General features: G+C 36.7%; 1 protein-coding gene across 1 annotated transcript; it reads left to right on the top strand.

Annotated features, from left to right (window-relative positions):
• Positions 1 to 14,427: 14,427 nt before the first annotated feature.
• Positions 14,428 to 71,620, top strand: ACTR3 (actin related protein 3). Its single transcript, XM_061199275.1, has 12 exons — positions 14,428 to 14,705; positions 36,262 to 36,317; positions 39,775 to 39,899; positions 44,726 to 44,836; positions 47,942 to 48,037; positions 49,487 to 49,594; positions 52,609 to 52,752; positions 55,006 to 55,179; positions 64,968 to 65,060; positions 65,269 to 65,394; positions 68,732 to 68,815; positions 70,727 to 71,620. Exons 1-12 carry the CDS (start codon positions 14,662 to 14,664, stop codon positions 70,820 to 70,822), a joined length of 1,257 nt encoding a protein of 418 aa, XP_061055258.1. The 5' UTR covers positions 14,428 to 14,661; the 3' UTR covers positions 70,823 to 71,620.
• Positions 71,621 to 72,089: the final 469 nt, after the last annotated feature.

Below are 72,089 nucleotides of genomic sequence, written 5' to 3'. Positions count from 1 at the left end.
CTAAATATATTTTGTTACCTATACTGGGTGCTGATTACATCTTGCTTTCTTTTGTGCAGGCAAATCTGCTTGGAATTATTTTGGACTCAGCGTGGGCATGGTTCTTTGTTCACTCTGTTCCATGCCCCATGGTTTCTTTATTGATGGGAGATTATTAATGAATGAAGATAAGAACTAAATGAATGTTCCTTTTAAAAAAATTAAATGACCATGTTTCCATTTATATATTTCCAACAGCATGTTCATTAGCTATTTTTTATCTCTGCTGTGTATTTTGGGATGTGAGCCTCGAAATACCTACCTGAGTTCTTCCATGAGGATGACGATCATTTGGTTCTTTGCCTAATAATTCCCCAAGTATTGTCTCTGGAGACCAGTCAGAAACCAGAGCCCAAGTGAGGTAGTTTGGTTGAGGGAACTTAATACAAGGAACTGGTTACAAAGGTGTTGGACGGGCCAGAAAGCCAAACTGGGGAAGGAAGGCAACCTCAGTGAGAAGCAATAGCCAGAAGCCTCTACCCTCCATCCCTAGGGCTGGAGAGACCAACAGACTGGCTGGATTAACAGAGGCCTAGAGCCACCGTCCCCAGATGGACCTAGAATGAGAATCACAGAGAGGCAGTCACTGTGGGAGAAGCCCCCTCAATCAGAAAAGGAGGAAAATACCTTGGCTTCTCTTCTTCTTCTGCCAGTGTTCCTAATTTATTTTTTTATCTTTCATTGTCCTAATTTCTTTTTGGCATGGTCAAGTGAGTCTAGGAATGGAGTTGGCAGGAATCAGCTTCCTTCCAAACAGACAGAGTAAGAGAATGGCAAGGAATGAATGGATTTGAGAGCAAGTAGGCAAATGACCAGCACATTAAGCCCCTAGTGCAGTATGTGATGTTGGGCTTTGGGTAGCAAATGGTCAAAGCAGGTCAGAGAAGCCAAAACCAGAGATTGGGCAAAGCCAGTGAGGTATGACTGATATTGCATACAGAATACAGGGTCATAAACAGGAGTTGAGTCAACAGAGGGGACTAGCACATATACCTCATAAACTATTAGTAGAGATGTATAAAACAGTCTCCTAGAGATCAGAGGAAACACAGTCATAGATTTTCATGATAATTAGGCCATATTACGGGGATAGAAGGTCAACACACACAGGGTAGTAACAAGGGGTCAAATAGGCTTAGAAAGTTGCAATTCATTATCTGTAGGTAGGAATCCATTCCAAATAACCAGTGTGAAAGGTAGACATTAGAATTCCAAATGGACTTTTCTTTTTGTCAATATCTTTGCCATTTTATATTTTCTGGTTATCTGAAGTTAATTCCTACATCTGCTTGGAAACTGCACTTTGAAATCATTGATATTAGCTTGACTACTTGCCATTGCTTTCTCATGAGAGCAAATTATAAAGAAAAGTTGTAACTATTTGAGTTTTCTGTTGATTTCAAACTCTATAAGTAGGATGTTCCTGTTAGGCACCCAGAAGGCACTTATCTGCAGTGAGGAAGGCAAAGATAATGGGGAATAAACAAAAAAGGAATCATCTAATCAATGAACAGAATGAAAGCTTAAACATGAAGAGTAATGTAACCAACAAGTTAAGTCTTACATTTTCTGTCCTTGTATTATTTATCTTTCATGGGCTTGAGTAAAGCTTTTCTTATTTATGGCACCATATGAGAAAAAGATAAATAGATACTTTAAAGTGATCATACTACTCTATTTAAAAATAATCTCTCTGGATCCACAAATGCTTATTTGGATAACTGAAATGAAAATTGTTCCTTGTCTTTAATTAATTAGATTGAAAGTTAAAAAAATTTTTTTTATTAACCAAGCTCTTTTTGGTGGAATCTAAATTAATATCCATAGGAGATGCCTGGTTCACTGATTACACAGGCACCTTGCAATAATTAATATTTGGAAGAAAGCAGTGTACTTTGCATACTCTTATTCATCAAAAAATGTGCATTTTGGAAAACAATAAAGGAAGCATGTACAATTTTAGAAATACTAGTTTATATGATCACACACACACACACACACACACACACACACACACGTGAGGCCCAAAGCCTATATAACGAGTCTGTTGTAGCTGTAATCTAGATAATTAATAAAATTCATTCACCCAGAAATGGAGGCATCAAATGTGTGCAGGCACAAGGCTAGGCTCTGAGAACATGTAGATACACATAATTCCTAGCTTCAGGAAGTTTATAAGCTAGAGAGAAAGTCTAAGAGGCTGCTATAGAAGCTATGAGAGGTGACTCTTGCCGGGGACCACAGGTGGCACAAAGCAGGGAGGTGTCCTTAGGCGAGGAGTCATCCACAGGTTTTCAACCTCAAGGTTTGCAAAGCTGAGGCTCTGGATCTTGGATAGCCCAGTCCCAACCCTTGGCCTCCTGCCCATGGCAAGCTCCAGCCTGGCCTCCACCTTGAGCTAACATCACACTGCTGTACATACAGCCACGCCTCCCGCCTACCTCTCACTCCCAGTTCTCAAGGGCACCCTTTACAAACTTAATGCCACCTCCCCCTCCCCCGCCCCTCCCCCCCAACTTCACTTCCCACATCAAACAGACCGTCTAGTGCTGCCCATTACGTTTTGCAGAAGTACCTCTGAACATCTGCCTGTGCTGCAGTGCAGGTACCTGCCATTTCTTAATTTGTTCTCTCACAACGGTCTCCCATCGGGTCTCTCCATCTCCTGTTTTGATCTGCTCTACTGCAACTTTCCACTGGCAAAGAGCTATCTTTCTAAAACATGCTATTCTCTTTCCCAGTACCTTCTGATAGATCCCCACCGTCCACACACAGTGGCTCTGACTTGGATGTGCCCCATTATCACGTTAGGGAACTTTTCTTTCCAACAGATTCCTCTTGAACCAAAATTTCTGGAAGTGCAGCCTGGGCAATCTGTATTTTTAACAAGTTTTTCAGATGGCTCTTTACTGTCAGCCTGGTTCTAGTCGGGGGACCAGGGTTTTGGAACTGCAAGATGAAGTCCAAACTTAGCACACAAAGTCATTCACATTGAATCTTCCCCGGTACACACCCCATACCACGGCCACAGCTGTAATCCACTTCTGAAACTCTCAGGGTTCTCCTAAGCCTCTGTCACTGCACATACTGTTCTCTCCAGAATTGCTTTTCACTCCTTTTCTACCCTGGAAAGCATTCCCTAAGCCTTCTTCTTTAAAGCTTTCCCTGATCTCTCAGCTGAGTGAGGACTTTTAAAAGTCCTCCTCTGCTTTTAAAAGCCCTGTGCAAATCACTGCTCATGGTGTACTTTATTTATTTATTTATTTAAAAAATAAACATTTATTTATTTATGGCTGCATTGGGTCTTCGTTGCTGCACGCGGGCTTTCTCTAGTTGTGGCGAGCGGGGGCTACTCTTCGTTGCGGTGCGCGGGCTGCTCATTGCAGTGGCTTCTCTTGCTGCGGAGCACAGGCTCTAGGTGCACGTGGGCTTCAGTAGTTGTGGCACGTGGGCTCAGTAGTTGTGGCACGTGGGCTCAGTAGTTGTGGCTCGCGGGCTCTAGAGCGCAGGCTCAGTAGTCGTGGCGCATGGGCTTAGTTGCTCCGCGGCATGTGGGATCTTCCCTGACCAGGGCTCGAACCCGTGTCCCCTGCATTGGCAGGCAGATTCTTAACCACTGCGCCACCAGGGAAGCCCTCATAGTGCACTTTAATTTTCACTTGTCTGTTTCCCTTCCTGTACTTGGACTTCTTCAAGGCGTGGGGCTGCAAATTACTCATCTCTTTAATCTTAGCGTCCAGGCTTGTTCCTGATTCATAACTGGCACATAACAAATAAATGAATGGATGGATAAATGAATGAACAGAGTTCTAGTCACACTATGGTAGAAACTGGCTGTGTATAGACCATTATCCTTTATGAACTAAATAATTATATATCTTCCAACAGAATACTATTAAGTGAAGCTAGCAGAAGTTCTTCAGCATTTGAGATGAAATGGAAACCAAAATAAATGCTACTGCAAAAATATAATTGCTTTCCCAGTGCAGGATTGAGGGAATCATTAAACATTTAGATTAATGTATTGTTTGGCAGATGGCCAATGTTTTTATTTTTCATTTGCCTTTGTGTTCATTTATGGGCTGGCAAGATACACACACACATGCAATGCATCTTTTTTTTTTTTGCAAAGTCAAAAATATTTTTCAGTGTATTTCTATTTTTTCTGCTTTTAGTGTTGGTAGTATTTTTGTTTCAATGAACGTATCATAAACCCCCAACCACTAAGCAAGAAATTAACACTTAGTTGTATCAGTTTATAATTTAATGTAAATGTAAATGGAATTTTTAATGGCCTTGGTTTGTTTTTGCTTAGATTCATTACCTCTCTTTGGGTACTATACACTTATTTTTCCCTTTGTGACTCCTCCTCCTCTTTCTGTCCATGTGGTTCTTTTCGGTGGGACTGCTCGGGGGAGGGGGGCATGTGACCAGGCTTGCCCAACTGGAGTCACAGTGAAGTGCTGAGGGAAGACACCTAATCCAAGGCAGCCAATGAGAGTTCGTGCCAGTTCCTTTGTTGGGGCCATAGGGGAAGATGTACTCTCTGCACTGGGATTGATAAATTATTAGAACATCAGCCATTTTTGCCGTGGAGTGAGTAAAGCTGCCTAAGGATGAAGCCAACACAGTGAGAAGCAAAGCCAAAAGACAAAGACAGGCAATTTCTGATGATATTTTTGAGCCTTTGCATCCAGTTGTAAAGGACTGTAGACAGTTTACCCCTTGGGATTTATACTTATTTGAGCTCCACTCACTCTAAAGAAAAAAATTCCTTTTTATTCTCAAGCTGATTTGAGTTTGCTTTCTCTCATTTACTACCGTAAGTGTCTTGACCATAAGACATTACGTCTGATTTTATAGCATCACTGAATTTGTTGTATTACACAAGAATTGTGTGAATTTTCAATAAAGCTCTTCTCTTTACGAATCTCTAGAGATATACTAAAGTAGAAGTAATTTACTAGTTTGTTGTGAGATCTTAAATAGGTCACTTAATTCTCTGTACCCCAGTTTCCTCACTTGCTAAACTGGGGAGTTAATACTAAGTCCCTTCTGCAGAATTACTATTCTGTGGAAAAAACACTGACACTTTAGAGCAATTGACTGCTATTTAAGGATCATAATTCCCCAACCATAAATGCTGTTATGGCATATAGTAAGTGTCAGGGGCTGGGGGTAGCGGGTAGGGTGGAAAAGCAGGAGGAGAAAGTTTGATAAACTTCATTTTGGATAAACCCCAAACAGCCAAATAATTTATTGGGTTGGCCTACTTAATATTATTTATCATATTATCATTATTAGCTTCTTCTGTAATTGGGAGATGAGTTCCAGAAATGTGAGAACCATCACAGGTTGTCAGATTTACCAAAGGATGAAAATAGATGTGTCAGAAAAAAAAATGTATTCATAATTCAGTTTCTTCTCATCAAATTGGAACCAAATGCACAGTTTTAGATGGAGAGGAGAAGCCTAAACATTCGTCAGATATGTGGTTTAAAGAGATGGCAATGCCTGAGACAGAAGTAGGAAAAAGTAACGACTATTTAAAAGTCTGGGCTGCTCTAAAACCAGAACCAGTTTTAATAAAAACCAACATGATATGTTAAACTAAATGTAATTACACACTGGTCACATTGTAACTTCAAAGAACTCAGAATGCATTTCTTTTTATCTTTTACTTAAAAAATAATCATGGTTCCATTTCCTGAAACACTTTTTTTCTCTATTTTTTTCTCCAACTGACGCATATGTTTACATGACTTCCTGTTCATTGACACCTAACAAAAGTCACTGCTACCTACAATGTGTTTGTGTTTTCTCTCTCAAATTTGTATTTTCTAATTTTAGGTGTTAATACTGAACGACCTGCTCCTAAGACACACTGAATTTGCTCAGACTGAATCATCCTAAAAGTTTTCTATGACTATGTTGTGACATTTGCATTGGATTTCCAGTCTGGGTAACTTCTCAGCAATTTTCCTCCTACCTTATTAGATTTTTTTTTTTTAATTACAAAATTAATGTATATTCATTGTAATGAGACAGAGAATACAGAGTTATAACAAAAGTTATAATGAAAAAATTAATCTCCTTCCTTCAGTCTCATCTCTCTTAGGCCTCCATTGCTTCGTGTGCAACCTTCCATGTAGTTTCTATGTTTATACCACATAGAAACATATATGTATATAGGGCCCACCCTTCCTTCCTTTCCACCTCCCTTACTACTCCTTTCTTCCCATAGTTTTCCAAATATTAGGTCACACTACAAATCAAAGGTCACACAAACTGACGGCCCACAGTCGGGGAAAACATTCTGTTGGCAAAACGTTAAGGAAATTTAACATGAATGACCTGGACTCACAAACCTACACGGTAATAATATTATTGATGCTGCACAGGCCTTCCAATTTAACATGGTCCTTTCCATTCCTTATTATTCATACCTCCACTAACACACCTTTTTATATTACTGGCCTAACATCTATAAGCATTTGAGTTTATATCCTCCTGATATTACTTAGCAACTTGCTTTTTGCATTTAACATTATGTCATGGTATTATCAATTAGAATTAACTTCAGCTGCATATAACTGAAAATGCCAAATTACAGTGGCTTAAACCCTAAGGGTTTCTTTTTCTCACATGTAAAATAAGTCTGGAAGTGTGTGGTCCACAGCTTACATGGTACTTCGGAGTCACAGGGGACCTGAGCTCCCCCTATTTTTCTCCTCCACCTTCCTTGGGACGTGGATTCTAGTCTCAAGGTCAGTTAATCATCCCTAATGGCTAAGGAGCTCTAGTCACTTGATCTGTGTTTCAGGCAGCAAAAAAAGTGGAGGGCAAAAACAAAATGGTCAGCCTCTCCTGAGTCAGCCCTTCTTTAAAGATATTTCCCAGAATTCCCACTCAAATACTTCCACTTAGATCTCACTGGCCATAACTTTGTCATACAGCCACACCTAGCTTCACATGAGGTGGAGAAATGTTGTCTTCTGGCTGGGCACACAGGCAGCAGAGTAAAATCCAGGTACTGTTATTAAGGAGAAGATACAAATATCAGTCTCTGCTCCATATCCCTGCAGGTTAACACGGACATATGGAAGAGACTGTGAAGGCCCTCAATATCCAGGCTCCTCTTCTTCTGAGTTAAAAGAAACCTCAGATTTAACCTGGTCGCAGAGGCACTTGAACTGAAGGCTATGTTGCTAAATCTTCACATATTTAAATAATTCTTCATGATCATAATCTTCTCTCCCTCCAACATCAGTACTTTTATTTTTTTAGGATTCACCAAATGGGATTCCTAGGACTAATGTAAACAAATTTTAAGTTTTAATAGATGCTGATGGTTAACTTTGTAGGAGGCTGTGACAATTCATTCTCAGGAACAGTGTTCAGTTGCATATCCATTTTCCTATACACTTCTCAGCGCTGGATATTTTTTTCTCCTTTTAAATGTTGTGAATCATGGGTGAAAAATGATATCTGTCATTGTTTAATTTGTGGTTCCCTTGCTACCAGGAATGAAAAGCCTCTTTTCCTATGTTAATTGCCCACTTAAATTTCTTCTGTAGGGAGTTTGTGTTAATACCCTTTGCCAATGTTTCTGTTGGACTATTTGCCTTTTTCTTATCATTTGAACTATGAGAGATGTTAACCTCTGTCATATGTGATGTAACCATTTTCTTCTAATCTCTAAATTCTAAAAAAATCTCTAGCCATTGGAAATTTGTTTATGTAACCAAATCTTTCCATGAATGGCGACGGGTTTCTACTTCTACTTAAGTCTCTCCCACCTTGAGCTAATACAAATATTTTCCTGAATTTTTTTCTAATTTTCTAATATACTTATAGTTTTTTTTAAAAAAATAAATTTATTTATTTATTTATTTATTTTGGCTGCGTTGGTTTTTTTTTTAACATTTTTATTGGAGTTTAATTGCTTTACAATGGTGTGTTAGTTCCTGCTTTATAACAAAGTGAATCAGTTATACATATACATATATCCCCATATCTCTTCCCTCTTGTGTCTCCCTCCCTCCCACCCTCCCTATCCCACCCTTCTATCTGGTCACAAAGCACTGAGCTGATCTCCGGCTGCTTCCCACTAGCTATCTAGTTTACATTTGGTAGTGTTTATATGTCCATATATACACTACCACTCTCTCACTTTGTCCCAGCTTACCCTTCCCCCTCCCCGTGTCCTCAAGTCCATTCTCTAGTAGGTCTGCATCTTATTCCCGTCTTGCCCCTAGGTTCTTCATGACCATTTTTTGTTTTAGATTCCACATATATGTGTTAGCATACAGTATTTGTTTTTCTCTTTCTGACTTACTTCACTCTGTATGACAGACTCTAACTTCATCCACCTCACTACAAATAACTCGTTTCTTTTTATGGCTGAGTAATATTCCATTGTATATATGTGCCACATCTTCTTTATCCATTCATCTGTCGATGGACACTTAGGTTGCTTCCAAGTCCTGGCTATTGTAAATAGAGCTGCAATGAACATTGTGGTACATGACTCTTTTTGAATTATGGTTTTCTCAGGGTATATGCCCAGTAGTGGGATTGCTGGGTCCTATGGTAGTTCTATTTTTAGTTTTTTAAGGAACCTCCATACTGTTTCCACAGTGGCTCTATCAATTTACATTCCCACCAACAGTGTATGAGGGTTCCCTTTTCTCCACACCCTCTCCAGCATTTATTGTTTGTTATACTTATAGTTTTGTTTTTATTATTCGATTCATTCAGTCAACTATTTGTTGACCACTTATTATGTGCCAGGTCTTCTTCAAATTCTAGTGGGGAATGCCTTCTAGTTAGGAAAGACGGACAATAATGCAATGAACCAATAAAAAAGCAAGGCATTTCACCAGAGAATTAAAACATGGTGACATGGTAGAGTGAGGCAGGCTATTTCAGATTGAGTGGTCAGGAAAAGCTTCTCTGAGGAGATGGGATTCAAACTGATTCAGGAATAACTACTGCTCTGGGGAGAAGTCCAGGGAGAAGATGCGGGTGGGAATGGCCTTGGGATGTGTGAAGGGCAGGAAGGCTGATGTGGCTAGTGCCTCAGGTTGAGGAGACGTGCTGGAGAGGGAGGCAGGTGCTGGCAGGCTTAGCAGGCCAACGAGGAGTTTGGATTTTATTCTACACTGAGGACTTGCAGTCCATCTGGACTTTGTTTTTATATGTAATATGGTATGTGTGTGTGGGGAGTCTAACTTTTATTTTCTTTCACATTGAGAGTTATCTTTTAAATAAACTATTCATCATTTGCAGGTGGTGGGGTGGGGACTAGGGTGATATCCCACAGACTCACCTCATTTCAAACATTGTACGGATATCATCATTATATGAAATATACGTTCAACTGAAATTAAACATATAATGAGTCTAATTTTTTTTGTTTTTTGTTTTTGCTTTTGGCCGCACAGCAAGGCATGTGGGATCCTAGTTCCCTGACCAGGGATCCAACCCGTGCCCCATGCAGTGGAAGCGCAGAGTCTTAACCACTGGACCACCAGGGAAGTCCCCATGAGTATAATATTTTTATCCCAGGGATGTGACCATTCAATAAAATCCTTCTAGAACTACTTTTTAGAAACATGGTCAGGAAGTCATCTCAAAACCCAGTTTTAATACTTTATAGTCACACAAAACTTTTGATCAAAAACCATAGCCCTGGGCTTCCCTGGTGGCGCAGTGGTTAAGAATCCGCCTGCCAATGCAGGGGACACGGGTTCAATCCCTGGTCTGGGAAGATCCCACATGCCGCAGAGCAACTGAGCCCGTGCGCCACAACTACTGAGCCTGCGCTCTAGAGCTCGCGAGCCACAACACTGAAGCCCATGCGCCTGGAGCCCATGCTCCACAACAAGAGAAGCCACCGCAATGAGAAGTCCGCGCACCGCAACGAAGAGTGGTCCCCGCTCGCCGCAACTAGAGAAAGCCAGTGCGCAGCAACGAAGACCCGACGCAGCCAAAAATAAAAACAAATAAAAAAATAAATTTATGTAAAAAAACACCCCACCATACCCCTAGTTGACTGGCCATTTTATGCATTAGACTTGGCTCTGAAAAAATAATTTTGGGCCAATTCTAAAAATCAAACCTACCCACAAAGGGCCAAGATTTGTTACCAATGAAGATATTTAAAGGAATGTGCAACAGGCTCTGAAGGCAAGTCTGAAGGAAACCTTCCAAAAATATTTTGCATGATGATAGCGTTAAAAGAGTAAGCACACAGGCCCCAAGATAAATTCTGTGAAAAGGAGGACCAACTTTTGGATGTTTAGGTCTGTATAAGTAATAAGTAAAAGAGTCATTACTTTATAATTCAACCATATTCCTCTTGATCTGTTCGTAAAATCACTTTATAATTTGTAATATGCTTTTTTAAAAATTTAAGCTTTACAACAACCCTGTGGGTTAGGTATTCCTGCCATTTTTACTGATGAAGAAACAGATTAATTTAAAAAGCTCATACTCAAGTTTCTTGATTCCAAGTTCAGTGTTCTCTCAACATACGAAGTTATCTAAGATCACACAGCTTGAGAAAAGAGAAGCCACAGTTCACAGCCATCATGCCCTCTGACCACTAGGCTGCATGGACATCTTGACCATTTATCTATCTGCTTTAATCAATGCTCTCTGTAGATTTGACTGGTCTGCCAACTTGCAAATAGTCACCCGTGCAGCAAGTACCTAAGCTGAAATAATAATGTTTAAAAAAATAATAATGTTTAAAAAAATAATAATGTTTCCCACGTTAAAATAATGGAGATTGAGTGACATGTGAATTTCTTGGACATTTTAAGATTCAGAGACATGTGCTAAATTGGCCTTAAGACACAGGAATGACCTAGGAAATCTTATGGTAACTGGTAACCAGTATATCAGTCAAAATTAAACAATGCTTGTGGCATTATAACTATAGAGCCCTGAAAAGGGGTCAGAACTGGGTTTTGGTCTGGACTCCGTTCCCTATTTTGTCTAAGATACTGGGAAAATCACTTAAACTTTCTGGGCTTCTGTATCACTTAGGGTTCTTAAATTTGATGCAAGTAATGGGAACTGATTGCTGCTAACTTAGGCAAAAGGGGATTTATTGGAAGGATATTGTAAGACGCACAAATGCTTGAAAGGCTGGGAACTGGGCTTGGAAACTAACAAGAACAAAGCACCTGGTTGACCTGAACTAAAAGGGAAATTAGGGTGCTACTAGGGAGTAATGGATTTAGGACAGTCAAACAAACCCCACCCAACCACCACTGCCTTCCTTTCCACATCTTACAAGATCATCTCCAAGAGGGCTTCTAGTTCAGACATCCTCTGCTTCTCTGTATTTGGAGAAGGGTGGGCAGGAAGCAGGGGGTGCATATGCAAACAGGGTGGTCAGAAACGCTTTGGCCAGATGTGCCTCCAAAGTACAGACGCTGACAATGTGGCACGTAGGAAGCAGGAAGTAGAAGGGGTCTTGAGCAAGCAAAGCGTTTGGGTAGACGTTATGAGGAACCTCCACAAATGACACTTCTCATAAGTGTTGCAAGCTTCCAAATGCTTCTAACAGTCACAGCCTTATAGACAAAGGACAGTCCTGACTACGTGAAAGAAACTGTGGCAGGGTTCCTCACGCCTACGAAATGAGATACAGCACCCAGCACTGACATGAACTTCATATTTGAGTGTAATACACAAGTAAACATTAAACAGCCTCTCAAATCAAACGTTGAAAACTGACAGACTACAGGTCAGATACAGCCTTCAAAGAATTAGTTACCAACAGATAAAAATACAGATTTCTGACTTTTCTTGAAAAAAGGGAGGCTTTGGCAACACCAGGCCTACATTCCCACATAGCAACAGTTTTCTACTGTCTTCTGTGGGCTCTCCGCGTTGCCATACCCTCCTCATAGTCCTCTTCACTTATAATGTTGCCTGCCCGGGCTCTGGGAGCATTCTAGTTTCTGAACACTGATGTAACTACTTCCATGACAACCCACCCAAGGCCAGCATTTGCACAGCCATTCTGAGGATCTACCACTATGGGTTTCCCTGAGCGTGAGAACTTCCCCGAGTTCAAGTTCCTAACCTCTGTCCTTGGGACCCCTTAGGTAAGATCCCTTTAGTCCTGACTTACCACCTGTGATGCTGGAAACAACCATTTGCTCTACTGCAAAACCAAGCCACACCTCCCTCCTCTGTCAGAGCCAATCTTTAGGCATCGGCTCTCCCAAATGACCTGAAATACCTGATGGTGGAAAAGGCAGCAATGAATCCCCATAGAGCATCTTCTACATGTAGGGAAAAACAAAACAAAACAATGCATCTGAACGAAGAATCACTTCTGTCTGCCTTCTTGGAAGACAGTCTCTGAGGAAAGCCTCCCCTGAGAATTATCTGTTTATTTATTTTCTATGAGTAGCTGGGGATGTGCTGGGCACCAGGTGATGGTAATGATGATGACGCCCCTTAGTAAGTCTCCTTTGCACGTATCCAATCCCATCTGGACGCTACTCCTCACACGTTTCTATCCCTGAATGCCAGCATCATGTATGATATATGGTCATTCACTTCACTCTTTACTCTGTGGGATCCATTCCCTACAAAGCAGCCAGAACATTTCCTTGCTTAAGTCTCTTTGATGGCTTCCAAATAGCTTTCAGGCCAAATTTTAAGAGACTTAGAGAAGTCTACAAATCCTTGCATCATTTGATTCTTCCTTCTCTCTCAGGTTTCATCTCCCATTCTGTCTTCCCTGGCTCACTTCACTTTGATCACTTGCGTCTTCTTCCAATTTGTGGAAGAAGCCAAGCTCTTTCTCACCTCAGGGCCTTGACTCCTGCTGTTCCCACTTCCTGGAGGGCTCCCCTTCTTCCTCACCCTCTCCTCTATTTCCTACTATCCTCCAGCCCTCAGCTTTTACATGCCACTTTGTCAGAGAAGCCTCCCCTACCTTCTACCTCCCTCCGATTCTCCCACTCCTCCTCCCCATTTCTCAGAGCCCCCTGCTTTCTGACTTCTATAGCTCTTAACACAATTTGTATGTTTCCCCACTAAACTGTAAACTCTACAGCACAGAGACCTGATCTATTTTATGCCTACGGAATATTTAGGGTCAGCAGAGTCCCTGTCATAATAGAGTGGGTGAGCAATCCTTATCTGCCAAATGAATGAAAAACCTATATCCCATCCCCCCGGGCTGGTCTAAACCTTCTGGAGTAATTAGACATCCTTTCTGAGGAAAAATACTTCTATTTTAGTCACATATAAACACATCCACATGGTTTATCAGAAGGTAAGCCTGGTGGAGAAAAAAGCTATTCACTTTATAGTTTTCCCAGGTTGGGGGGCGGGCGGGTCCCAGACCATCACCTGGGAACTCGGTAGAAATGCACATTACCAGGGCCCCCTCCACACCAAATCATCAAGAGAATTCACGGCCCAGCATTCTGTGCTTTAACAAGCCTTCCACGTAATTCTCATACACACTTGGAGAAGTCTGAAAACCACTGTTCCAGGCTTTCCAGTTTTTAGCTTTTTTTTTTTTAAATTAAAATCTTTGGTCCTTAATTTTTGGTTTCATCCTGCAAAAGTAGAACAGTAGAATCTTAAACTACTCCAGAGGGAAATCTTTGTCATCGCCCAAAGCCGTCAAAGGTGTATTTGTGTAGAGTATGTTACGTAGACCATATTCTCGGGAGGTCTGCCTTCCTCGCGGGCACAGGCCTGCCCTCCAGAGGGCCTGCAATCTAAACCGTGTTGTAACGCTTGTAACACGCGAGGCTGTAACAACGCACAAGTGTAACTGAAAAAAAAAAAAAGAACGCACAAAGGCAGAGGAGCCACGGCGCAAGCCTTTGTTCAACCCTCCACCGACTGCTCACCCTCGGTCTGATATCGCTCTTTTCCACGCGCAAAAGCAGCCACTCCAGTTAGAAAAAAAGGATGTGTGCCGCTGACAACGTTTTCCATTAGGCCGTTTTCCCCGGGACACCGGAGAAGATATTCGCGGCTGCGATAGGCGGTCCCATCCCTCCCTCAACCAAGCACAGAAGTAACTGAAACTATCAGCCCCTTCCAGCTTCAGAAGGAGACTTGGAGGCTCGGGCCGACTTCCCCGCCCCTACCTGGACGAACACCCGAAGTGGACTTCCTCACCGTCGGGACCGGAGCGGCGGCCGGAGGCGCACCTCACTGCGCATGCTCTCTCGCCCCGCCCGCCCGGAGCCGGAACGGGGAGCGCTCGCGGCCTGGGCCTGGCCTGGCCGGGGCGTCGGCACCGGCAGCCATCTTGGCTTCCCGGGGAAAGGCGGCGCGAGGGGAAGAAGTTGTAGGGTGGGGGCAGGAGCGAGGAGGAGGGGAGAGAGAGGGGGAGGAGGCCGCGGCGGGGCAGGGCGGGGACTGCCTGCCCGCCCGGGTTGCGGAAGTGGTAGCCGCTGACCGAGTCTGCTGCTCTCTTGCTACTGCTTTGGCTTCCCGGCTCCCCCGCGGACGGAGAGGGCGGCCTGGCCGTGGATGGTCAGATAGCCTCTACCTCTCGCCGCCCATCCCTGGCCCCAACCGGCACGGAGCAGACGGCGGCAGCGGCAGCAGCAGGCGAGGAGGAAGATGGCGGGACGGCTGCCGGCCTGTGTGGTGGACTGTGGCACGGGGTAAGGGGGCTGATGGACGGGGGTGGGGAAACTGAGGCGGAGGGAGGAAAATGGCGGGGCCGGCAGGAGGCCGGGAGATGAACGATGCGGCGAGTTGCCGCTGCCGGCGGTGTCCACCCCGGCTCCGCCGGCTGGCGAGGGGTGGGGCCCGGAGCCAGGGCCTCCCTCGTCCCTCGCGCTTCACCCTCTGGGAGCCGGGCGGGTGCGCGGGGCCGAGCAGTCCCCGGGGAGCGGCCTCCTCCACCCGACCCCTCCCAGCCCTTCCCCCACCGCGGTGGGCAGCGCCGCCCGCGGAGCTGCAGGGACGGTCGCCTCCCCGGGGCCCGCGGGCGCGTTGGGGTGGTCGCGGAGCCCGGCGCGCCTGGCCCTCCTTTCCCCCCGTGCCGCCTCCTGCCCGTGGGTTTGGGCACCGCGGGGCATCGAGCGCGGGGACTGGCCTGGCAGAGGAGCGAGGAAAGAGAAGCGCTCCTGGTAGGTTTTGCAAGACTGCTGTGACAACACTCTGCCCGGGGTGTGGGTGGGGAAAGGGAAGAGTCGGACTCAGAAAATGGGAACCTAGAGCGGGGCTTTCATTTGACCACCCGCCTCCTCTTGCTTTTCGACCCCCGGTCTTTTCCATCTCCCACGACGTTCTTACCGGTCAACCAAGTCACAGTTTAATTTGAGAGAAAGATGTCATGTGTTACTTCTCTTACCTCGAAAAAGTCCCCCAGTGAGCAAGCGCGCTGCAACTTCCTTAGTTTTGTCAAAGCCGCTTCCTGCTTTCAGTCTTTTATACCCTTATAAGGTAGTTTTTCGTTTCCAACCTGAACACATCTTATTAGAATTTTCAAAATTAAACAGTTTTCACATAGGCTGAGTTACTGGTGCTGGGTGTCAGTTTATGGGAACCTAAAAAATGTATTTGTGTTCCACGGAGAGGGAGGAAGGGAAGCACCCAGGAGGGTTAATTTAAGTTGTATACGTTCATTCTGTGACGGTATCTTAAGGCGCGAGGAAGGTGATAGAGTTGTAAAGGGATGTGCTTGCTTTGCAAGGAGTTGTTTATCATAGATCTGTAGTGTAGTTTACTCAAATACAGGATGGCGTGAAAGTGGTCGTTCCTTTTGTGTTCATAGGCATTTTGGAGAGTTACAGCACACTTTATACTTACGTAGAAAATACTGCCTGTATTTTAATGTAGAGTGACTGCTTTACGTTGCAGTATCGGAAGTGTTTTCTTTTGTCCATGTGTATACCTTGCTGATATATTATTACTTCTCTCATTTCCCAAATACTCCACATTTTTTGTTTGGGGGGTTGTTGTGAGAAGTGGACTGCCAGCCTTTTCCCCCCCTTTTTTACTATTCAGCAAACTATTGTTACTTAAAGGATGGTCTGCTTCTCACTCTATTCGCTCTCTGTTAACATTTCTCTGTAATCTTCATGCTCATACCTTTATGCAAGTGTGGCAGTTTCTAAAATCCCAGCCGTGCGTAGGGAAACAACCGATTTATTAATATGTTAATATAATAGTAAAATAGGAAACACCAGCCTCGTTTAGCCTTGAAACTTCCATGTAGTTTTTCGATGGACAGCTAATTAAAGTTTTTTTTTCTTAATCCAATTTCATTTCCCTGAACCAGTATTTTTTTTTTTCCCCCTCCCTTCTTAGTCCAGCTGGTGAGTAGTTTTATGTGTAGGGTGAGTTTTAAAATTAGATTTGGCAGCCTGACTAACAAAGAATTTTCAAGTATGTTTTGTTAAAGTGAAAAATATTGCTACATAATTAATACTCTGTGCTTTAGTAATCATTGCTTTGTCAGTAAAATTAGTGTAGATAATTGTTACCCTAATAAATAACATGGTAACATCTTAAGTAGGGTGTTAACTCTTTCTCACTTCATTTTTTCCCTTTCGCAATAGTTTTGATTATTTTTGAATTAGTGTGCTGGGTATTTCATTGAGGTTAACTATCCTTAAGTGACCTCTTTCTGATAGGGCAGCCTTGAATTTAAGACACAGACTGAGTGAGCAGGAGGCGTGGGGGACAGGGGTTCAGGCTATGCTTAGGATATTTTTGTTTTAATATAGCAGTTATTCTTATATTATTACATTAGGTTTATCTCACTGGGAGAGGTTGTTAGCTGGACACTCATGATTTAAATGGAACTGATTAGGATACTTCTCACTTCCTTTTACCATCTGTCAGTCCCTGAAATTCTGCCTTTAGAGATCCGTTTATTTTGGTTTTCAAAAGGCATTTTGGTGTTTCCTGTTGCCTATTATGCAAATCCTGGAAAGTTACACCTTCAACTTTATTAGCATTTAGAGGATAGCTCATTGAAATTGGGCCTGTGATAAGCATCTCTTAATAAGGCCTTAATAGAGAGTTTAATGTTCCAGAATACTGAAAGTTCCCAGATGCAAATTGTGCACCTACAATTTGTGTGTTCCTTTGTGCTTTAGAGAATGCATTCATCAATCACAGTTACCCACTTAATGTAAGTGAAAAATTATAACTGGAATCAAGTTGCTCATTCCATTTCCTTATATAAGTTAGGCAAACGGTTACTGAAAAAAGTGGCCATCTGTGAAATTTGGTGGTCTTAGGTAAGAAAAGCTGTAAGAGTTTTAATACATGAAGCTTAATCCCTAAATTTGAAATTAGAGATCCTCCAGGAGAGATCTTTTATTTCAACATAAGATAAGGAATCACTGGCTCAGATCATAAAAGAGATAACTCCTTTTGAAAAGAATTTAGAAAAAAATACTTCTTTCATATTGATACCATGTCTACATACTTTTTTGGTGGGCGATCTGTATTGGAATAGTAATGTAGAATAAAATTTGGGGACAGAGATTCTTATTGATAGAGCTGGTTGCTTAAGAACTAAGGTACAGACTCAAACGGGCTACCGTTGGTGAGGAAAACTTTTTTTTTTTTTAAGCATTTTTTTTTTAAAGGAATTCCTTTATTTATTTATTTATTTATTTATTTTTGGCTGTGTTGGGTCTTCGTTTCTGTGCGAGGGCTTTCTCTAGTTGCGGCAAGCGGGGGCCACTCTTCATCGCGATGCGCGGGCCTCTCACTATCGTGGCCTCTCTTGTTGCGGAGCACAGGCTCCAGACGCGCAGGCTCAGTAGTTGTGGCTCATGGCCTAGTTGCTCCGCGGCATGTGGGATCTTCCCAGACCAGGGCTCGAACCCGTGTCCCCTGCATTGGCAGGCAGACTCTCAACCACTGCGCCACCAGGGAAGCCCTAAAGCATTTTTTAAAACGTTGTAGTACTTGTAAAGTTAAGATTATCCTAAATTATCTTTTGCATGTTTTCCTTCAGAATTCTTCAACATTCAAGCCATATAAAGGAACTCCTTATGTACTTTTATTATGTTGTAGCTTGTTTACAAAGCTTTGCATTGTGAAATTTCTCTCCCTTTTACGTCTTTCCTTTTTTTTTCCTAATAAATACTGCACTGGTAAATTATTTTCATTGGTTATAATAGCAGAGTTATTATAGCCTTATTGTAGAACTCTTGGATATATTCAGATCTAGAATGAGTTAAGGAATTTCTCTGAGTTAAACTTCTTAGCAATCTTAAAATGTGAGGATAAATATTTTGTTGGAGTCAGTGGATGAGGAGCTTATATTATTCATCCAGTCGTCACATTCTAGCTGTTAGTACAGGTAGGATGATCTTGTTTGAGAGCAGTGGGGAAGAGCTGAGTGGGTGGGAGAAAATATAAGTGGGAAGTTCATGTTTCTTACATGAATTTTGTACATAATACGTAATAATACTATTTCTCCAGTTGTCTGCAAGGGCAGAAACATTCACAGTATCTAGTTGTTACCAAAAAACATTCATTAAAACTCTTACTCCGTCATGGGTCTTGTTTTTTTTGCATGCTGTTTGCAGTAAGTATAGCACACTTGCTCCTGTTGAGAAGTTAGATTCTTACTTAGTCTTGCCTAAAATATCTTTCTCCTTTCCTTTCCTGCCAATCTCTTCCTGCCTGCCAATTTTGTGTTGGAATATTGACTTTGGATTGGGTGTATATTGAATCTAATGAACTTTTCAGCCTTATTGTAAAAGATTTTAGAAATTTTACTTTTAAGCACAGAAGGGAAAGATCCACTAGTGGAGGACCTGCTGGTCAGGCTTTTTATTTAACTTATTTAATCTTGTGACAGCTATTTTTACCTCATATTACAAGTGAGAAAATAGGATCAGAGAATTTAAATTACTCTTTTAATGTCATGTAGGTGGGTTGTGAGAGTTGCTATTTGTATTTAACGTTTTTTTTTTTTTTTTTGTATTTAAGCCCTGTGTTCTTTCTGTTACACCATGGGCACTTCTTTTCAGACCTATGCACGTTGCTTTATTTGTATTAGTGAGGTTAACTCTTTATTCTTTTTTTTTTTTTAATTTTATTTATTTTTGGCTGCGTTGGGTCTTTGTTGCTTGCTGCGCGTGGGCTTTCTCTAGTTGCGGCGAGCGGGGGCTGCTCTTCGTTGCGGTGCGCGGGCTTCTCATTGCGGTGGCTTCTCTTGTTGCGGAGCACGGGCTCTAGGCGCGCGGGCTTCAGTAGTTGTGGCTCGCGGGCTCTAGGGCTCAGGCTCAGTAGTTGCGGTGCACAGGCTTAGTTGCTCCGCGGCATGTGGGATCCTCCCGGACCAGAGCTCGAACCCGTGTCCTCTGCATTGGCAGGCGGATTCTTTTTTTTTTAATTTTTAAATTTATTTTATTTACTTATTATTTTTGGCTGCTTTGGGTCTTCGTTGATGCGCGTGGGCCCTCCCTAGCTGCGGCGAGCTGGGGGCCGCTCCTCGCCGCGGTGCGAGGGCCTCTCATTGTGGCGGCCTCTTCCCTTGTGGAGCACGGGCTCCAGGCGTGCTGGCCTCAGCCGCCGTGGCACGCAGGCTCAGCAGTTGTGGCTCGCGGGCTCCAGAGTGCAGGCTCAGCAGCTGTGGCGCACTGGCCCAGCTGCCCTGCAGCATATGGGATCCTCCCGGACCAGGGCTCGAACCCGCGTCCCCCGCATTAGCAGGCGGACTCCCAAACACTGCGCCACCAGGGAGGCTGTGCCAGGCAGATTCTTAAGCACTGCATCACCAGGGGGGTCCTTCTTAGATGATTTTTAAGCAGTCCTCTCAGCACCTGTTATGCAGGAATTCTGAAATAGGGTGTTGGCAGTGGGAATGGAGCAGAAGAGATACATTTGGGAAAGATTGCTTCTTTTGTTTGTACCTTTCTTCTGGCAATTATATTGTTTTGTATGGTTTATTGAGGGATAGCAAGGGCTTTGTAGTCAGAGCTGTTTTGAGTTCAAGCTCTACCATTTACTAGCTGTGTGACCTTGTACACTGCAAACTCTACAGGTCTTAATTTTGTAATTTGGAGATCATAGTATCTATCTTACGGGGTTTTTGTTTTTCGTTTTTTTGAGATAATGCATGAAGATGGTTCAGCACAGTGCTTGGTACATAGTAAGAGCTCAGTACAATGTAATTATTACTGTTATCAGTTAGCTCCCTTTTTTATTGAATTGAAAAGTCCTTAAGGAAAGGAACACATTGTCTTATGCTTATTTTCTTATTTCCTGTGGGCTTTGTCTACCACAGTTCTTTGCTCAGTCAGAATGTTTTTGCTGATCTGAGAGATAGAGGTATAGCTAGGACTTGGCAGTTGTTTCTAGTGTATCGTAAATAGGAATCAATGAAGATTTCCGATTCTGAGTTTGAGTGGGACAATAAGGAGTTGGTTTTAAGAAGCTGAGTAAGATTGGAATTTGGATTAATGATCCATAATTGGAAATGTTCTAGGGGAAGTTAAAAATAGAGGAGCTTCAGAAGTGAAGGTGGGGGTTTGACAATAATCATTATAATTTTTAAATTGAAGCTAATACAATGACAATTTAAAGAGAGAACAAAAAGACTGAATATTAATCTTCCTTAAAAAATCTTGGTTATGTGATCTGGCTTCTTGAGCATCACAAAGAGAAGAATGAGTGAGCACTGTGGCTTGAAGTGGTGAGTGATTTCATCCCACTCTTTAGGAGGCACAGTCCTTAGGAGAGTTTAGCTCAAGGTAGGGCTCAGTTTCCCTCCACAGTGTTCCTCCTTGTCCAGAACGCGCCCCCTCCTCCAACATGTGGGAACGGCTAAACGCCTGGACTAGGAGCGGAAGTCTGGGATGGTTGAAGAGTACCTTTCGGCAGTACGTTTTCTGAAACAAAATTCCCCTGTAAGAAAAGCATTTGAGTGCCCACCTGTAATTCTTTTGGGACTTGTAGCCTCTTTTATGACACTATGGATCTGTGATAGCCACTAGCATAAAGAGGTAAGAGCAAAATAATAACACTACATTAACATGCTTTATAGCTTACCAAGCACTTATAAATTCATGAATTATTAAGTAATGGTGCAAGATAAGGTGATGTTATTGGATAAATATTTTAAATTTGGTTCTTCAAAATAGGATACTGATTAATACTGTTTTTTGTGTTGCTTGTTTTATATCTTTATGTGGGCCTTTATATCATAAAATGTATAAAAGGTACCTGCATAACTGATTAATACCAAAGCAGAAAGACAAATAGTATCTTAATTTTTCCAAAGGACTCTTTTGTGGAATTTTAATAATTTTCTTTCAAAATTTTTTTCAAAACCTTTCCAAACTGTTCATTTAAACACAAGTCATTCTTACATACTCCTTGCAACCAGGAAAGGAACAGCCTTGAATTTGTGTGGTCACATATATTCTTTTTCTCTGCTACTCCTCCTCTCCTCCCTACCCCTAACCCATACCTCAAAGACTATTTTCTTCATCTGTTCTGATGCTGAGCATTCCATCTTTAAACATTCTCCTTTAAGGCTTCTTGCCCTTTGTGAAAATGCCATACTCTTGCGAAGGATGTCTTTAACACTTTTTCAGTTACAGGGTTTAGTGTGAATGAGGGGTTGCTACAAGGAGGGTAAAAGTCTTAAAAAGGGGAACTAGGATGCAAAATACCTTACAGTTTAGGGTTGGGTTGGAAACTGTAAAAATATAAACTATGTTTTTAGTATTGGTCTATGATAAAACCCAAGTGTTTGCTTAAAGTTTTAGAGTTTAGTATAATTAAAATACAGTGTGCTTTTCTTCTGCTTATAAGCATTTTAAAAATTGGGTTACTTTGAGGCTATTAAAAATAGCGTTTAATGTGTATTTGTGACACACTTTAGTGAATTAAGAGAAGTGCCTAATTACTCACACAGAATTAATGGAGCTGAAAAAGAATTTGAGAAATAATTGAATCCACTCTTTATTTACAGATTAAACAGAGGTCCAGGGTTGAGAAATGTCTTTCAGGAGTGTTTTTTAGGTGTCAGTTGACAGCATTCTTGAATTCTTTTAAGTTTTCTTAGGAGTTCATGTTTATGAGTTATAGTAATTGAAATTTCTTCTTAATAGTCGAAGTAACATGTATGTTTTTTGTAGTTAAAGTAGTCTTGTTTGAGATGTGGTGCAACGCATGCATCAGAATTCTTTAGTGTTTCTGTTGTAATAAAAATGCGCAGTATAAGGCACAGATGAAAACCTGTGATTTTATGTTCCCCAACATAATGTTCGAGACCGTTTTCATAAAATTGATGATCTTTTCACAGAAATGTGCTTTTTTTATTGTTTTAGGCATTTAAATCTTAGATACATTTATTTTAGGTTTTGGATTTCAGTTATTTAAAGACTTATTACATGCAATGTATACAAATCAGCCATTTCAAGGCCTTTTAAGAGTTTAACAGTTTCAGAAGCCCTGCGAAGTGGGTGTGTACTGTTGTATAATTACCATTTTAAAGATGAGGAAAGTGAGGTATGGTGAGCTTAAGTAACTTGCTTATGTAAATAGTTAAGTAGTAGATATAAAAATTGAGCCCTGAGGCAGTCTGACTCCAGGGCCCACTACTATGCTACCCCAACTTGGGATATTATTCAATAAGGGTGGTTAAATTGTTAAACCCAGGTTTTGAAGAGTGTTCAAATTTTAAGCTACATATTTAGAAAAATAAATTTCTACTTTTAGAACTGTTAATTTTTAACAAATATGAACTATATAGGGAGGTCTTTGTGACCAATTCTTTGATTTTATTAACCTGAAACACATGTAAGTTAAATGACATAGAATTATTTATTTAGTCCTTTGAATATTATAAAGACATATATTGTGTGTAGCGTGGTAAAACTGACAATTGCTGGTTAATTCAGGACAGCTCAATTAAGGAAATGATGTTTAATTACATATAACTTTAAAATGAAGGTGTACATATTCGTTAAGCTGCAATTTGAAAATAAATAATCGATGCATTAAAAAAGTCATTCCTCACTAATGATTGCATAAAACATAGAGATGAAACAGTTGAACCTAAGAATAAAAATAACTTAAGAATATAAGACTATAAAAAATAATTTTTATGTTAGACTCAGAGGACTTAGTACACATTTGACATTTGACTCTGCAAATAATGAATATATAGATTAAAGGAAACACATGGTTATTAGAAAGTAGATTTTTTTTTTCTAAACGAGAATGAACAAAATTGTTATTTCTGGAGTATATGATGAATTTGGATGCATTTTATTGAAAAAGCACACGTAAGAGCTTGTATGTTTCCTGTTTGAAGGTATTTCTTTTAAAACTTTGTTTCATAATGGTCAAAAAAGGTAGAGGTAACAGCAGAAGAAAGAGACTTTGGGGGGGCTTTTTTTCGTACCTTTTCTTGATGAATTTGTTATTTGTATAAAAGACTAGTTGAGAATTTTATTGCTTCCATAATGCCTTTCAAAGGGATGTGCCTTGCTTGTTTAAGTTGCCTTACTGTCAGGAAAGTTATTTTAGAAACCAAACTTTGATTTTTTTAAATAAAATGAAACAGGATTTAAAATTGAGAGCAAACTCTTGAGAAGTAGAAATGAGAGATGTAACGTGTGGTTATATCAGTGAGAAATTAGCTGCAAACAACAAAATAACTTTAGCTAACATAAGCAAAAAAAGGGATTATTGAAGGGATATGATGTAGATCACAAAATTGATGAGAAGGCTGAAGAACCAGGTCCAGAAAAGCAGAGAAAAAGGAAGGTCCAGGTATCAAGAGTCTGCTACCAGTCATGCTGCAGGAAGTCTGCAGAATGCTGCAACTAGACACTAGCAATACGAAGTCTAAACCATTTCTTCATCTTTTGGTTATTCAGTCAAGATTGAAAGTTCTGACCTAGGCTCAGATTGGCTAGACATAGATCATGTGATATATAGAAGCTGACAGGAGTGGGATGGGTCAGGGTCAGTTCTCTCCTTCTATTAAGTGATGTGGGGTTTTGCCTCCTGTGGGTCCTTCAGGATAGGAATGGTGATTCAATTCTGGCAGGAAAAATGAGTGTTCACTGTAGGGGAAAAGATGGGTATGGAGAAGTCACTTGCCCATTTTTCTTATGTTGCCTTGAATTCCTTATTATTTCATTTTGATAACTGCATGATCCATTACTGACTAGCAATTTGAATTAAAACTTTTTCCAAAAAATTCAGCCTAAACGTGTTGAAAGAGCAGTTTTTGTTTTTGTTTTTGTTTTTTTTAAATAATGGATGATGGTGTGAATAGTATGGGATTTTTCATTAGAACAGAGGTGTAATATTCTAGCAATTTGGCATTATGGAGTATTTTGGAAAACAGGACCTATTTGATAATGACAGGCTATTTCTTTAATTTTTTTTTTTTTTGAAATTGTAAACCAGGATTATAATTTAAAGAATTTGAGCTACACTTTTTTTTCCCCAAGAGATAATGGGATGTGTATATATATATATGTGTGTGTGTGTGTATACACACACACACACACATATATATAAAACTTGCAAGGGAGGAAATAGCTTATGCATTTCATTTGTTTATAGTTGGAGAAATTGGTCTTCAGTGAATAGTAAGCATCATCTATGCAAATGAATACTTTTGCAGGACTTTCGTTGTGGGGAACGTAAAGATGAATAGGAAATGCTGCTTGCCTTTAGGAAGCTCACATGTACACAAATGATTATGACAGTATGGTAAATGCTCTGGTAGGTATAAAATGAAATTTTTTGGAATCATAGGTGAAGGAAAATTTACATTTTCTAGGGAACATGAAAAAAAAATTTTCCTGATAGAGATAATAATTGAAGTAGACCTTTAAGGATAAGTAAAATATTGATAGGCAGAAATAAGACTAGTGTACCAGGTGAGAGAACAGTGGGAGGAAATAGTGAGGTGGGAAGTGTAAAGGTAGAATTTGGGTATGTTAGGTTTGATGTAGTACAAGGAAGTAGTAATGTTTGAGATGGTACAGAGAAGTAGTGAAATGTTTGATATGATACAGGGATAGAGTGAGAGAGTCTGATATGTGGAAGGTGCTCAGTAAGTGCTTCTTGGGTTGAATTAAAGTAGAAAGATGTTGGAGCTGGATTATGGAAGGCTGGAAGGCCTTGAATTCTGTACTAACTTTGTTCATGTTGTAGGTAGTATGAAGCCACAATCTGTTATAAACCAGGTTTATGAGAGTAGGAAGTATATTTGATGACTTCGTTATGGTGATTTATGATGATAAAAAAATAATAGCCAGCAGTCATGTAGTGCATACTATGTGCCATACACTGTTCATTTGATTGCATTACATATATTAATTCATTTGATACCTAACCCTATGAGATAGTTACTGTTATTCTCTTTTACAGATGAAACTGTGACACAGAGTGTAAATTACTTGCCAGAGATCACATAGGTAGCATGATGAACTATACTGTTAGTTCTTTCTCTGGTTTTATTGTGTATGTAATCGCTCATGCTTTAGGGAGACAGTACAAACTAGCTTTGACTGGAGGCTGATAGATACTTAAGTTCAAATCTAGCTTTGCTATTTCTCTGAAGTGGTTTCTTCTCTGAGTTGCAGTTTCCCAATATGTAAAAAGAGATAGAACATCCAGGGTAATGGTAAATATTAGGGATAATGTAAAGTGCATTGCAAAATAATTGGCATACAGTAAATAATGGCGGCTCTAGTTATTATTAAGGGTGTTGAAAGTAATTAATTACTTATTTCACTATTACAGTGTTCTCAGTTCTATGCTGAACACTTTGGTATGTACAGAAAGCTATGGCATGGTTTTATACTTGAAGCTTACAGTTAAGTTACGGAGATGAAACTAATGTATGTGAAATAATTAAGGATGGAATTTTATTTTATTTATTTATTAAAATATCTTACAATTTTATTTGTCAGTTAAGCTGGGGAGAAAAGTCAATGGATAATTATAATAACCTAATTGAGGCAGAACATCTAATGGTCAAAGCATTCAAGAATGAATGTTGAGTCATCTCCTCAGGCAAAGAACCATGAAGAGCTGAGTGTTGGGTGAGGACAAGGGTGTGGAAAGAAGGTGATTATAAATACCAGCAATGTGACCTGCTGCACAAACCAGGACTGAAATAGTTTTTTTTTTTTTTTTTTTTTCTGGTTATGTAGGCATTGCCAACATTTTTTTAAAATGAATTTTTATTGGTGTATAGTTGCTTTACAATGTTGTGTTAGTTTCTACTGTACAGCAAAATGAATCGGCTATACATATATCCCCTCTTTTTTGGATTTCCATCCCATTTAGGTCACACAGAGCATTGAGTAGAGTTCCCTGTGCTAAAAGAGTAGGTTCTCGTTAGTAAGGATGGCATTTTAGTATTTAGTTGTTTGGGGAGATTAATAAGGGCTGTAGTATTTGGAGGTTGGTTTATGAATTTGATCAAATCCTTGGAAAAGTGTAAATAGGATATGATAGATGGAAGGGTAGGAAGACTTTGTCAGGGTAAGATGTGTAAGCTAAGTTGAAAGCTTTAGGATGGCAGGATGTCTTTTGTTCAGTCTCCAAGTTATGACCTCATGCATAGTATTTAATAATGCCCAGCAAATATTTTATTGATGAAGGGGAGTCAGGAAGGAGTTTCAAAATATTTGAGGGAGGGATCAGTTAGGAGATTGCCCTACCGGGAATTGAGGTATTCCTATTGGGAGCTTTGGGACAGGAAGTATTTTATTTATTTATTATCCTGCCTTATTTCAGAAGGAGCTTAAATGGGACACAATTGTTTGGAATGATTTGATGGGCAGTTGATTGTGTAGATCATTAAGCAGAAGACTGATAAAAGTTAAATTTATGCAGTATTAGTCTGAGTCTAGTATTTTATTTTGTTTTTAACAGCTCTATTGAAATATAATTCACATACCATAAAATTTACCCTTTTAAAGTGTATAATTGAGTGATTTATAGTTTATCACCAGCTTGTGCAACCATCTCCACAGTCAATTTTAGAACATTTTTATCACCCCAAAAAGAAACTTCATACCCATTTGCAGAAACTCTCCATTCTCGTCACCCTCAACCCTTGGCAACCACTAATTTACTTTCTATCCTTGTGGATTTGCCCATTTGGCTATTTCATATAAATGGAGTTATACAACTTGCGGCCATTTGTGACTGGCTTCTGTCGTGGGACGAGTATTGACTGCTGTAGTCTACATGTTTAGCGGTGGACACTTGGACTGGTTAGTAGCAAAGAGGTTGGGAAAACATCGCCAAGAATCTTTGAAAGAATAATTATGGGAGTGGATAGAGGGAAAAAAAGGAGGACTCTGGGTAAAGGAAAATGATCTGGTGAAGGAAATGTTTACTGAATACTTAGTGAGTGCCATCCACTGTTATCTTAATTGTCATGACTGCCTTGCAAATTTGGTTTTATTCCTTAGGAATAAAGTCTATAATCACAAGACACTAAATGGTGGAACAAACATTTCACTCATGATTTTCTGATTCTGTGGTCCATGTTCTTTCCTCCCTAAGAGTGAAAAGGAATGATTAGATTTTAAGTTTTAGATCTGGAAGAACTGGGAGAACATTTCTGTTGACATTTAGGAATCCAGGCTCTTCCACTCAACAGTCTTGTCAGTCTTTTTGTGTTAAATAGTGACTTTCATGTAATGAGAAGAACATTGGAGGGAACTGGAAACGGAAATGCTTTTTTAAAAATTGCTAGTTATCTTTATAGCTAACATTCCCTGTGAATTAGCCGTTACATTCTTGTGCTAAAAGCCCCTCACACTACAAGTACGAAGAAAACTATATAGCTAAGCTGAGAATTGAGGTATCATGAAAGTTGGCATTGGGATTCATTTGTAGACCTCCGTTTTCACTTAAAATTTGAAAATTATATGCTTGTTATGTTAAAATCTCTATGTGTGCTTTACTTTGTTTTTATAATATGTTAGGGTGGAAGCTGGTCATTCATATTGAGATAAAATTCTTTCAACTTTAAATTAGTGGTTCTCAATACCAAGACATTTTGGAAAATGGGTTGTACTAAATTATTAAGGTTCTATCCACCCTAAAGTTCTAGGGTCTTATATTCATTTTGTTGTATGGTTTAAAACTGTTGAAACATTGAAAGTTAAAACTCTACTGCTGTTTCTCCCTTAGGTAGTCTATACAGTCCCACACCATATTTAGTGTAATAGCTTTGGTACATACTTGTTCTTTTCTGGAATGATTTTTGTCCTAGCTTTTTATTCCAGTTCATTTTTGAAATGTAATTTTTTTTTTTTTTAAAGATTCTGTTCTCATTTAGTGGTTCAATATCCATAATTTATTGGGATCTTCAAGTAGTTTTTTGCTGTGATAAGTTTTTTCAAAGCAAAAAGAAAAGTGAACCATTGTATTAAATAAAAAAGTACTCTGTCAAATCAACTACATGCTTTCAATAAATAAACATGAATTTGCAGAATTAAAAATAATATCCAACATGAGGGATGCTACTGCTTTTAACTGGTTTTACTACTTAAAAATATTCTTTCCATAAATAAATTTCTTCCTTTTAGAAAGGTATACTGAATAATATAACATATACCCCTATTTATCAGAATCATTACCTGGTAATGATTCATTTCTTTTTGTTTTTTAAGAATGAAAGAACATTATAAATGGCTCTCCTCAAATCCACTTGCCCCCCTGTCCAGAGGCAGTTAGGACCACAATAAAGTAACCATTTCTTATATAAAATTCTTTTTTTTTTTTGCTGTTCATTTCTATCAATCCGAGCTTTCCCTCTCTCCTAACTTTATTACATTTCCACTACTGTTCTTCTAATCACTTTGATAACTTCAAAAGTGCTTTTGAATTCTCTCCTTTACTGTATTCCTTTCTCAAAGCAATTTCCAACTTTGCTGACCAAAACCAGCATTGTAGATCTTTTCTCATTGCTACCACAGTCCAGGGAGATTTTCTGTATATTTAACCTGCTTCCCTGGGCCACAAAGAAAAAATTTGGTTTAGTTTTTCAAAGTATTATATTGCCCTTATGAATTTCATAAACTTAGGATAGCTTTGTCTTTTTCATTTTATGGTCTTTATTTAAAGACCACTTAGAAAATGGCACTTTCTTATTTAAGTATAGGAAAGCATAAAGAAGTGACATAGATTCATGATTTCACTATCCGGATAACCCAATGACATGTTTTAAATTAAAGTAACATACATGCCTCTCTATTCATGAATTATCTCTGGAATACATAAGTGATTGCCTCTTGGGTTAACAATGGCGTGGCTAGGAGATAGGCCTGGTAGGGAAACTTACTTTAGTGCTTTTTATGTGGTAGGGAAACTTACTTTAGTACTGCTTCTTGTTTTATTTGTTAAAATTTTTATCATGGGCTAATGTTACCCATTCAAAAATTCTTTTAAAAAATAATTTAGTGCATGGTTAGACCATTTAAGACAAGTGTTAATTTGAAAAACAAAATTCTCCCATCCTGCTATCTGTAGATAATCAGAATTTACTATTTCTTGTGTAGACTTCCAGAAGACAAAGTGTATGTATATGCTAGCGTTATATAATAGAATTATTCTTGTGTAGTTTTATTTTTTCTCTACATATATATGTAAATTTTTGTTTACAATTGACATAAAAACATTTGATATGAAAGTATCAAGGTATTCACAAAATGTATTTTCCTTGTTTAGGACTAGATTTGAAAGTATTCTCGAGATATTTCAAAGTAATGAAGTGTAGTGTAATTAATATTAAAAATAGACACACGTGTACATAGGCAGGAAAACACATACACACACACCATTTATTAAGGAACAGCAAGTTGGAAGGTATTAAGACTGTACTAATCTTGCCTGGGAATCATACTATGAAAATCAGATGTGTCCAGAAGGACTGATGAAAATGGAAGATTTGAAAAGGGCCTTTGAGGAAAAAAGGATTAGGATAAAATAAAACAAAAGCAACAATGAAAAGAAGGATGGAGCATTTATATTTTGTAAGAGCTAGGATTTATGTTTTTTGTTCCTAAATATAATTATCAAGGTTTTGTAAAAGTGATTCTTTCTACTTCAGACATAACAGAGTATATTGCAGGGGTTGAGGATTATGAAAGTGAATTGTGGGTACTTAGATGAGTGTGGGAAGGGAAATAGGGATCAGACCATACATAGCATGTTGAGGAGTAGTCTTCCAATCAGTGAAATTCGTTGAGGTGTTCTAAAAAGTAGAGCCTTGATTTTTGTACTATTAAACCATGCTTGATGTTAAACTGTTAATAGGCACATGTACATTTAAGATTGTTATGTCTTCTTGATGAATTTATCCTTTTATTATTATAAAATTTTTCTTTATCTCTGGTGTTAACTCTTTTTCTTAAAGAAGTTTCATCTGATATCAATACAGCCACTTCAACTTACATTTACTATTTGCCTTCCATCCATCTTTCTTCATTCTCCATCTCTAAAGTGCATATCATGCAGACAATATATAGTTGGGGCTTTCTTCCTTTCTTTTTCTTTCTTCCTTTCTCTTTCTTCTTCTCTCTCTCTCTCCCTTCCTTCCTCCCTTTTAATTGGAGACTGTAGTGTATTACATTTAATGTAAAAATTGGTATAGTTGAATTTTGGTATACCATTTTATTTATTTTTTTACTTAGAGTTAATAATTTAAAACTTTATGCAGAGTAGAAACCATGCATCTCTGTAGATCTGTTAACTCTCTTGCCACTCCCTCTACCCTACTGTCCTTGTATGCTATAGTTATCATAGGTATTACATCTGCACATATTATAACCCCACAAGATAATTTGATTTTTGCTTTAAATAGTCAAAAGTATGTTAAAAAATTAAGCAGAAAAAAGTCTCATTTACCTAGCTGAACATTTCTGATGTTCTTCATTAATACCAGTTTCCCTCTGGTATCGTTTCCCCTCAGCCTGAAGAACTTTATTTAGCTCAGGTTTGATGGCAGTGAGTTTTCTTTTCTTTTTTCCTTTTTTCTAATAGATCTTTATTGGAGTATAATTGCTTCACAATACCGTGTTAGTTTCTGTTGCACAACAAAGCGAATCAGCCATATGCATACACATGTCCCCATATCTCCTCCCTCTTGAGTCTCCCTCCCATCCTTCCTATCTCGCCCCTCTAGGTCATCGCAAAGCACCAAGCCGATCTCTCGGCTGTGCTGTGCTGCTGCTTCCCGCCAGCCAACTGTTTTACATTTGGTAGTGTACATATGTCGATGCTACTCTCACTTCACCCTCCCACCCCATGTCATCGAGTCCATTCTCTATGTCTACCTCTTTATTCCTGCTCTGCAACTAGGTTCATCAGTAGCATTTATTTATTTATTTATTTTTAGATTCCATGTATATAATCCTTTGTATTTCTGCAGTGTTAGTTGTGATTTCTCCTTTTTCATTTCTAATTTTATTGATTTGCGTCCTCTCCCTTTTTTTCTTGATGAGTCTGGTTGAGGGTTTATCAATTTTGTTTATATTCTCAAAGAACCAGCTTTTAGTTTTATTGATCTTTGCTTTATTCGTTTCTATTTCATTTATTTCTGCTCTGATCTTTATGATTTCTTTCCTTCTACTGACTTTGGGTTTTCTTTGTTCTTCTTTCTCTAGTTGTTTTAAGTGTATGGTTAGATTGTTTATTTGAGATTTTTCTTGTTTCTTGAGGTGAGATTGAATTGCTATAAACTTCCCTCTTAGAACTGCTTTTGCTGCGTCCCATAGGTTTTGGGTCGTCGTGTTTTCATTGTTATTTGTTTCTATGTAGTTTTTTATTTCTTCTTTGATTTTTTCAGCGATCTCTTGGTTATTTAGTAGTGCACTGTTTAGCCTCCATGTATTTGTGTTTTTTAGTTTTTTTCCTGTAATTGATTTCCAGTCTCATAGCATTGTGGCCAGAAAAGATGCTTGATAGGATTTCAGTTTTCTTAAATTTTCCGAGGCTTGATTTGTGACCCAAGATGTGATCTATCCTGGAGAATGAGTTTTCTTTTATTTGAAAAATGTCTTTATTGCACTTTCATTTTTGAAGGATATTTTTGCTCTTCAAAGATTTCTGGGCTGACTATATTTGCACCACCTTCAGACTTAATGTTATTCCACTGTCTTTTGGCCTCCATAGTTTCTCATAAGAAGGTGCTAGTAATTTGAATTTTTGTTTCCTGTTAATGAGCCATTTTTCTCTGGCTGCTTTCAAGACTTTTGTTTATCTTTGATTTTCAGTAGTTTGATTATGATGTGCCTAGGTACGGTTTTCTTTGGATTTATTCTGCATCTCTCTCTCTCTCCCCTCCTTCTGGAACCTATGTCACCTTTCAGATATTGTTCCCCAAGTCTCTGAGGATCTATTCTTTTCACTTTGTGTCTCTCTTTTTAATTTTTTTCCCCTCTCTTGTCAGACTGAATGATTTTTACTGATCTGCCTTCAAGTTCACTGATTATTTCCTCTGTTCTGCTGTTTAGCTCATCCAGAGAATTTTTTATACCTGACATTGCATTTTTCAGTTCTGTAATTTCCATTTGTTCTTTTTAATAGTTTTAGAGTTTCTGTGATATTTACTGTTAGTCATTACTATTATCATTGTGATAGTCACAGCTGCTTTCAAGTCTTTATCTGATAATTCCAACATTGTGTCATTTCGTCTTCTGTTGAGTGTCTTTTCCTTAGAGAATGGGTTACATTTTCCTGATTCTTCATAGATGGAATAATTTTGGTTTGTATGAATATATCAAGCCTTACTTATCTGTTTTCTTGATGAATATACGCTGTGCTTCCAGTTTTGGGCCATTATGAATAATGCTCTTGTGAACAAATGTTTACCCTTCTTTGTGGGGACATATTTTCTTTGGTATATACCTAGAAGTAGAGTTGCTGGGTCATATGGTAAGTGAATGTTTAAGTGTTTTCCAAAGTGGCTGTTTTATTTACAAATGATTTTGATTTTTTTCTATCATTCCAACTAGGAATGTATGAAATTTACCTCAGTGTACTTTTAATTTGCCTTTTTTTTTCTTTTTTTACCACACAGAGTTGAGCATTTTTTCATTTATAGCCATTTATATTTCTCTTTCTTTGAATGGTTATTGTCTTTTACCTTTCACTCTTCCTTTCTTCCCTCCTTATTTCCCTCCCTTGTTGACATCACCTTCTAGATATCCTTTATATATTAAGGTGATTAACTCTTTGTCTCTGAGTGCAGATAATTTTTCTCTTTTGGTCATTTTTCTTTTGGCTACTTTTGGTATGTTTTTGTGAAGAAGTTTTAAATTTTCACATAATTAGAGTATCAGTCTGGATTTTGAATTATAGTTACTAAGACTCCCCTATTCCAGGGTTATAAAGAAGTTATCCTGCATTACCTTTTAAAGTTTATGGTTTATTTCCCTACCCTGTTTTAATATTTCATCCATTTAGATTTATTTTGTTTTAACATGTATGATATGTACAGAATTTAATTATTTTCCCCAGTAGCTGTCAAGTTTACGTAGCTTTTTAAGAAAATTGTTGTAAAATATACACAACATAAAATTGACAGTTTTAACCATTTTTAAGTGTACAGTTTAGTGGCATTAAGTACATTCACAACTATCAACTTCAGAACTTTTTCATCTTCCCAAACTGAAACTCTGTACCCATAAAACAGTAACAACCATACCCCACCTCCATCCCTGGCAGCCACCATCCTGCTTCTGTCTCTGTGAATTTGACTATTTCAGGTACGTCATGTAAGTGGAATCATATAGTATTTGACCTTTTGTGATTGGCTTATTTCACTTAGGATGATGTCCTCAAGGTTCATTCATGTTGTATGTAGCATGTGTCAGAATTTCCTTCCTTTTGAAGGCTAACTAATATTCCATTGTATGTATATACCACATTTGTTTATCCATTCATCTGTCAGTGGACCCTTGCATTGCTTCCACCTTTTGTCTATTATGCATAATGTTGCTGTGAACATTGGTGTACAAAAATCTGTTGAAGCCTCTGCTTTCATTTTTTTTTTTTTTTTTTTGGGTATATACCCAGAAACGGCTTTGCTGGATTGTGTGGTAATTCTGTGATTAATTTTTTGAGGAATTGCCATATTGTTTTTTGTAGCAGCTGCACCATTTTACATTCCTATCAGCAGTGTACAAGGGTTCTGGTTTCTCCATATCCTCACTGATGTTTTTGTTTGTTTGTTTTTGTTTTTGATGTTTTGGTAATAGCCATCCTAATGGATGTGAAGTGGTATCTCATTTTGGTTTTGATTTGAATTTTCTTAATTATTAATAATGTTGAGCATCTTTTCATGTGCTTGTTGACCTTTTGTATATCTCCTTTGGAGAAATGTCTATTCAAGTCCTTTGCCTGTTTTAAAAACTGGGTTGTTTATTTTGTTGAGTTGTAGGAGTTCTTTATATATTCTGGATATTAACTCCTTATCAGATATATGATTTGTAACTGTTTTCTTCCATTTTGTGGGTTGCCTTTCACACTATTGATGGTGTCCTTTGGTACGCAAAAGTTATTAATTTTGATGATGTTAATTTATTTTTTATGGTGGTGTTGCCTCCTTGTCGTGTCATGTCCAAGAAATCCTTGCCAAATTTAATGTCATAAAGCTTTGTCCCCTATATTTTCCTCAAAGAGTTTTATAGTTTTAGATCTTATATGTAGGTCTTTGATCCATTTTGAGTTAAATTTTGTACGTGGTATAAGATAAAAGTCCATATTCATTAATTAATGGATATCCAGTTTTCCCAGCACCCTTTCTCGAAAAGACTGTCCTTTCCCTGTTTGAATGGTTATGGCACCCTTGTCAAAAATTATTTGAGGGGCTTCCCTGGTGGCGCAGTGGTTGAGAATCTGCCTGCCAGTGCAGGGGACACGGGTTCGAGCCCTGGTCTGGGAAGATCCCACATGCCGCAGAGCAACTAGGCCCGTGAGCCACAGCTACTGAGCCTGCGCGTCTGGAGCCTGTGCTCCACAACAAGAGAGGCCACGATAGTGAGAGGCCCGCGCACCGCGATGAAGAGTGGCCCCCGCTTGCCGCAACTGGAGAAAGCCCTCTCACAGAAACGAGGACCCAACACAGCCAAAAATAAAAATAAATAAATAATTTAAAAAAAATTTTATTTGACCGTATATGGGAGGATTTATTTCTGGGCTCTGTCCTATTCAATTAGTCTGTGTGTTTCTATGTCAGTGCCACACAGCTTTCATTACTGTAACTTTGTACTAAGTTTTGAAATCAGGAAGTGTGAGACCTCCAACTTTGTTCTTTTCCAAGATTGTTTTGGCTATTCATAGTCCCTTGAGATTCCATATGAATTTTAGGATAGATTTTCTCTTTCTCCCAAAAAGCATTGTTGGGATTTTGATAGCAATTGCATGGATCTGTAGATCAATTTGAGTAAGTAACTTCCAAATGTGAACGTTTGTCCCATGTCTGACTCCTATACTAAATAATCCAATTATCCAAATGGCAGATTTAAGAAAAATCCAAGCTGTTTAATCCCATGTTTAAAGCTTAAGGGGAGGAAAAGTTATCAAAGTGTCTACTAGCTGTCTGAAGGAAGAGTTTTTCTGAAGGTGCTACTGAACAATGAGGCCAAACAAACCGAAACATTGGAGTTTGGAGCAGAGAAAGGTTTATTACAGGGCCGTGCAAGGAGATGAGCAGCTTGTGTTTTACATGGTTTACCCCTACCCTTTACTTTTATACAGATATCACATAGTTGACCATTGCTCTGTACCTTGCTTTTGCTCAGTTAACAATACGTTTTGGAGATTGTTCTATATCTGTACATAAGGAGGTTCTTCAATCTCTTTTTTAATAACTGCATAATATTCTGTAGTATAAACGAAGCATATTTAACTAGTTTGATGGCTATTTATTTCCGGTCTTTTACTATTATAAGCAAGATTGTCGCAAAAGGCCCTGTTATATGTTATTTTGTACATGTATGAATATCCCTGTAGGATCAATTTCTAGAAGTGCAGTTCCTGGTTAAAAGCTATGGGTATTTATAATTTTGATATAATTTTGAAAGCAGAGATGTTTAAATGAACTGAAACGATGGAATTTTGTATACTATTTACCCAGAGTGGAATCTCACTTTATAACAAATGGAAATCTAAGAATTAAATTCATAATTGCTGAGATATTTGTGAAATCCTTATGAAATTCTTTTTGTTTTTCAGGTATACAAAACTAGGATATGCTGGAAATACAGAACCACAGTTTATCATCCCTTCCTGTAAGTATTTCTTTTAAGTCACAGATAAGCTGATTTAATATCTTTTCTTAATAAAGTAAAATAAATAATCATTTTTGACACTCTGTAAGATTTAGTCCTTTAAAAACATGGTTTGCCAAGTTCTAAGCATGGCCTCATTTCTGTACCTCTGACCATTCATTTCAGATCTCTGTTTAGCTCTTCATTTACCAGATCTGCCAAATATCTTTTTAAAGACAAAAATGAATGAGCTGATAATTAAAAAGTTTTCTGCTTTGAGGGTATTGCTGTTAATAATGTGTGTGTGTTACTATTAAGTAATGCATTCCCCATCACACGCCTACAAAGGCTATCCTTTGGTTTGTGGATGTGATTGTTTGCAGGGCTCGTGCTTATTGACATCCCTGACAAGAGCTCATGTTTCAAAATAAGGATGGCATCTCACCTTTAGAGATGTGGACTTCAGCTGTTTTCTAACATCTTATAACCGTACTTACATAGTTTTTGCTTTATCTTATTTCTGTTAACTTCACTTTAGCTGACTGTCCACTTTCAATAGTTTGTCTGTCAGAAGTTTTTAAAAAATACTCTCACACTTGGTTTGTTAGTGCTCTTATTTGTTAGCCTGGGCTATGTATGTGTTCCTTGATGAACCTGTTTTGGGCTTCTGACTTTTAGACAATTCACCTTTTGTACATAATGTAACATTTCTGAACCACCTGACCTACGCTAAGTTAAGACTTTAGCACATCAGATGATAAACCTTTTGAGCCATTCCTTGGTGGTGCTAACTCCTAGACAGTTCTAGTATCACTAGTATTAGACTGTTTGAATATTTTTGTGTATTCTTATTAATTTATGAAAATAAGAAGGAAATGGAAAAATAAACATGCAGAGAATAGTGAAAGCAGCTTAGGATTCAAAATCTGTGAAGTTGAGAACGAGGTAGAAATTACTATGCTTGCCCAAAACTGCAGATCTTTAGTCTCAATTGGGTATACTCATCAGACTTGAACAGGTTGATTGTTTTGTTGTTTATATATAGTAAGAACAAAATTAAAAATGTGTGAAGTGTGTGTCAAAATTGTCTTTAAAGGGGGAGCTAGTACATTTTTTTTTTCACTCTCTAGAAACAAACCTATTTGACTTTTGCACTTCTGATATACTTTTGGTATACTTCTCTAGGGATTATTATCTAATAATCTAATTCTTACTATCTAAGAATTTAGGCTGTTACCTAAGTCTAATTCTTTAATGCCTGGAATAGGTTTTAGAGGACACTGATGCTCATTCATAGGAACATAGTGGTCTTAATTTGTAGTACTGTTGTCTTTTTCTTTATGTTTTATTCATGCATATTTGTTATCTACACTGAGGGACAGATTTGCTTTTTTGTTTTGTTTTGTTTTTTTACTTTTGTCCCACATTTATATAAAAATATATTGATAGTTTGTTGTTTAAGACTTTGACTACAAATATTGCCTCTATTGCTGACTAAAATAGAAGTACTTTTGTGGACTAGTACATGACATTAGTTATATTTGAGTTTAGTATTATACCATTGTGTATGGTTGTATTCGTTTCCCAAGGCTGCCGAGGCAAAGTACCGAAAACCAGGTGACTTAAAACAACAGAAACTTACAGTCCTGGAGAAGTCCGAAATCAAGGTGTCAGCAGGGCCAAGATCTTGCTGACAGCTTTAGGGGAGAAATCTTCCTTGCCTCTTAAAGCTTCTGGTGTTTGCTGACAGTCCTTGATGTTCCTTGGCTTGTATGTGCATCACTCTAGGCACGTGGCTGCCCTGTGTGTCTTCAGATTGTTTTTCTTCTGTGCATGGATATGTCCACATTTCCTATTTTTATAAAAACACCAGTCATTGGATTATAGCCCATCCTGCTAACCTCACTTTAACTTGAAAGACCGTATTTCCAAATAAGGTCACATTCTGAGGTACTAGAAGTTAGGACCTAAAACGTATCTTTCTGGGGGTACACAATTCAACCCATAAAATGCTGATTTTGTAATCTCTTAATTTATAATCTTTTATAAAGCATTATGTTGTGATTAAACGTTTATTTCAGGAGATTACTGATATGTTAACTCTCATCCTTGTAAAATTTGGTTTTGCTTATGTTCTTAAGTGGCTGTGTTCAGTCTTTGTTGGAAGCCCATATAATTTTGAACTTTTGAACCTTGGGTTCTCATCACCATTGTATCCTTTCTCTATTTCACCTTTCTGCCAAAATTTGCAGTTTTAGTTTTCATTGTCTTATGAGAAGCTGTGGCATGTTAAAAATCCATTTGCGTATGAAAGAAGGTTTTTGATTTTGGGGTTTTTTTTCACCCAGCCAGTTTTAATGCTGCAGGTGTAGTTTTATAATGAGCAGATATAATCACTGCCACTGATGAGCACGGATATTTTATCTGGAAAACCTGTGGATATGGTTCAAAGTTATTTTCATAATCTTTGTTTTTTAGGAAGTTTATAGTGAGCCATCTGATGTCTGTGTACATTGTAAATAAATTGCTAGAGAAGCTTTCTAACATTTAAAAGTAGATTGGATTTAGAATTTCCTTCAGTATTTTCTACCCACCTTATTAAGGATATAAATTGTTAGTAAATGAAAGTGTAACAGTTGGGTGCCATATCAGCTTAAGTGCATGCAGATTTTTTTTTTTTTTAATTTTTGGCCGTGCCGTGCATCATGCAGGATCTTAGTTCCCTGATCAGGGATGGAACCCAGACCCCCTTCAGTGGAAGCACAGACTCTTAACCACTGGACCGCCAGTGAAGTCCCCAGGCAGATATTTTGAATGAGGAACTGTTTAACTTGAAGGATTCAGAAATTTATAACTTAATTAAGAAATATACAAGTTTTAGGTCTAGAACTGTATGCTGGATTTCTGAAATTATATAAGGAGATTGTTGTGGGTTTTACCTAAATGATTTGCAATTTCCTTTTGTATATGTGATTTAAGTTTAACAGGTCTTTATGCCAGTGTTATACCTAAATTACTAGTTCATAATAATGCAGATAGGATAGAAATATGAAGAAAGCTTTAAAAAAAATTTCCCCGTGCAATTTTCCTACTTTTATAACTGTTTTTCAGTTTTTTCTTTCTGGTTGTCCATCAAGCATAGGTTGACTTGGTGAAATTATAATTTTACTCAGATCAAAATAGATCTCACATAGTTTTTAAAAACATAACTGAAACATTCCCACAGCAGTACTTTGGGTTTTTTTGGGCTTTTTACACTTGAGGCCTTGTCTCTGGGTGGAAGTTGAGATTTCATTGTGTTAAATGAATTTTGTCTTTTTTTTTTTTAATGACCTTTTTGCTTTAATTTGACACTTTAAATATACTAGATCATGTTCTATTTAGTAACACTTTATTACGGAAGAAATACAAGTGAAAAATTCATCTCACTTGAAAAAAATACAATTTTTGACATGTATAAATAACTTCTATTTTAAAGGTATTGCTATTAAGGAGTCAGCAAAAGTGGGTGATCAAGCTCAAAGGAGGGTGATGAAAGGTGTTGATGACCTAGACTTCTTCATTGGTGATGAAGCAATAGAAAAACCTACATATGCAACAAAGGTATATTTTTATGATTTGTATAAATATAAATAACATTTTCTTTCAAAAAATTAGTTTGTTCTATAATTGTGCTGCTTGGAATTTCAGTCAATTACAAGCCTAATACCCTCAACCTCTTCACAATAGAAATTTCTTCTTCTCTGTGGCTCCTCCCAGCCTTGCTTTGACTGTACTGGGTTTTTTCCCCAAGAGGAAGATTTTAGCCCCTTCAGGTGAGCAGTATTTACTTTTTCCACCTCAGAATCATCAATGTGATTGGCTTTCTCTTGCCTCTGCATCGCCACACCTAGAGATATTTCCCTCCCGTCTTTATTCAGACCCACACTTTCTGCCCTTTTGAAGCCTATGTCATCTGGAAGTGCCACTCTCTTTTCTCCTTTCTATCTTTTTCCCTTTCTTGTTTGTTCCCTACCATTCTTCCTCCTTCTCCCTTATTATTGAAGTATAATTTATATACAGTAAAATAAGTAAGGCTTAGTTACACAGTTTAAAATTTTTTGTGATTGTAATCCTAAAAGTTCAGGACATAGAACAAGTCTAGTAACCCAGATGCTTTCCTTATGTCTGCTCCCACAGTCACTACCCCACCTGCACCAAAAGGGAAACACTATTCAAATTGACTTTACCTAATTTGCACATTTCTTCCTTGGTCCCTCTTTTCTTCCGTTTTAGTAATTTATTCATTAACAAACAACTACCATGTATAAACAACTTTACTAAGTGCTGAGTTTAAATAAGAAAAATGGCTTCCCTGACTTCAAGTCTATTATAATTGGTGGAAAGGAAGCCATTGAAGAAATAATTATAAGTGGCTTGTAGTTATACAAATATTTGGCTCTTGGAGCTTAGAAACAAGACAGAACTGGAGATAAATATTTAGAAGGTATTAGTTACCTTTGGAAGGGGTAAGATTCCCAGGGGTAGGCCTAGGACAGAGCGTGATCAATGCATCATTTAGGTTTGGATGGAGGAGGAAAGCCTACAAAGGAGACTGAGAAGGCATAGTTAGAGAGACTGGGTAAACAGGAAGGAGCGATAAAGAGTGTGGAATGCTGCGATCAAGTAAGCTAGAGCCCATAGGTTATTTGCTGTCTTTAGCTACAAGGATGTCATTTATAACCTTAATAAGAATAGTTTTAGAAGAGCAATGAGGCTGGATTAAAGTAGATTGGATTATGAATGACAAGGAAAAAATGACAGTAATATTCAGTGAGGTTTAGCTTTGATTGGGAAGGAGAGATGAAGAGACAAGTTGTGGGCTTAAAATGGAAGAGATGCTTAAATGCTAGTGTGAAAGAGTCATTAGAAAAAGAAATTAAAGTAACAGGAAAGATGGAGTATAATACAGGGCTCTTGACAAAGCTAAAGGGATGGAATCCAGATGATCTAATTGATATATGGAGGATCTCTTACATTATAAAAAGTGAAAAAGAAAAAAGAGGTAAGTATGGAATCAGTTTTATAGATTTGGTGAAGAAAAGTTGGATTCCTGACTGTTGGCTTCTGCTTTCCTTGTGAAATACATGGTGATGTTATCTCTGCTGCCCAGGAAATAGGGGGGAGAAAGTGAAATCTGAGTGATAGGGAGAATATTTAAAATCATCACTGTGGATAACAGAGTAGGGAAACAAAGGCTTGCCAGGTAAATTTAGGTCCATTTGGGAATAGCAATTATGAATTCTTAGTTTTATCAACCAGTTCTGTGTGATTTGTGTGATCAGCATTCTGGGTATAGGCAAGTTTAGGGTAGGACTGTGCTGAGTTGGGTTTTGGTAGATGGAATGACAAAAGGAAGTATGAATAGTCAAAGTGATGGGGCCTAAAATCTAAACTGTGTGTGTGTTTGTGTGTGTTGTGAGGGGGATGGTTTTTGGCGAGGGAAGAATTACAACAGCCAGTGGACTGCAAGTCTAATTGTGATCCAGAGAGATACAGTGAGGTGCTGGAGTATGCTACAAGGATAAGAAGTTGTGATCAGAGAGGGGTGTACTTGCATTTCAGGGACTTAGAGATGATAGTGATGATCTAAACTGTGGCCAAAATGGGAAAGACACCTTTGAATGTCATGAAGTCAGTGAGCTGAGAGGCCAGAGTTCCTCTGCATTGATTCTGTTCTTTTAAACACATTTTCATGTCTTCCAAATGCAACAAACACACCCAAATGACAAAAATTCTTTCAATCCTACCTTCTTTCCTTAGCATTTTAGCTATTGTTTTATTTTCCTCTTTTAAAACTGAACGTCTTATTTAGTCTCATTATTTGGTAAGCTCTTTGTTAAATCCAATTATATGTAACAATTATCATCCTTCTTGATTTGTCTTTCTTTCACAAGATTACTCTGCTGGTTCTCTTCCTAATGTGGACTATTCTTTTTATTTGTTACTTGTTTATTTTTTTCCCCTACTGTCACTGGTTCTTTCTCCTTTGCCTACTACTCAAAGGCCAGTATTTCCTAGGTACTGTCCTTGATTCTCTTTTATTTCTTTATTAGAGACTTTCTCTAGGTGATCTCATCCACACCTTCGTCAACAACCACAGCCTACATCTCTACTTCCAATTCCTTGACCCCATTTCCAAGTACCTACTGTCACCTACCTACTACCTGGCTCTTGAGGTTAATATACTCAAAACAAAATTTATTACATATACTCTACCCTTGCTTATTCCAAGATAAGACAAAACACAACTTTTGTGTCTTGATTAATAGATCCTTTCCATTCTGACTTCAGAGCTAGAAACCTAGTGATGATATCTTTGAGTTTTTCCTCGTAGTGACAGAAATCTTGAATCTGGCCTAGCGTTATTTACACCACAACTGGGGCTCTTAGTCTTTCTTGCTTGGTTCTTTTAAGATTCATTTCAGCTTTCCCAATGCTGCTATAATAATCTTATTAAAAATTGAAGCTGTTGTTGTTTATACCCTGCTTGAAAATTTCTACTGATGTTCTGTTTCTTATAGAATAAAACCCAAATACAAGGCAAGTAATCGTTTTTGAGAACCTGGTCCCCGTGTAGAACTGATCTATCTGTCTACACCCCTTTCCCTAAAGGCACACGTGTTTTTCATTGATCACTGTTGTGTTTGTATATTATTGCAGTGTTTGTATATATTTTTTTCTATTCTCTATTTACCCCACCCCCTGAAAACAAAATTAACAAGGTTGCTCCTTTAAGACCCAGCTTAGATACGACCTCCTCAGTCATAGAGGAATAGGAGCCTTCCCATTTTCCCTCTGAAGCCAAGTTGATCATCTTGTCCTAGGTACTTTATTTCCTTAAAAACTTACAGTGTTATGTTTGTATCTATTTCTTTCACTGGACAGCTTCTTATGGCAGGATGTTCATGTCCTTAGCATTTGTGCCAATGGTTATAGTAGGTGCACAATAATAAATGAGGAATAAATGAATAAATAACACTTAGAACATTAAAATATGTCAGTTCCAGTAATGTTATAAAATGAATGATGTAGTATATTTTTTACTTCCCTAAAGCAAAGTGGGGAGTAAAAGTTATTTTTTAAGTATAATGATTTAGAAAGTATCTAGAAGGCTATGGTGAAATGTGGATATTAGGAATTAATAGATAAGAGGTTTAATGATTGAGTAGATGACTGTAGGATATTTATTTCACTAATGCATTCAGCCTTAAGTACTGGGTGTGTATTTGTACTATGTGCATGGAACTATATTTTTTTATTTTTCTTTTGTATATTTTTTGAAGTTTTATGCCTACGTTTTTACTTTGCTTAAGGAAGTCTTCATATATTCAGAATACTAATCTTTAGTTACATGTGTTGTGAAACTATTTTATTGCAGAGATTCACAAACTTTCTCAGTGCCCTTAGTGTCTCAGTAAAATTTTTTACAGTGTCACTTAGAAAGAAATTCTTAACAGTTGTTTGTTAAGTAGCAACTTAGTAGCCACTTGAAAAAAATAAGACACATATTTGAAAGGAAAATATTTTTAATTGTTAAATAATCGCAGTTACTAGTAGGATGCATGTGCCTGTCGGGCGCTTCACAGTTTCTTACACCTGGAATCAGATTGCACATCACCATCCTCATTTCTTATTGTACATGGGTTTTTTGGGGGAGGTATTTAGTTTTCATCATAGCAACTGCTGGCAACCCAGCTTTTCAAAGAAGTGATATTACTTGAAGGGAATCTAGTGTGATCTGATGTTGAAACTGAACTACTTTAAAGTAGTAGGTATGCAGTGCCAAACTGATTCTGAGTATCACCAAATTTCCCTGGAGAATGTAAAATATTTGCGGTGTCTTTGAGAATTTGCTGTAGTACCCTGGGGCTCAGTTTTGGAACCATGGTTCTATAACAAATACATATGACTTGTCTTATAAAATTTTGCTTGCTTGATGTATGGTTATTCTTGCTCTATACCTACCAACTGTGTTTTATATATTAGGCACACAACAAATACTTGTGAAAGAGCTAATAAAGATTAAGCAAATTGTCATAACCTGTAATTTTCACAGGCTAAATTTTAATAGGTTACGTTTCCATTATTACAAAATTTTCAGCAATCTAGAAAGACCGGTGCAATGACCTTCCATCTAGATTGTACAGTTTTTAACATTTTGACATATTTGCATTGTGTTTTTTAATTGAAACATCTGAAAATATGTTGTAGAAATAATTTCTTTTATCTCTAAATAGTTAAGTATGTATCTTCTAATGATCTCTGTGTCATTAGCACACCTAAGAAATGCTATCCTCATCTAATACTCACTAGTGATCTGTTTTATATTTGATTTTTTTCTGATATTACTAAAGATTTAATTCCTGTTTTATTTTTTGTTTTAATAGTGGCCAATCCGCCATGGTATAGTTGAAGATTGGGACTTGATGGAAAGGTTTATGGAGCAAGTGATCTTTAAATATTTAAGGGCGGAACCTGAAGACCATTATTTTCTTTTGGTAAGTACAAATTTTAATTTCTGTGAGGAAATTTTTGAAGAAATTTAATGAGAATGTTTTCATCACATCTGTACTCATAGGACATACGTTCTTGTTTATTAAATTGTCATGTATCTAAAGACTTTGTTATAAAGCTGTATCATCTTTAGTATCTTGAACAGTAAGTTTCAGGGGAAAAAGTTGGAAACATGGCACTTTATTTTTTAAAAAATGACTGGTCTGATTATTATTTCATTTGTAATTCTTGGTAACAAACTACAATATAATTTAATTTTTAAACTTTTTTCTTTCTTTTTTTACCAAAGCAATGCATGTTCATAATGTTAAAAAATCAAGTGCTATAATATCAGATTTAAATTAAAATTTTCCTTCCTCACCTCCCCCTACCCTTGAACCCTTGATTCCCCCCGGGCAGACACTTTAAATTTTTAAAGAGTTTTTCTTGATAGTTATATCATGTATTTCTTGTATTTTTGTTTGTTTATTTATTTATTTTAATTTTTTTTTGCTGCGTTGAGTCTTCGTTGCGGTGTGCGGGCTTCTCATTGTCGTGGCGTCTCTTGTTGCGGAGCACGGGCTCTAGGTGCGCAGGCTTCAGTAGTTGTGGCACACGGGCTTAGTTGCTCCGCGGCATGGGGCATCATCCCGGACCAGGGCTCGAAGCCATGTCCCCTGCATTGGCAGGCGGATTCTTAACCACTGTGCCACCAGGGAAGCCCGTATTTTTGGTTTTTTAAAATATTAGACCGTCTATTAACTTCCTGCTAGGTAAGATGAGTATTTCGTTCTTTTCCTTTTATCCCCTCCTTTACACAAAATCCTTACCTTCTCCCTCTTTCTGTGACATTAATTTTGGGTTAAATTAATATTTTAATATTTTTAATATTTTATATTTTATTGTGATTGTGAATATTGTTTATGGTTGGACCATAAACATAAAGTTGAAAAGAACCTTGCAGTGAATGCCCAATATACCCACAACCTAGACTCAGCAATTTATTTTACTATAATTGTTTTAGGACATCTATCTATTGGGTTATCCTTCTATCACTCCATTTTATTTTTTTAATCACTTCAAAATGAGTTGCAGATGGAGTCATTTCACCCCTAAATACTTTAGCATACATTATCATCAACTAGAGTTTATTATTGTTTACATTTTTTCTTTTATATAAAACTTACATTCTGTAAAATCACACATCTTAACCCTACCATTTTATGGGTTTGACTGGGCATTGGCAGACTTTCTCTAAAGCTAGTTAGCAAATATTTTTGGCTTTGTGGACCATGTGGTCTCTTTCGCAGCTGCTTAATTAGCTCTGCTGTTGTTGTGGGAAGCAGCCATAGGCAATACTTAAATGAGTGGCTATGGCTGTGTTCCAATAAAATTCTATTTACAGAAAGAAGTGGTGGACTAGATTTGGCCTGCAGGATGCATGATGTAGTTTGCCCATCCCCGGGGTTTGACAGATGCATACATCTGTGTAACCTAAACCCTTATCAAGATAACAGAGCATTACTGTTAACCTGGAAAGTTATCTCATGCCCTTTTCTAGTTAATCCCTGCCCCCATGCCCTGGAGGCAACCCTTGTTCAGATTTTTTTCCAGTACATACATGTTTTGCTTATATTTGAGTTTCATGTAAATGGAATTGTACAAGATGTGCTCTTTGGTAAGACTTCACTCATCATAATCTTAAGATTCATCCATGTTGTTGTTGCATATACACGTAATTTGTTGCTTTTTGTTGCTGGGTCATATTCCATTGTATGCCTCCCTGTCCATTTTCCTGTTGATAATCACCTGGGCTGTTCCCAGTTTTTGACTACTGTGAATATTTTTTGTGTATTGTGAACATTCTTAAACAAGTCTTTTTCTGGACATGTTTTTATTTTTCTTCTGTAAATACCTAGATATGGAATTGCTGTGTCACAGGATAGATGCATGATTGATTTTATAGGAAACTTTCAGAACTTTTTCCAAGGGATTGTACCTTTTTGCACACCCACCAACTATGTGTTAGTGATCTGGTTACCCTATGTATCCAGATCCAGCATTTGATGTGTCAGTCTTTTTAATTTTAGCCATTCTGGTTGGGTGGGTAAACTTTCTCATTTTGGTTTTAATTTGCATTTTTCTGATGACTGATGATGTTGAGTACTTTTTCATGTGCTTATTAGCTATTTGTATATTTTCCTAGTGAGGTCTTCTGATTATATTTTATTTTGTATAGAATTTCTGCTTTTCTTGGAGTTTATAATTTAACTGCCTTGGTTTTTTAGTTTTCTTAATTTTATATGTAACTCTTACTGAATTATCTTCAAACTCTTGAACATAGTCCAAAACCCTCTTAAGTAAGTTTAAACACATCAAGTAGTTTAGAAGTTAAAGGTTTTACATATGGAAAAAGTCTAATCCTCATTAATTTTCTAAAAAAAATTTTATAGTGTCTTTTAAAATTAAAAAAAATGATTTTATTTGTAATGAATTTAAGTTTTATCTGTCTTTCCTTTTGCGGTTTATGTTCATTAAATTTAAGCAATCATTCCTTACCTCAAGGTCAAAAACATAATTCTTCTGTATTTCTTAAGTTTAAACTTTTGCCTTTCAAGTTTAAATATTTGAGATAACAAAAAGGATTGGATAGTCAAATCAGATTCATAAGAATGATGTCTTACGTAGTTTCAAGCTTTGGTAATATGAAATGATTTAGGTATTCCTGAGGCATAAGTGAAACATGAAGTCCAGGATTTTGAGGGCTGTTCCTTAGGTCCTTTCTTGCCTCACTGGGATGTGTTCTGGCCCAGACTTAACCCGCAGGTTTCTAAGTGATGTGATGTATGCAGTCACATAACTTAAACTGAAGAAACATCTTAAACTGTGTAAACATCTCTGTTTTATACTCTAGCAGTTATATAAACATACAGATCTGTTTGAGTTCTCTACTGTTTTTTTTTTGGTCTGTGTGTCTTTATTTTTGTACCTCTGAGTTTAATGACTTAAATACAGTGTTTGAAATACATTATTTCTCAACGTAAAAATCATCTATAAATTTATCAGAATAATTTGATATTGCGTACTTAAAATCTTATTCAATTTAATAGACTGAACCTCCACTGAATACTCCAGAAAACAGGGAATATACTGCTGAAATAATGTTTGAGTCCTTCAATGTTCCAGGCTTGTACATTGCTGTACAGGTAAGCAAGTTTATAAGTCAAAATAAGCTTGACTCTTAAATTTTAATCTGGTTTAATTCACTCTTAAAATATATGTATATTTTTCTTAACCTCAAAGCATATCATAGTTCTACTGAACTGATAATTTAGAAATCGTATTAGAGGAATGAAGCTATTTAGTCAGTAAAAGAGAAATGTTAAAGGAAGTAAGTTAATGTTTTTTGGATAAATCAAGACCTTTTATAGAACAGAAATAAGGGAACTGATAGTTATTGAGAATTTACTCTATGTCAAGAATTTTCTGTACACATTCATTTACCCTTGTAACATTCACTGTGTCCTTTTTTTGTAGTCTGTTTTGAATGACTTACCACTACATATATTTGACCACTGCCTCCTTTGTGCCCCTCTGTATCCTGTATATCACAAATCTCCATAATATTTTATTGCATTTAATTTGTGTATATATCTGTATGGAACAGCTTCTCTCCCATCCCTCAGGATCAGAGCTTACTTCTTACTTGTTTTTTAACGCTGTAGCAAATGTGATACCTGGCATATCACAAATGCTTAAAAAGTATATAAATTACTGTGTAGTTTTGTTAGCCCACGTTTATTATGGTGTGATCCTGTGTTAAAATAGGAGGATGGCCTAGTTACCTTTCTAGGTCCCTTTCAGCTATTATATTGCAAGTAGGTAAAATAAAGCCAGCTTAGTTCTGTTTTTAATTAATTAATTATTTATCTTGTTCGAGGCTTGGATTTGTATGAAATTTAGGTAATTTTTTTAAAATGAACTAGCTTCATTAATTTCTTAATTTGCAAACTCTTAATAGAAAAAATTATACTTTATTGCCTATGCCAAGATTTTTTGTAGAAATACATTATTTCATCAACTTTGCTTTCCTCATTAAATCATAGTATTTGGAAGTGTGCAATGGCCTTTTCTGGTTAAATAGCTTGTTACATATTCCTAAATGCATGTTGCACTTAGAAAATTTGGAGCTAATCTTATGAGTGATACTTAGTATAGCCATCTATGTACTGAATAACTCTGATGATTGGTGGTTGTGTGCTTCTCTCTACCTTACTTTGTGGTATGTTACAGGCTAGGCCATATAAACATACTTTTAAGTCCTGTACTGTATTATCTCATATTAGTCTTCCGTATGTTAGTACCGTACTATCTCATGTTAGTCTTCCACATTTTTGGGGGGTATAGGAGGAAAACGGCCCTCACTAAAATATTGAAAATTTATAAACATGCCCCTAAAGACTAATGGAAGCCTGTAAGTTGTCTTAATAATATGTAGGCTGTGAACAATTTTATTGTATAATATAAATTAATTTTGTGTATTCTCTTTCCAAAGATACTACATTTAAAATTGCATAAAGTACTCCAGTAAAAAATTTTTTTCTAATAACTCTTTGTTTTTATTTTTTTGCCTGTCATATTTCTTTTCGTTCAAGGCTGTTCTTGCCTTAGCTGCATCGTGGACCTCCAGACAAGTAGGAGAACGGACGTTGACCGGTACGGTAATAGACAGTGGAGATGGTGTCACTCATGTCATCCCTGTGGTAAGGATATTTTAAAATTACTGAACAAGATACCAGATAACACCTGGAAAAGTTAAATTATATGAATTAATGCCACCTTTTAAAAACTTTAAATATAACACTTAAAAATTTACTGTAATTTGACCATTGTTCAGCTATAGCTGTGTTTTGCTCAAATTATTATTAGAACTTTGTAAACAAATTCCAGATTTTTTATTTTTTTGCTATGGGTTTTTACTACAGTTAAAAATAATTAGAAAATTATTAGAAATTGTTTCTAATTCATAATTAGGAAATGATGAATTAGAGTATCTGGAATGGAAATATGCCTTTCTTGTCTTAAACGTGGAACTCAGTTTTCCAGTTTGGATGCGTCTGTTTGTGTGTTAGCCAGTTGATAGTTTTTCTTATCCTTAATTAACAGATTTCGTACTGGTCATACGTTATCTACTAAATAGCAGTTAGTCGAAAGTGCATGACCATTAATGACTTTTGGGGAATTACGTTTTTGAATTAAAAGGCTCAAGTTGTGATTGTGCTTTATGGCTTGGATTTAATCAAGCATGTTAAGAAAAATGCATCAGATTGGAGTATTTGTGAGAGATAGCATTTTTCTGCCAAAGCCTTTCTGCTTCCAATTTTTAATGACAAATTAGATTTTTTATTGTGTCTAATAGATTCAAAATGACTACTTAAATTCATACTAATTATTATTGGGTGCGTATATGTAGAAAGGTTTATCTTTTAAAGTAATTTTTATGTTATATTGAATAACATGTAAGGAATGAAATTATTTAGAACTTTTATTTTTTCATTATTCTTATTCCTCTTTTTAATGCATCAGGGAACCTCTGTTGAAGATTACATCCTCCGAGTGACTACTTTTGGATTAGATGTCATAATTTATTCTTCTGATGTCATAATAGTAATAATTGCCCTTCTTTAAAAAAATTAAAACTTCCTTGTGATATAATTCACACACCATACAATTCACTCATTTAGAGTGTACCATTCAGTGTTTTATTGTATATTCATAAAGTGCATCCATTACCAGAGTCAATTTTAAAACATTTTTATCACTCTAAAAAGAAACCCTGTATCTTTTAGCATTCACTGTCCCCCCCATAACTTTAGCCCCTGGCAACCACTAATCTACTTTCTGTCTCTGTAGATTTGCCTGTTCTGGATATTTCATATAAATGGAGTCACTCTTTTTTTCTTTTTTTTAAAACATTTGTCACCAGGTTTTTGTTTTTGTTTGTTTGTTTGTTTGTTTTTTGTCTGTGTTGGGTCCTCGTTGCTGTGCTCGGGCTTTCTCTAGTTGTGGTGTGTGGGCTTCCCATTGACGTGGCTTCTCTTGTTGTGGAGCACGGGCTCTAGGCGCGCGGGCTTCAGTAGTTGTGGCTCACGGGCTCTAGGGCGCAGGCTCAGTGGTTGTGGCACTCTGGCTTAGTTGCTTCGCAGCATGTGGGATCTTCCCAGACCAGGGCTCAAACCCGTGTCCCCTGCATTGGCAGGTGGATTCCTAACCACTGCGCCACCAGGGAAGTCCTAGAGTCACTCTTTTGTGACTGTCCTCTTTCACATAGCCCCTTGTTTCAAGATTTATCCATGTTGTAGCATGTATAGTACTTCATTTCTTATTATTGCCAAATAATATTTCATTGTATGGATATTCTACATTTTATTTTATTGCCATTGGGGGATATTTTAATATCTTGGAAATTAGGATGTGTCCAACATTTTGATGGCTTTTTATAATTTAGTTGGCATATTTTTCTTTCTTAGTGCTACATATTCTTTCCCCCTTTTTTTCCAAAATGGGACAATAATAGTGACCTATGTCATAAAACTGTTTTGAGGATTAAATAATGCATATATGTATGTTGCTTAGAGATACATAAAGATTCTTAAAATGTTCATTTATAATTCTCATTTAAACCTCAAGATCTATGCTGTAGATTATATTATCCTTTGAGGACTTCAGTTTACTCATTTATAAAATGCAAATAACTGAGTTGCTTAAGATCACCAAATCATAGGTCATGGGGCTAGGATCTGAACTTGTTCTTCCTGACCACAGTCTTTTCTTAACAGCTACACAATTAAACAGTAATATTATTATCTTGAAAATTAATATTAGAGTAGGTAATTTGCAAAAAGAAGTTACCAACTTGGAAAAGAAAGAGTTTTAGTAAGAATATTAAGAATTGGGTATTCCTGTGATTTTCCTGCCTTCTTTTGAATTAATGGACTGTTTTTTATAATTTCAGTTTATCTTTTTTTATTGACTTATTAACTATGCTATATATTTCTTTGTTATTGTCATTTATTTTTTGGTGGTTTTTGCTCTAGGGCTCATAGTAAACATCTCTAATTTATTATAGTCTAACTACAAATAATATTTTACCATTTCATAAACAAGAATGTTATGTCGTTAATGAAATTTAATTTTGCTACATTATTTTTGTACTTCTGAGTTGTATTAGTAAGTTTATGAGTTCATTCTGCAGAATTAAATTATTTGGAATTTTGATGGTACATGGACTGCCTCAGGCTTGTGAAGTTGGTACCTACTTCATTAGGAAAATGATAGCCAGCTTGTGGGTTAATGATCAAATTTCTTACAATGCGCTCTAAATTTTTTGCTGAAATTATAGAAGATTTTAAACTAATATCGTATTCGAAGTCTGTTATCTAAAACCTTTAATACTTCTGAAACTCACTGTTTCTTTGTTGTTGAGTCATTTCAGTCTTGATTGTAAACTCTTATCAGTAAGAGAATAAATCTAAGCTTTGTTCATAAGTTTTGTTCATTCTTGTTCATAATATCTGTACAGTATTATAAATTTTATGCTAAGTTAACTTTGAGGAATACAGTTGAGGAATAAAGACTAGAAGAATTCTCCTGGGATAAAGCAATACTTAAGGATACAAATACAGTAATCTGAGAAATTGGTCTTTAATGATTAATTTAGGTGATACTGATTTTTGAAAACGTTGAAAGTAAATTTGACACTTTTTTTTCCATCTAGGCTGAAGGGTATGTGATTGGCAGCTGTATTAAGCACATTCCCATCGCAGGACGAGATATAACATATTTTATTCAGCAATTGCTGAGAGACCGAGAAGTAGGAATTCCTCCAGAGCAATCCTTGGAAACTGCTAAGGCAGTAAAGGTAAAAAAAAAAAAGTTAAGAATATAATTCAGTTAAAAATTAAAATCACGTTTGTAATAGGAACATGAAAAATTCTTAAGTCAAGAACAGTAGTCTAAAAAAAACTTTTGTTAGCCAGTTACAAACCACTACTCTTAATTACATGTGTTTTTTCTCTGTATTTCTTGTAGGAAATTTTGGGAGATTATCAACCCTTTGCTTGCTCTCACCACATTTCACATTTGAGAGGACTAACATATAAGAACATTTATACCAACTGACTTCAACATACATTTTTGTGATTATTCTCTTTAGTAAAAATAAATGTAGCATGCCTTGGAGGTACTGTGGGTTCTGTTCCAGACCACTGCAATAAAGCGAATATCGCAGTAAAGCGAGTCACACAAATTTTTTGGTTTCCCGGTGTGTTTAAAAGTTATATTTACACTATATTGTAGTCTATTAAGTGGCAATAGCATTATGTCTATAAAAAAATGTACATACCTTAATTAAAAAATACTTGTTGCAGAATAATGCTAACCATCATCTGATAATGCAGAGATGCCAGAAAAGTTCAGTTTGTAAAAAACACATTATTGGTGAAGCACAGTAAAACGGGGTATGCCTGTAATTAGTTCACTTCAGAGTCCTCACATCTTAATTTTCGCTGACTTCTTTATTTTTAATTCTAGCAGTTTTCTGTTACAACAAAATTTTTGATGTCACTGATTCATTTGGCTGTAGAATAGAGGCAATGGTTGGCTCAAGTGATATGGCCCATAGAAGAAAAATGTGAAGGCTGTGTAAGGTATTTTAATAATTTGTATGCTACACCAGGGCTTCATGCAAAATACCAAAATATTTAACATTGCTTTTTAAATTTATCATTTGTCAGCATACCTAAAAAATTTCATTGGGTCTCACATATGTTTTGAATATGTCAAAGCAAACTTCCCAGGTAAAAATAACTCCATATATTTGACAGTCTGCATGATTATAGTGTTTTCCTTGCTTATCAAAGGATAGGAATGAAAAGGAATTTACTACTTCCTAGGTAGTAAAGGAATTTGTAAATGGTTGCCAGAAGTCACCTCAGGTAGGTGGCATCAAAATTAAATATGTAAAAAATTAATATGAACACTACTGTTTCAACATCTTTGGGAAATCTCTGGAGTTTAAAAATTAACAAAAACACCAAGGATTTGTTCTAGAGCATACTAGTGCTCAGTCTTAGTGTCTTTTAAGGATCATCATTTCCATGTAATTCCTACTTCCAAGATTTGGAGAAAGAAGACCTAATATGACATACTCAAATTATCTTCTGTTTTCCAGTATTCTTTCCCATTATGTGTGTTGATTATCAGTAATAATATTTGTACCTATCTTGGATAGAATCCTTGATGTATACAAATATGTGAAATGTGTGTTTTTCTTCAAAAAAAAAAAAAAAGAAATAGACTGGCAATCAGGAGTCCACAAATTGCAGATAGAAAGTTATAACATGTTTGAACTGCATTTTTGATGAAAACTTTTACTGAGGACGTGTATCCAAATATGCAGCGATTCAGCCTGGCAGGTGATATAGTAAAAAAGAATAGTTTATATTTTCAGTTTTTTTTCTTTTGCTCACTTAGCCCATAATCTTTTGTTCCAGATAGGTATTGAAGATCTATATATGTAAAAAAAAAAAAAAAAAATTTTTAACTGAAGTTTAGTTGCTGTATAATATTATATAAGTTATAGGTGTACAATACAGTGATTCACAATTTTTAAAGGTTGTATTTCATTTAAAATATTGACTGTATTCCCCATGTCGTACAATATATCCTTGAAGCTTATTTTATACCTAATAACTTGTACCTCTTACTATATTAATTTGTGTGGTTATGTCAACTATTTATTCTCCAGTTCTTCGTGTATTTTATGTTTTCTTTTTTCTAAAATGTGAACTCCTTTAATTATTGAAACAGCATAAAATTTTGGATGACATTAATGAGTGCTTTCATGAAACAGCACTGAAATATTAGAAATTGGCTCTTTGGTTTACGTCTTATTCTCTTCATCTGTGAACCCTTTTCGCTTATGTACAGGAGATGAGCTGTTTATTTTACTACACGCACGATAACATCCGAGCATAAAAGTTTCTTCAGCTTCATTTGCTCATTTTATTTTCTGAAGACTTTTATTCATTTGATTTCAGTTTACTGAAAATATGCCCATTCTGTTTTGCTTTTCCTAAAGCAAGAGGAAAAAATTACTCATTTCTTTTTCTAGGAGCGCTATAGTTATGTCTGCCCAGATTTAGTAAAAGAATTTAACAAGTATGATACAGATGGATCGAAGTGGATTAAACAGTATACTGGAATCAATGCTATCTCAAAGAAAGAATTTTCCATTGACGTTGGATATGAGAGATTCTTGGGACCTGAAATATTTTTTCATCCAGAGGTAAGTTTTTTTTTAGATGGAATTGTTTTGAAATATTCAGCAGAAAAAATCAGTCAACTATATCAGAGGACTTAATCTCAGGAACTTTCTTTTGTATACTAAAATACTATAGTGAGTCATATTTTTCAAGAAAAAAATTGCCTTTGTGTTAAAACTGGGTAAACAGTTACTATATTTCATACATTTAGAAAAATGAGACTTTTGTCTAATATTTGTGGCTTACTTGGGGTCATGGAAGGTGGGGAGCCCTTAAATTCATGGTCATTTAAATAAAATATTTTAGGAGATGTTCTAGAACTCTCTCCTCCTCCCCCCATATAAAATAACCATTATACAAAGAACCCTCAATTGACTAGCATAACAAAATATTTAACTGTTAGCAAAATAGTCTTCTCTCTTTATGAAGTGTTAGCCACATACAGGCTATATTAAATTAATGAAATATGTGCTTTTAATAATGAAAAATTCTTCTAGTAAGTTAGTATAAGAACTTTTTGTATTAGAATTAGTAACATTAAATGCCTATTCTGCTTGTTCAGCAGTAAGAATAGTTTGTTTAATATTGTTTACTCAGTCAGCAAGTGGTAAGTGAATATGGTTTTCATGATCTCAGTTTAAGCATTGTGTATTTAAGATGAAAAATTATTTATCTTGCTCTTATCAAGCTGAAAGAATGAGAGATGAATATCTAAAAATTGGTATAGTTGCTTAATGAATGCATGTATCTGGTGAGGGCATGGGAAGAAAGAGCATCTAAGTCTGCTTGGGAGAATCAGGGAAACTTCTTAGAGGAGATAGCAGTTGAACTGAGAAAGGATGAATGGGTATTTTTCAGGCAGGTATGTTAGGGGAGTACATTTCTGGCAGAGAACTATATATATATATATATATATATATATATATATATATATATATATATAAAAGCTGGGTAGAGGTCTGGGGCGTAAGAGAGCTAGATAATAAAGTATAAAGGAAGAGAGTGGTAGGAGATGGATCCAGATAGGTGTTAATGAGAGACTAAAATGCTATGCAAAGGAGTTTACTGGATTCTGTGCTTGTGCAGAAATGTTCAGCATGGAAATGACACAGATTTATGTATGGTATGGGAAAGGTCACTCTGGTTGCACTGGGTTGGATAGATAGGAACAGAATGAATTGTGTTGGAAACAGGTGAGTTTATTGCAGTTTCCCAGATGAAAAAAAGTCAGTAGGTCAATGAGAATGAGAAAGGAGGTGAGAGAAAGAATAGAATCGACGTGATTTACCGATTGCTTAGATGTGAGGGGAGTAAGAATATGAAGAATCTGTGATGATTCCCAGGTTTGTAACTTGAGCAACTCAATGTTTTGCCATCACTGAAGTTAGGAAAATGGAAGGAGAAGATAGATAAGGTAGAAAGAGGTGAGTTTACTATGCATCTTTTAAAAAGTTTGAAAATGAACACTTGGGTTCTAAGGGTTTTGAACTGGGGCATGTGTCCTGGAGTGAGGATAGATGTCAAGTCATCACCATATATGGTGCAAAGGAGGAGACTGGCCAGGCAGAGAATGTGGAGTGGGAAGGGTGGGGCCTTAGTGCACACTAACACTTTATAGACAGGCAGAGTAAGAGGAACCTGCAGAGGATACTGAAAAATACGGGAGGGAAGGAGACAAGCCAAGGGATTGCGGTGCTGACATTGAGAGAAGTGAATGTTTCAGGGAGGGAGGAGGTTAAATAGTGCCAGTTGCTACAGTGAGGTGATAGAGGAAATTTGAGAAATACCCATGGGTTTTTAGCATCCAGATTAGTGGTGATCCTAGGGGAGCAGTTTCAATGGAATGGTGTGGTAGAGGCAGTGTGTCGCATCAGTGAGAGGTAAAGCTCTGGGAATTGTCAGTGTGGGCATCGTGAGAGGCGGCTGTAAAAGAAAAGCTTAGTGGCTACAGGGAACTGGTAAGAAGTCAGTTGTAAGAAGGCTGAGGTTAGTTTTATTTTTAAGAGGGGTTACTCCAGGGACAGAGGTAAGGGGTTAAGTATGGGTGCAGGAAAGTGTGGAGCTGGAAAGGGTTAGAGGAGCAGGCAGATAGCTGAAGAAGTTTATCATCATAGTTCATAGCTTTAATTATTTTTCATGAACTGGAATCAAGCTGTTGTCTTGGAGAAGGGATCAGACAGAAGGTTGAGGGCTGGGAGAGAATAGTGACTTGGAATCACTCTTGAGGAGAATTGAGAAGGTGACTGTATTAGTAGTCGTGGGGCACCACTGAAATTAGATACTCAGAACTTGTAGTCATAGAATGGTGTCGTCCCCGCCCCCCGTCCCACCCCACCAGGCAGTTTTGGGAAAGGAGCAAAGGGCTTTGCCAAGGCAGAGGTTAAAGTGGTGCAGCCCAGAGAAGAGAGGGAATCCGGAAGGCTGAATTACTTAGAGATAGTGAGGGATACCGGCAAGGATCGGAGGTCATGATGAATTGGCATGTAGTTGGAAATGGGGAGCAAAGAAGTGAGCACCAGAAGGGGAGGGCACTGTTGTCAGACAAGTGTACAGGAGTTTTCAGGTTGTAGACAGCACGTTTTCTTTGCAGGTCTTTAAATAAAAAAGGATATGTGCACGTGGTTTTAAAAGTCGGATAACACTGACAGTGATGTGCAGGGCAGCCACTAGCTCTTACTTAGCCATTACTCTTGGTAATTACTTCCAGATTTCAAAATACAGTGCTTATACTGCTGTTTCTTGATATATCAGTGTAAGTAGTTTACCTAGTAACCTCCTTTCAGTTGATTTTGTTTCTAGAACCTCTTTTCTCTTAGCCTGTCTGTTATGTTATGTTATTGGCTGTTATGTTAAATCAATAGTATGACAGTATTTATAATATTATACCCGTGAATGTTGTTTGTTTTTGAGGCAGTAATGTAATGTGATTTTTTTTCTCTTAAAATTTAGTTTTTCCTAAATTTTTGCCTCATTTCTTCATTTGTGTCATTTTGTTTGTTCGTATATTCTTTCTTTCATTTATTCATGGACATTGTAGTTAACTACCTGGTTATACCAGGTCTGGAAAGGAACCTGGGGGTGTCACTATTCCATGTAGAGAATTTTAACAATTTCTTTATTTTCCACCTAGCATTTTTTTTTAATTGAAGTAGAGTTGATTTACAGTATCGTGTTAGTTTCAAGTGTACAGCACAGTGATTCAGTTATTTATATATATGTATATATATATTCTTTTTTCAGATTCTTTTCCCTTGTAGGTTATTACAAAATATTGAGTAGTTCCCTGTGCTATATAGTAGGTCCTTGTTCGTTCTCTATAATAATTTCTTTCCTTATATAGTTTCTTATACCTTCAATTTCTGGGAATTTTGAAGGTGCTACAGGGTGCTCTGGAAACACTTAGGATGTAAAGTCCCTTTTCTGTTTTCCAAACAGGGTTGGATTATTTTATTGTTTCCTTACCTCCTTTTTTCATCCTTGAGCATTTAAGTTTCCTTGTACTTTCCCTCTGTCCTTGTATTGGGGATTCCAGAGGATGGAGAGAGAGAACCACATGTAGCTGGAAATCAGGGCAGATTTTCCAGTGGGGCCATGTATATGTGAGTGGCTGAAGTAGAAGTGGATTAAAGGTCACTTGAGTTAAGGAACATCAGTTGTTTTGAAGTTGAAATGTTGGAGAGAGATGTTAAAACCCTAAGTTGAGGACAAGAATTAGAGTATTATGGAAGATTCTGAACCAGAGTCTTAGATGAATAGGATCCACAAGATAGATAATAGCATGGAAGATAGGAGATACCCTGGATTTCAAAAGAAGAAGCGTTTGAGTGAAATACTCTTTACAGGTATCTTTAGCTAACATCTTGACTGTCTTAAAAACCTTGAAACATTAGATATGTAAATAAAATGTGTTTTGGTTGTGTCATATTGCTTAGAAAAGGGATAGTTGTCTGGATGAAAATATATCTTGCTGTTTAAGGTTTCATATATAATTTTTTTTATTAATTTAAGTAATCTTTATTGTTTGATAGACGAAGTTTTCTTCATTGTTTTTTAAAACTTTGAAACATCTTTTCGTCTCCATAGCTTTTATTCTCTTTGAAATTTCTTCTATGAGAAATCTGTTTTCTTTTCTCTTTTTTAAAGTTAAAAAAAAAAATTAGTTATGTATACGCACATTGTTTAAAAGTCCTAGTTGTTTAAATTCTAGCAAAAAGTAGGAGTGCCCTGTATATATTTCCCCAATTTTTTTCTAGAGGTATACTCTTACTAGTTGATTCTTTTGGTGATTGCATCCGTAGCTGCGAATAGCTTTGGTTATATTGCAACTTCAAGTTTTTTCAGTTTTAGACATTTTTGTCAACTTCTAGCTGTGTAAGAGGAGGATTGCCTTTTCTTTCCTCCCTTTGTCTCCACCACAAACAGTACCTTTTCATAATCTTTTGTCCCAATAGTTAGATTGTAATTTCAGTTAGGTAAAAATCCAGTGCTTATATGTTGGTGAACACAAATTTTATTTAGATGTGAGCCATGTAGTTTACCATGAAATATTTTCCTGTCTAGTATTTTGTTTTCCCACAGAGTCATTAATAAGTTGTCCACTTAGTTTTAAAATAATTGTCATTAATTCACTTTGCATCTGTCTTCTCAGCATACTCAGATGCATAGGGTTTTTTCATCAGTTTAATTTTCCAGAGCATCTGATATGTCCCAATCTGAACTTGTTGCCTTCTGCACCTGATAGAGTTCACCATCATTCTGGGGATTCCCTTTGCCTCTCTCTTGTGTTAGAGTTAGATCCCTCTTTCCTCTGTCCTGTGTCTTTCCCTTTCTTACTGTCCACTTCTTTATTTTGGTGGAGATCATCTGCCAATAGAGTTCCTGATAAAAAGGGTACATGGGAAATGAAAACTTTAAGACCTTGCATGTCTGAAAATGTATTCATTTTATCTTCACACTTGTTTGGTAGTTTGGGTGTAGAATTCTAGATTGGAAATTATTTTCCTTCAGCATTTTGAAGCTACTGCTTGATTGCTTTCCATTATAACTTGAAGTGAAAAACTGCTCTGATTTCTAAACCTTGTATAGGACCTTTTTTTTTCCTCTCCAGATAGATACTTGTAGATCTTCGCTTTGTTCCTTAGCATTCTGCTGTGCTATTTTTCTCTTCTAGTTGCTCTTTGTGCTTTTGTTCTGATCTCTAGATGATTTCTCCAACTTTGCTTTCTGAACCCTCTATTGAATTTTTTATTTCTGGTAACATACTTAATTTTCAAGAACTTCCCCTACCTCTGCTTTTGATACTCCTTTTTTATGCTACCGTGTACTTGTTTCATGGTTGCATATCTTTTGGCTCTCTGAGGATACTAGTCAGAGGTTGTTTTTTTTTTTTTAAGTTTTCTTCTTTCTGCTTTCTTCCAAGTTGCCTTTCTCTTTGTTTTGATTCCTATATTTTACATGCTCGAGACTCTAGGGGATCACTCATTTAGGAGGGGGACACTCAGCCTGTTGGAAATCTAAGCTTTGTGAGTGGGACTTGTTGACTATGGCTTTTTCTTTGGAGGATAGCCCTATGTGTTTCTTCAGATCATTTTGGGTAATCCAGTTCCCAGAGAAGACTCCTGCCTAGAGAGTAAAGGTTGGCAGCCAAATTGAGGAAGAGGGTTGGTATTTATGTGTTAGCAGTAGGCTGCATGAATACCTTCACTTAAAATCCTGCTGCTTTCATTCCTTTCAGTTGTGTGTAAAGAGTCCTGGCACTCTGCTTTATTCCCTTTAGAGAATAGGTTAGCCAGTTTTCTCCTTGGATGATGAGGAGGCATTTGATAGACTTCTTTGGAGGGGATCTGGGGCTTTAACTGCTCCTCAGAGAGACTTTCTGCCAGTCTTCCTCCCTGCCCTCCTTCTAACTTAATTTCAGCGCTGACAGGTACAGCTAGTTCTTTGGGGGATTTGTGATACAGCTTGATACGTGGCTTTTCCTACTGATGACTTATTAAGTGTTTTAGGGGGAGTGCATGGTCTTATCCATCTGCTTTTCAGATTCTGTTTTACCAAATTTTGTTGCTGTTTCTTCCTGTTCTGTTCTCTCCGTACTTTGGGGATTATGCCTTAAAAAATTCTCTTTATTGGTGCTTTTAATAGAGAAAGAGCAAGATTAGATATGTGTGTGTTCAGTTCACCACGTTTTCCAAGAATAGACCTGTTTTTTATATCGTTTGAACTGTGTCACTTCCCAAGTTAATTTTAAGATTTTTCTGTAATTTTAGATATTTCTGTCATTTGAAGGCTTTGCTCACTTTTTTTTTGTTTGTTTTGTTTTGGTTAGATGAAAGTGTGAGCATTTGAGCTTGATTGAACACGGAAGATAAAATGTGTGAAAGAATAAGGGGATATTTATTACTGAACTGCTAAATTTATCATAAATGGTGGAAAGAACTGTTTTTTAGAAGGAATGGGTTTAGCACTTCATTTTTTTTTTAAAAGGAAAATTTTTTTCACAAACCTCTTTGGGCTGCTGTGCTTTAGTTGGGTACCTTCCCTATAAATTTTTCAGAAGAGAAAAAAGATATGTCTTCCTTGATAGCTACTTGCAGTAATCCTAAGACCTGATCAAGGAGCAGTTAGGCAAGACTAATCCTTTTGCTGAAAGTGCAAGAAAAGGCCTACAGATATTAATAGGGACCCTAGGTTGAGCCTATGAGTATTAAAGTAGCGAATAAATCTCCAACACTTTATTGTTAATTTTTTCTTTTTTCCTAAATTCATTTAAGAAATATTCATTGCTTGCTTCTCTACTGTGTGCTGTTCTACTCGTTCTCGCCTGGGGTTCTGCAGCACAGTAGTCCGTGGGCTTTTTCAAGAGATATTTTCAAATCAGACTCCATTTCTTTCTAAATGAGAATTTCTGTGGGTAGATCCCAGGGTATGTGAATACTTAAAGGTTTATAAATATTTTCTTTTGCATATTCCTGATTAAAAATTACCGTGAGAAGGGCACACAGGTACATAGCACAGGAATGAATGACCCTATCCCTGCCTTCTGCTCATGGTGTAGCAGACAAACTGTCTTAAAGGTAGAAAAATAATTCCGGGAAGGTTAATCTCATGTGCACGTGTGTGTGTGTGTGTATATATTACTGTTTTAGGTCAGTACTGAAGAAATGGCTGACAAAGAACCAGCAGAGAATTTGGAGGTTTTCTATCAGCAAGTTGATAAGATAACATTTTCGGGATTCCAGCTCCGCTGCTTATTCCCGTGGGCCATCAGCTAAGCCGATCCCTGCCTGTAACCCGAGCTTGTCTGTGCATGGCATAGGAAGGCAGCCAGGCTGAGCTGTATTCTCCCGTTGTTCCACAGAATACAATACAGACCACCTCGGACAGATGAAACATTCCCTAGTCTGTAGGTTGGGTTCTTGAGACGCAGTAGGAGCCACGTTTTTATACCCACTGTGTATCCCTGTTAGGGTTCCTTACACTCGTCAGCGTGTTTCAGAAAATTAGATTTTGGCTGCCAGTTTCTTTTCTCTTACTGTGGTAGTAGAGGTCAGTAGAACCTTTGTTAGTGGTATTTTACTTCATGTAAATTAAAATATTTTCTGTCATTATGCTTCATTACTCAGGTAACATTAAATCTCTCCATTGTGTGCCCACCCTCTAAATAACTTAACACTAATTTAAAAAATTGTGAAAAATCGACACATGCCTGATAATTATCAGTCAAGTTATGGAATCAGTTTAATGAACAAAGGAATGTTGTCTCTCCCATTAGGACAACCTAATTCTAAAAATGAGAGGCCAAGAGAGGTTGTTGGCAGCTCATTTTCTAGACAATATTTTAAATTGTATTCATTTTAATAAAGTATACCTATTTATTTTTGACAAATTAGAGCTAGATTCTGACCTTTTATTTTAATCTAGGAAAAATCCCTTCTAGCATTTCCTTTCCAATTTTAATGACATGGCAGCTTACACATATTTTTGAAAAATTTTGGTAAAATGAGATCTTTGTTTCAGAATACAAGTTTAATTCTGAGATCCAGCATTTGAAAACTTCTTTATGTTTTTCTTCTTTGTGGTTCCTCTCAGGAAATATATGGCCTGATTTAGGAGGGCTATAGGCATGCATATAAAAATAAATGATGGGTAAAAAGGAAGCTTCCCTAATATTGTTTCTCCTTGTGTCAGACCTCTTTGTTATATATAAAAATTAAATTTTAAATTATTTATTATCTTTAACCTCATTCCATTTCTGTAATAGTTTAAATTGTCAAACAACTTTCCATCTCAAGCCTACCCATCTAACCAGTCTGTTAAAAAAAAATTCTGAAAAGTGTATTGTATAATGCACATGTATTTAACCACCCCAAATAAACACGTAACTAATATTTTAACATTTTTCATATATTTTTTTAATGAAATTAACTATAGAAAGAATACCTCCCTCAGACCCTTTCCTTTCTCTACTTCCTTTTCATCCTTTCTTCCTCCTGAGGTAATCACAGTCATGAATTTAGTGTGTTTCCAGTTTATGTTTTTAAATGTACATGTATCCATAAAAAATATATATTTAAAAAAATTTGCATATATGGAATCATTCAAGTTTAAAAAAACGAGTGTCACTATTTGGAAATTGTTTATTTTGACTATGAGTATATCATCCTGTGAATACTACAGTTCATTCTTGTTATTCACAGTAGATGTTATATAAAGTTGCTGTAAACACTGAATTAGTGAATGCTGAGCCACTGCTCCTAAGGGAAATGCGGAGTTAGGTTCCTGTGAGGCTCAGGCTACAACATTTTTGTCTCTGAAACACGTAACCTTGTTTTATGTGTGTTTCTGTTTAAAGACACATTTTAAAGTAGATATTATTGATTTATTAACATTGAGCTCAGGGTCAACAGCACTGTAATTCGTGCCTAAATGAAACTTATCTAACACTGTATTTTCTCCATAAGGCACATCACGGCCTTCTTGTGCTTTAGGAGCAGCAGACAGTACTTCACACTATCCTTGGGGGTCATTTTAAACAGCAAAATCACCGACAAAAATGGGAAAACTGTGGCACTAAGAGATCATGAAAAGGACACTTATTTGTAGTATAAAAGCTGAAACAAGAAGGCAGAGCGTTGCCTTGTTCCACCTGAGCTGTGAATGTGAATGTCAGTCAGCTCCAATTTTCGCAGCTCTGCACATGCGCATGTCCATGTGAAAGCACCGCAGATACTGATTTCAGGGTTACAGGTAACTTTAGCAAGTAGGCAAATTTGCAGATAACCAAATCCATGAATAATGAGGATTGACGGCACAGCATTTTATTTATTTCATACCCTGCTGGTGGACTTCTGGGTTGTTTTTACTCTTAGAAGCAAAGCTGCTATAATTTTATGCCTTTATGTAATAGCACATGTGTGGGAGTTTCTTTGGGGTTTGTTATAAGAAGTGGAGTTAGTAGTGGTACGTTTTAAATTTTATTACATGTTGCCAAATTGTTCTCCAAAGTGTTTATATCAATGTATATTCTCATCAGCATTGTAAAGTGTTGCACAGATTTTTGCCAGCTCATAGTATATGTTTGGCTTTACGTTTTTGCTATTCTGGTGGTTATGAAATGGTATATATGATCATTATTTTAATTTGATTTCTTCTGAAATCTCTGATTTCAGTGTCTTTAATTTGAATCAGAGACCAGAATTTATGGTTTTTAGAAGCCCTTTTATTTTTGAACTGAAAACTTTCTTAATTTTTTATTGTGATATTTAAGTCAGTAGTGGTCTAATCTCTGTCATATGTCCAATTTACTTTTCAGTTTGCTAATCCAGACTTTACTCAGCCTATCTCAGAAGTTGTAGATGAAGTAATTCAGAATTGTCCTATTGACGTCAGACGTCCTCTCTACAAGGTCAGTATTTACAGCAAAATCGTTATTCTAGGTCATACTTTTTAAAAAACTTCTTTGTTTTCTCTCTGTTGGTGAATGTAAATTTAAAAACACCTGTCTTCAAAGGGGTTTAATAGGATTTTAGTACCATTTCTTGTATCTTTAAACTTTTTCTTCTTTCTCTTACATAAAAGTTGTATTTATTTATTTATTTTGTCCACTAATACAGAATATTGTCCTCTCTGGAGGTTCAACCATGTTCAGGGACTTCGGACGTCGCTTGCAAAGAGATTTGAAAAGAACTGTAGATGCCAGGCTGAAATTAAGTGAGGAATTGAGTGGTGGTAGATTGAAGGTTGGTTTTCTCAGTTATTGGTGGGAAGGTTGAGGGTGCCTTGATTATTATATTGGGAATGCAAAATGTCTGCCAACTTTCTTTTATTTAGAAAGGTAAGAGGAACCTGAGGTATTCTAATGGAAAGTGGTTAATTTTATAGATTCATATCCATGATATTCTCGGTCATTCCATTCCTCTAGGATATTACCTACATTTCTGGAAAATATTCTTGGTTATAGCCATGAGAGAGATTTTTTTTGATATCTGTCTCAAACAGATAATTTATATATAGTAGATTCCTTGCATATTCCAGCGATAATATTCTTTATGGGTCCACAAAATTTTAAATACCTTTTACAGCAGGACAGCAAAGCAGAGTTGAGAGAGAAAGGCTGTTGTGTGGTCAAGCCTGCTTTCACAGACTCTAGCCTCTAGCCTCTCCCATAGCAGCCTCATAGTGTGAAATCAAATTGGTGGTTCAGCAAAACAACCTTTCTATTACGTGTCCTGTAATTTTGGGCTTGCTGGCAAAAAGTCAGAATTAGCCTTAAATTCTCAGATGACTGCTTTATGTATTTATAAGACAAATTTTCAGTAAATTTTGTTTCATTTTCGTTAAATGTGGGATATTGAAGCAAAACATTGATTCAGAGGATATGTTGCTAAGTAAAACCCATTTTATTCAACTTGGAAAACTACCAAGAATGAGGGCTCCATCTGAGACTACCACAGTCACTCAAAATTACTTAAAAGTAAACTACAGCACTCTTGTATTGCTGCTTGTTGAGAAATGCATGACAGCTGACTGTTTTCAGCCCCTAAATTTTGATTATCTTAAACTTATCCCTTGGAGTACAGTAAAAAGTAGTTGTTTAGTTTGTAGTGACTCATTACAGATACATGAAATGAAAAAAGAAATGCTGTTTTTGAAAACAATATTTCAGTAAAGTAAAAATGTTTAAAATATTTTTAAGCTTCTTGTATATTTCTAAATAAGACATGAGAGATTTTTTTCCCTCAGTGATGTCAGCACTATGCTGACATATCTAATTATACAGGAAAAACCTGTATACTAGAGTACTCCGCCTCCTTCCCTTTTATTTTACTCAGTAGTCATTTTTATAGATCTTCATAACATCTTTATGTATTTGTATTTAAATCTGGCTTTATTTCTTGTCAATCCAATTTTAAATGGCAGCCAAACAGCTTTTTTTTTAAACAAAAAAAGCCAGATCTTTTTATGACATGTAAGTTTAAAAATTTATTTTGACATAATTTCATGCTTTAAAAAACTTGGCAAAATCTAGTAGAAGATTCCTATATGTTGTTCTCCTAGATTCCCCAAATTTTAGCATTTTATATTAGTTTTATTCTGTTTTTATAAATAAATGTCTGTATGCAAATACACACATATACCTTTTTCTGAACTATTTGAGAATGAGTTGCAGATATGGCCCATTACCCCTAAATATTCTAGTGTATATTTCCTAAAAATAGACCATTACAGTTATCAACAAAATTAACCTTGATACACAATATTTTATCTAGTTGTAGACCTGGTTCAAATTTCTCCCATTATTGTTCTTTATAGCAAAAGGAAAAAAATACTTTTTTTTTTTTTTTTTTTCCTGGTCTAGGATTCAATCCAGGATCACATGTTTGAATTCGGTATCATTTCGCTTTAATCTGGAAAAAGTACTCGTGTTTTTTATCTTTTATAACCTTAATATTTTTGAAGAGTACAGGCAACTTATTTTGCAGAATCTTTCTCAGTTTGGGGTTCTCTGATGTTTCGTTATGATTAGGTTCAGATTTTGCGTTTTTGGCAGTAATACCGCAGAAGTGATGTTGTATTCTTTTTAGTGCATTGTATCACTAGACACGTGATATGATTTGTCCCATATGCTAACTTTGATCACCTGGTTAAGTGTCTGTCAGGTTCCTCTATTATAAAGTTATTTTTTCCTTTATATTTAATAAGAATCTTATGGGGAGATACTTTCAGACTATGCAACTATCCTGTTTTTCATCAAACTCTCACCCACTGGTTTTAACATCCATTTTTCTTTCCTAAAATAGTCATTACTGTGGTAGCGGCCAAATGGTATTTTGCAAATTCCGTCATTTCTTCTATGTTTTATAGTCTCATTTTACTGTAAGGAAGAGTATTGCCTTCCACCTCGTTCATTCATTCATTAAGTAATATCTATGAACTCCTGATTTCTCAGTTATTCTATAGGCTGTATCATTAATATCATTGTGATATAATATCAACATATCATCATACTATTATTAATTTTGATGTTCAAATTTTCTCAGCTTTGGCCAGTAGGAATCATTCAAAGGTGGTTTTTATTCCTTTTGTTGTGGCCCCAGTATTCTTCAGGTACTTCCTTACTTTCTGGAACAGCAAGATATTGCAGGTGCATCTTGTACTTTCTCTTCTCCAGTCTTGTAATCAGCCATTTTGTTTCAACGTACCCTTGTTCCTTTTAGTGGGGAATGCTATTAAGAAACAAAGTTTTATGCTATACATAAAATAGATAAGCAAAAAGGATTTACTGTATAGCATGGGGAACTATATTCAATATCTTATAATAACCTCTAATGGAAAATAATCTGAAAAAAATATATATATGAATCACTTTGCTGTACACCTGAAACTAACACAAAATTGTAAATCAACTATACTTCAATTAAAAAAAAAAAAAAGAAACCAAGATTTGGACACTAGGTATATTCATTGCTACTGAGGGGTCACCGCTTTTAGGCCTTGTTGGCAGTCAGGGCTAGGATGTGTGTGAGTATCCATCTATATCTAGTTGGCTCTATTTATATAAATTAAAAACTATGGATTCATACTGATAATGCAAGTTCCAGAACACCATAAGGTTCATTCTAGCCTTCTACCTTCCCGTATTTGTAATGTTCTTCCCTGACAGTAAGAAACCTGGCTTCTATTTTCTATAGTACATTTGTTTGTGCTCAATCCTGGAATACATATATAGTAGTTTCAGAATTATTAATCCATACCACTGTGAGAAATAGACCCACTAACTGGAGTTCAGTGTTTGCTTAGTTTTTTTCTTAGGCCTGAGGACACAGCCATAATATTGTGTTCACAGGTTACCTGGGTTAGTTCCTTTCCCTCACTTCAGTGTGGTTATGTTTTTTAAAAAATAATAAAATTAGCTTAATTTGTTTTTGTTGTATTCTGTTTTGCCGTGTGTACCCCTCCCCCCGCATCTTTTAAAGTTTTATTTATTTATTTTTGAGTACGTACATCTAAGGTTAAATGATACAGAAATTGTTGTATGAATTTACCATTGAGCTGATCTTACTATGCCTTTTATAGCCAAAACCTATTGATGTACAAGTCATTACACACCACATGCAGCGATATGCAGTTTGGTTTGGAGGATCCATGCTGGCTTCCACGGTAAGTGAGATGAAGCTTACTTTAAAATTTGATTTTTTTTAAGATAAAATAACTTATCAGTACTTATACAATTTAAAAGAACAAGAGGAATTTCTTAAATTTTTATATAATATTGTGCAGGGAAGTTACTGAATAGAAATGTACACAGTATTTTAAAAAGTGGAATTCGTTTGGATTTATTTTTTATTTTTTTATTTTTTTTGGTTTTTTTTTGTTTGTTTGTTTGTTTTAGAGTGAGCCTTTAAAGTTTTAAAATTTATCTGTAGGGAAAAATCTTTTAACCCTGTGGTAATATGGATATCAGAAGGTCATTGTATTTTCTGTGCAAATATTTAAAAGCATTAAGAGTTATGTTTCATCACATAGGAAGTATGATGTTCTAAACTGAATAAAGGGAATTACTAAGATCCCTCTCCCCAAACCAAAACATCTTAAAACCCCTTTAAAAGATATTTTAACACTGTTAGCCTACGAAATAATGGTGCTTTATCCTGTAGTGCACAGAGTATTAAATAAAATGTAATAACTTTTATCTGAATTATTGAAAACTATACAACCTTGGATTGAAAACCATTTAAAAATAAGAGGTGAAAGTTATTTTCTTCCTTAATTTGAATTGTCTTCAATTGTGCCGTATAACCTAGTTGAGTGTGTAACTTTGCCCTTTGAGAACCCTCCTGCACTGTTGGTGGGAATGTAAACTGATACAGCCACTATGGAGAACAGTATGGAGGTTCCTTAAAAAACTAAAAATAGAACTACCATACGACCCAGTGATCCCACTACTGGGCATATACCCAGAGAAAACCATAATTCAAAAAGAGTCATGTACCACAATGTTCATTGCAGCACTATTTACAATAGCCAGGACATGGAAGCAACCTAAATGTCCATTGACAGATGAATGGATAAAGAAGATGTGGCACGTATATACAATGGAATATTACTCAGCCATAAAAAGGAACAAAACTGAGTTATTTGTAATGAGGTGGATGGACCTAGAGTCTGTCATACAGAGCAAAATAAGTAAGAAAAGAGAAAAACAAATACCAGATGCTAACGCATATATATGGAATCTAAAAAAATGGTACTGATGAACCTAGTGGCAAGCAGAAATAAAGATGCAGAAGTAGAGAACAGACTTGAGGACACAGAGGGGGAAGAAGAAGGTGGGATGAAGTGAGAGAGTAGCATTGACATATACACTACCAAATGTAAAATGGATGGCTAGTGGGAAGCTGCTGCATAGCACAGGGAGCAGTTCAATGCTTTGTGATGACCTAGAGGGGTGGGAAAGGGAGGGTGGGAGGGAGGCTCAAGAGGGAGGGGGTATGGGGATATATGTATACGTATAGCTGATTCACTTTGTTATACAGCAGAAACTAACACAACATTGTAAAGCAATTGTACTCCAATAAAGATATAAAAAAGAAAAAAAAAACTTTGCCCTTTGAGAAATGATGTAACAGAGCATGGAACAGTCTCTCCATACCAGACCATGAGTGAGGAAAACAGGTTAATCTAGAAGTTTTTGTAGCATGACTAGGAGTAGTTTATCTGTAATTTAGATTAATGCTGCTGCTTTTCTTGATTCACTGTACAGTGTGGGAAAGCCTCAACAGAATGGTCTGGGCATTTGAGATTCAACCTTCCATTCCTCAGAATTTCAAAATCCCAGGAGAAACAGGTGTTGAGGAGGGGGATGGAGGGACTCGAGTTAAATGCTCCTTTTCAGTTTTGGTTATAGACTTAAAGCTGATTTTGAGTCATGGTTGCTAGAATTTCTAAGCTTTGTTCAAGTACCATGAATGGACTAGTAATAAACATTTTAGATTTAACAAATCTATTTCAAAGCATGTGGAAAAGTGGTAAATTTTGGACCTTTACAAAAATATATGTTTTTATTTGCAGCCTGAGTTCTACCAAGTATGCCACACCAAAAAGGATTACGAAGAAATTGGACCTAGCATTTGTCGTCACAATCCAGTGTTTGGAGTCATGTCGTAAAATTGGCTTCATAGTTATTGGGGTTAGGGAGGTGGGGAAGAAATAATCTTTCTGATTACCTGTTTTGTCTGGATGGCTGGTTTTGAGGTTGTAAACCTGACTTGAAATAATAAGACCAAACATAATTATACAGGAATATTTTAATAAGTATATCAACATGCGAATGTAGAGGAGAGCCAAAATGATTAAGTGTTTTTCTTTAGATTGAATATTTGAATCTTACGTGTAACAAAAAGAAGTGGGTTTTAGTTCTTTCTGTGCCCTGCTATTTTGTATATTATTGAATTATCCAAGATTTGATGGGATTTATCGGTATGTAGATAGCTCTATAATGCTTGAATTGTACACTCTGAAGTGTGCAATGCAAGAGCTTGTTTATATTTCATACTTTTTATACTTTGAGGAAAAAAAGTCAAAGAAAAACTAGTATTTGAGGGAAAAAAAGTGACCAAGTAAAGGATAAATACAAAATATAGCCTGTGAGACTTGGCATACACACACACTCATGGGATTCCAGTTATTAGGAAGTGCTTCCATACCCTATGCCCCCCAATGGTTTTCTTTGCAAGTGCTTTTGGAACTAAGAAGCTAGTATCTTGGATTAACTGATGCCTGCTAGTGCTTTCTGATTACTCGCATTCTGTTTCTCGCTTTAAAGGAAAAGTAAAGACAAGACTGTTGGACCAGTATTGCAGTTCTGCAGTGTCATTTCTTATTAAAAAATGAATAATTTGATTACCCAAATTGGTATATTTAAAGCCTAACACCATTCTAATAAAGGCACAAATTTCTTTTTAATACTTGTTTCAAGCTCTTTAATCTCTTTATAAGTTAACTAATAAATCTATTTTCTTCAAACCTCTGCAGTAGTTCTTTAAAAATCAAAACAGTTGGTTAGCAAGCTGACTTTTTTATGTGCTCTAAACAAATAATTGTGAACTTTTAATATGTTGAGTGCTTTCATTTTGATAACTGGATCTCCATTTGGTATTTTCGTTTGTATAACTCATTTGCAGTCTGAAAATTTTTTTAGTGCCAGTCCCTGACATATCATGGAAAGTTAATTTTCATTGCATTTTAAAATATCTGGATCATGAAGAACAAGTGATGAAAATAAATTAAAACTGAATTACCTTTTCTGTTTTTTTTTTTTTTAGAAGCAGTGTCATTCTACTTTGTTTATATATTTACATACTTTTTTATTTCTGTTGAGGTAGTAGGATTCATTGAAATCTCTATAATGTATACAGTAGAAAATTTCTTATGA

This window comes from Eubalaena glacialis, chromosome 1, assembly GCF_028564815.1.
Source record: "Eubalaena glacialis isolate mEubGla1 chromosome 1, mEubGla1.1.hap2.+ XY, whole genome shotgun sequence".
NCBI lineage: Eukaryota > Metazoa > Chordata > Mammalia > Artiodactyla > Balaenidae > Eubalaena > Eubalaena glacialis.
Note: the sequence above shows the minus strand (reverse complement) of the source record. Positions and strands in the feature narration are given on the sequence as shown.

Coding starts and splice junctions, on each gene's coding strand:
- ACTR3 (XM_061199275.1), top strand. CDS start 14,662: ATGGCGGGACGGCTGCCGGCCTGTGTGGTGGACTGTGGCACGGG. Junction 14,706..36,261: donor GTGGTGGACTGTGGCACGGG/GTAAGGGGGCTG, acceptor TTTGTTTTTCAG/GTATACAAAACTAGGATATG. Junction 65,395..68,731: donor TGAGTGGTGGTAGATTGAAG/GTTGGTTTTCTC, acceptor TGCCTTTTATAG/CCAAAACCTATTGATGTACA.